This window comes from Vigna angularis, chromosome 9 (genome assembly GCF_016808095.1).
Source record: "Vigna angularis cultivar LongXiaoDou No.4 chromosome 9, ASM1680809v1, whole genome shotgun sequence".
Classification (NCBI taxonomy): domain Eukaryota; kingdom Viridiplantae; phylum Streptophyta; class Magnoliopsida; order Fabales; family Fabaceae; genus Vigna; species Vigna angularis.
In genome coordinates this window covers 5,419,266-5,491,354 of record NC_068978.1, presented here as the reverse complement: position 1 = coordinate 5,491,354, position 72,089 = coordinate 5,419,266, and the positions used below count along the sequence as shown (strand labels likewise).

The 72,089-nt window shown below is 38.0% G+C and overlaps 3 protein-coding genes across 4 annotated transcripts; all 3 read left to right on the top strand.

Annotated features, from left to right (window-relative positions):
- The first annotated feature begins 7,355 nt into the window (after window positions 1-7,355).
- LOC108319241 (uncharacterized) lies at window positions 7,356-9,226 on the top strand. 2 transcript variants are annotated; one of them, XM_052868585.1, is made up of 4 exons: window positions 7,356-7,682; window positions 7,766-8,029; window positions 8,350-8,509; window positions 8,725-8,840. In XM_052868585.1, exons 1-4 carry the CDS (start codon window positions 7,449-7,451, stop codon window positions 8,742-8,744), a joined length of 678 nt encoding a protein of 225 aa, XP_052724545.1. In that variant the 5' UTR covers window positions 7,356-7,448; the 3' UTR covers window positions 8,745-8,840. The 2 variants fall into 2 exon arrangements, with proteins under 2 accessions (XP_052724545.1, XP_017405791.2); XM_017550302.2 differs by having other exon boundaries at window positions 7,361-7,682; window positions 8,749-9,226.
- A 33,442-nt stretch (window positions 9,227-42,668) lies between these two features.
- On the top strand, window positions 42,669-43,567 carry LOC108318795 (uncharacterized). Its single transcript, XM_017556310.2, has one exon. The coding sequence runs from the start codon at window positions 42,699-42,701 to the stop codon at window positions 43,353-43,355; it is 657 nt and encodes a 218-aa protein (XP_017411799.1). The 5' UTR covers window positions 42,669-42,698; the 3' UTR covers window positions 43,356-43,567.
- Window positions 43,568-51,240: 7,673 nt separating this feature from the next.
- On the top strand, window positions 51,241-58,558 carry LOC108320957 (uncharacterized). The gene is made up of 2 exons (XM_052868663.1): window positions 51,241-54,770; window positions 54,959-58,558. Exons 1-2 carry the CDS (start codon window positions 51,241-51,243, stop codon window positions 58,401-58,403), a joined length of 6,975 nt encoding a protein of 2,324 aa, XP_052724623.1. The 3' UTR covers window positions 58,404-58,558.
- Window positions 58,559-72,089: the final 13,531 nt, after the last annotated feature.

Here is a 72,089-nt window from a genome sequence, read left to right as displayed (position 1 = left end):
ATAAACTAAACAGTTATACAACACGCTGTATAAACTGATCGATTTACAAGAAGTAAACTAACTCTATTGACCGAACGGTCCAATTCAAAACTATACACAACTAATGATCGAGCGATCATAACTTAAGCGGTAGGATCCTCGTCTTCCAACACTTGCTCTACCGAACACTCGTCACCTTCTGCTCACATCCACGAGATGATCATCGCAATGGAAAAGAAAACCGAACAGACAAGACAAGACAGAACAAAAAAGTAGGGTAAGCTATTGTAATTTAATTATAAACACATATATGCATTTCATGTAAGTTCAATCCATACAAAACCGAATGGTACAATATACAACAATGAATACAATTCATCACATACAAACGAAACATCATAATTCATATAAGTATATATAAATCGAACACTATGATTTGACCATCCGGATTGTATGAATATGTAGCTATAATCGTCCTTGCACTTGTGGTAGTGTAACAGCTGACACCAACCAAGCTACTACCCAAGGTTAATCCCATATTACCTACCTCGGCACCCTGAGGCGGTAGGACCTCCTGTCATTCTCACATATGAGTTACTCCTCTCTACTTGAGAATGAGTAATCACAGAATATCAGGATGAACGCCAGCTTAGCATATCCATATTCATACTTTACAATTCCACAACCATCCATGAGACATTCCTCCTTGGAATTCTCTTCCACAATATTTGAAAGTATAAATCTTCAATTCTTAACATACACCATCATTCATCAATTAAATTTTCACACATAATAAAGAGAAAACTTATGAAGGTTGTAGACCGAACACCTTCACACTACCTAACTGAGAGAAAAACCGAACGATTTATAAGAGACAAAACAGAAGAAATGATCAAACGCTATTACTGACCGACAATTATAGAAAAACTAACTACTAGGAACTTAGCCCAAACCCGAAGAACTTACATCGAACACTCATAGCTCAAACCGAACTCTTAAAAACTTAGACCGAATGTTTATACTAGACTGAGCACTTGGATTATACTGGATACTAGTTTAATATCAAAAACTGTGTCTAGACCGAACGGTCATGATTAGATAGTACTTCCACTAGACCAAACCCAGTTAATGACTGAGTATGGAACACAACCGAACGATCAACAATAACCGTTCGATTTCATACATGATTTTGTAAAACTTCTATTGAATGTTGAATGGTACACCCTAAACGAGAACAAGATATTTTTCTGAACTTCTAAAACTCTAAACTTGATTCATAATGTCTTTTAAATCTATCCCACTGAACCTATTTAACTCCACTCACATTTCACATCTCCTCTTATACAAACCAGAAAAGACCGAACGGTCTACATCAGGAACTCCAACCCAGTTCACAGGTCTCGGCCAACACAAAATTTGAATACAAATTTCAATCAAACATACCATTATTCATACATGCAAGCATTCAAACAGAAATTCCAAACACATAAAAGCATAATTAAATTACTAGCTTCCCTTACCTTGAATACACTCAACACTTCCTAAGCTTCCACCGTTTGGACTAACCAACAACCACTTCTAAAGCAACCTTCTAAAATTTCTGATCGGTGAACAGGGACCAACCAGAGAATCAAAGACAAACAGATTCAGAGAGAGATAAATGAAAAACACATGCAAGCTGAACAATGCTTGGATGTATCAGAAAACGCATAACTTCAAAGAATGAGTGATTTTAACTTACCAACTTCACACAACAGCTGGATTAATGGAAAGAAAACTCTTGCCACCAAGAAAGAACTCAGACACAGCCTAGATGATGATCAAAAGGAGAAAAAAAATGAGAATTTTGTAGAGAGAAAAAGGAGAATTGTAGAGAGAAGGAGGAGAAACTCAGAATTCTGGAGAGAAGATGTGCATGCAAAAGTGGCTCAACGTTTGAAAATTTTGCTTATATACTACCGTCAAAAACCGATCGGCCAACCAGATAAACACACCTGTCTTCCACTTTTTGAATTTCTAAACCCTCACAGTAACACCTGGATTCCACTAAGCATGGATTTAATGGTTCTGACAAAATTCTCTCAAAATGTTTAATAATTAGTAATTAATGTAATAATAAATGTATGTAATTTATTTTTTATTTTAAATTTTTATTTATAAATTTTTAAATGAATTTTTTTATTAACATTAATTTAATTATGATCTAATCATAATCATAAGTAATTATACTTAAGTTAATTAGTATTAGAGATAGTCTGATATTAAAAAAATGTTTACAATATGATTTTAGCTGAATGATATTTTAACTAAATATGTTTACGATTATCTCAAATTTAATGAAAAAAAATATTTACTATCGGGCACTCATTCTCGTTTTTAATATATCGATTTCTAGGATAAAAAACTTTCCCGTAAATAATTAAAAGAAATAAAACAAAATTTTCTACAAACGTACAAATTAAAATTAAATTTAGATAATTCATATAATAAATATTTTATATCCTTTATAAATTAGTTAAATGTATATGTTAATTTTAGTTAAAGAAAAAAATTTCATATTTTATAAAGTTTTTGTCCTAAAAAAGGTTTTGATTAAATTTGAAAGAGATCCTAAATGTTGGTTGTTGTGATAACTGGTTTTCACTGCTCTAAAAGTAAAGAATTAAAAATTACTTTTATACAGATGGATTTTCAAAATACTTTGGAGAACTTTTTTAAATAAAATAGTTTAAATATAAAAATTACCACATTGATATTTTTGACGGAGAAGGCGAAGAATAGTTTTTCAGTCAGCTCTAAGTTTTTCAGTCACTCTGGACCAATTCCGAATTTTTTTCGGTTCAGTAATCTTCTCTTTCTATTACGATTTTTTTTTTCCGGAAAGCTTCGGATGGTGGATGAGAAATTTAATGGGGTGTAGGAAGTAATATGCATTGTTGCATTACTATGGATCAGTTATGGGCTTAGTAGATGACAGGTTGGTACTGGACTTTGGATGTTTCATCCTGTACCTCCAAGAATTTCATCTTACACTTCCAAATTTTCAAATATTATGGATATACCCTCAATTAAAACTAATTAAAATGTTATTAAATTTTAATAAAATAAAAAGAATCTTTGACCATATTCTTTTAACAGTTTTCTCTTTCTTCAATCAAAATTTATATCTGCTGTTTCTCTTTCCGTTCTTATTTTCTCCTCTCTTCATTTGCTTTTTTTTTATTAGATTTTTTTATGAACTTATTTTTTATGATGTAAAAAAATAAAATTTAATGAATCATTAAAAAATTTATAATTTGAAAGACTTAATAAATCATTAAATTTTCATAAATATTAAATTAAAATTTCAAAAAGTCATGTTTAAGCCTTTATAATTGATTCAAAAGCCTTTAAAATTTAATAAATATTGAATTAAAAATTTGGAAAGCCGTGTCAATGATTTTTGTATAAAAGATTCAAAAACCAATACTATCAAACCAATTAAAAAAATTATAACTTCAAAAACTTAATAACTCATTAAAATTTAATAAATATTGAATTACAAAAGCCATGATTCATTTTTAAAAAATTCACTCATCCATTATTATTATAAACGTTTCATAATGTATATAAAACTAAAATTCAGAATCCATGATTTCATTATTATTACCTCACAATATATATAAAACTATATTTTTTTATAAGAATTGTATACAAAAGAAAAGTTTAAGAAAATTATGGTCGGATGTTGAGATCCGAATTTAACAAAATCATATATCGGATATTGATATCCGAAGTTGAGCTTTTCAGAGTTTAAACGTGGAAATCCAATTTCATCTTTATAGAATATTATCAAAATTTGATTATAAAATTACATTTGATAAAAGTTTCACTCTACTTTATTTAATCATCTACACTTTTATCAAATGCAATATAAAAAAAACCATGCATGTAAAAAACTGCAAACATTAATAAAGCAACGTAGCATAAAAAAAGCAATGCAGCAAACATATACACATCGGATTTATACATTCCATTTTGGTTTAATAGGTTCGGAGGTTCCTATATTTACGGGTTCGTTTCAGTTGGGTCCTCCAATTTTTAAAGTGATCAATTGAGTCCTTGATTTGATAAATGTGATTCAATAATAGGATCTCCGTTAAATGTAGTTAACGTAGGTTAACTTTGTTATGAAGTGGAAGCTGAGTCATCCAGGTGGCAATCTTTTCGTGTTTATTGTGGCTGCAAGACAACGTCACAGAGAGAGAAGGGAAGGAAGAGTGGGTGTTGGTGGTTGTCTTCCTCATGGCAACCCTTTCCTCCATCATCTCCCTTTCTTCTCTTCCTCCTCTCAGTCGCCACCCTTCTCTTTCACCCTTTCCTCACTCTCTTTCTCTATCATTCTCTCGCACAAAACCTCGTTCTCCCTTTCTCCTTATTGCTTCTTCTGCCCATTCTTCCGATGATTTCACCTCCAAATCCAAGGTACCCTTTTTCCATTCCTTTATTCCCTATAAATATTTCTCTTCTTGCTATTCTTCGCATAGCTTCTCTTGATGTGGCTATTAATTTTCCTCCCCTCTATTGGAGTGTGTATTTGATTACAGAGTTCAATTTTTAAATAATTTCTTTTTAACTTCCTGGCGTGAACTCTTTCACACAAGCCCTTTAGGTGCTGTGAAAATTAATTATAGTGGAAAAAGAGCCTTTCTTTTCGATAATCGAGTATAACCTTTTTACCTCCTGCCATGAAAAGGATTATATCTAGAATGCTGGGCCTGCTTCCATCTGATCAATTTCACGTTGTCATTGAGGCTTTGTGGGAACCCCTCTCCAAGTTGCTGATTTCTTCAATGACGACTGGGTATGTTCAATTATATATGTTTTGAATAATATAAAAATGTTATAAATCCACCTATACAGCTTAAAAGATTGCCACCTGAATGCCTCAGCTTCCACTTCATAACAAAGTTAACGTACGTTAACTACATTTAACGGAGATCCTATTATTGAATCACATTTACCAAATTAGGGACCCAATTGATCACTTTAAAAATGGGAGGACCCAACTGAAACGAACCCGCAAATATAGGGACCTCCGAACCTATTAAACCTTCCATTTTTCATTAATTGGATAGCTACGTCCAATCACTCTATTCTAGGATTTTCATATCGGAGTACATATTTTCACAGTTTTATTTTTTCTAAAATATTTATATTAAATTTAAAAAAGTCATAAAAATATTTTTTAACAATTAAAATTTATCTAATTAAATTATAAATTTATAAAAATTATATCTAAATTTAAATATAATTATAAACTAATAAAATAATTAAATAAGTAATACAATTAAACTTTTACAAAACAAAACCGAATCTCTATATCTGATTGTTTGTTGATCGGATATCAACATCCGATAACTTCTCACTCAATATATCTTTAGAATTTTATTTTTTCTAAAATATTTTTATTAAGCAACACAAGAGATTATCAGGGTGCCATAGGGTGTCAGAACTTTTAATTACTAGTGTAGAAAAGGCTTTAGACGTTTGTTATTTTGGGCTTTTTACGTCTGATTTTGACCTGACGTCCATTCGAGTGACGTTGATGGAAAGTTGGACCCCAGTCAGACGTCTATATATATGTCTAACCTGTACAGATCAAACATCGGACCTAAACAGATCAGACATCTAAAATGTCGTCGTATTTGATTGGATCTTTCTCTGCTTGAGACCTCTTAGGTTGCTCTTGACTCATGATGATCCGATTTTACAACTTTATATTTTAGTTGAAGAGAATGAATTGTACGTTTTTTTTTGTATTGGATGGTTTTAAAAACGTAGTGGAGAGAATTGGAGGAGTGCAAAACGCAAGAAATCGCCGCCCAAGAACGCTGCCCAAGGATACGAGAAAAACTATACCAAAACCCAACGAAAACGCATTTTAATAGGTTCAAATAAAAGATAATTCATCAAAGAGTAATGTAATCGGAGTAAAATTAATTTAAAATGGTGCAAAAGTGAGAGAACCTGAAAAAATGTAGCCCGTGGAGAGAAAATGTGTGGAAGATAATGACCAGCGAGTGCGCATAACGGCTGCCTCACGTTCACGGTGTTTTAATGCAGACATTTAGAAGTCGGTTCCCCCCATAACAGACGTCTAAATGGCTTTAGAAGTCGGAGTGGCGGGATGAGACGTATAAATGAAGTCAAAAAGTGACTTTTTAAATTTTTGGGCTGAGTATTTTGAAGTCGATTCCCCCATAACAAACGTCTAAATGACTTTAGAAGTCGGAGTGGCGGGATCAGACGTCTAAATGGAGTCAAAAAGTGACTTTTTAAATTTCTCGGCTGAGTATTTAGAAGTCGGTTCCCCCCATAACAGACGTCTAAATGACTTTAGAAGTCGGAGTAGCGGGATCAGACGTCTAAATGGAGTCAAAAAATGAGTTTTTTAATTTCTGGGCTGAGTATTTAGAAGTCGGTTCCCCCCAAAACAGACGTCTAAATGGTTTTAGAAGTCGGAGTAATGGAATCAGACGTATAAATGGAGTCAAAAAGTGATTTTTTAAATTTCTGGGCTGAGTATTTATAAGTCAGATTCCCATGAGAGACGTCTAAATGACTTTAGAAGTCGAAACCCGAGCCCCCATAACAGACGTATTATTATTATTATTATATTATATTGTTATTAAATAATTTTTCGTGTTAGAATAGATTATTAATTTTTAAGTACCACTAAATTTGTTGATTTTTTCGTATTTTTTATATTGTTCCCATCTTAAATACGAATACTCATGATGGTGATAAATATATGAAAATTATTTAAGAACATTAAAAGCGTCCATGAGATTAAAATCCAGTAATTTTTTAGTTTGTGTTTAAATTATTAATTATTAAAATTATTATTATTAGTATGATTAGTAATTAATAATATATAATATATAAATTATAAATAAATAAATATATATATAAAAGAATGTCTCTTTTAAACACATATTGTCACATGTTAACACCATAATAACCATATATTTTAATTAAAAGTAAAATAAACTTTTTATTGTAACTTATTATTATATTATTAATTAAAATTTAGTTATTATTAAGTTTTGCTTAAGTTATTATTAGTATAATTAATAATTAATAATATATAATATATAAATTAATTAAATTAATAATTTATAAAAGAATTTTTTTATAATTTTTTATAAATTAATAGTGTCAAATGTAGAATGTGTTTAAATTTATTTTTGAATTAATTTTGATAACTTTAGTTATCGTTTGATATTTAAATTATGGTATGTGTAGGTGACATGTGAACATTTGCCATGTAAACTTAATCATTAAAGTGTAATCCTAAATCTCCCTATCAGATATCAGAATCTATGTACCTTATCTTCTTCTACTGTTCCACTCTTGAACATTTTACTTTATTTTTTCACCCCCAACAGATCTTGCTTTTGTCTCGTTCCACACTCTTCATTCCTGGGATGGTGATGGCTTCCACACTCACTTTCCAAACACTTTCAATTCTTCCTAACAAGCCACACCATCATCATTCAACAAAACTTCATCCACTTCCTCCAATCTCTTCAAGATTCAATCTTTCAAAAGATCCTCCCATTCTCAACACACAAAAAATATTGGATCAATCCAGCAATGTTCTCAAAACTGCCTCTCTTTCCCTCACATCACTCACACTCCCCTTCTTGTTAGACCAAAAGGCAAGGAATATGCCCCCAGTTGTTTTTCTTGTCAAAAGGGTTATTCTGTGTCTCACTTTGTGGCATGATTGTTGTTGAGACAGGATGTAGCACTTGCTGTTGATGGGGAGTTTGGTGTATTTGAGGGAAGAACGTTTGCTCTCATACACCCCATTGTCATGGCTTCTTTGTTCTTGTATACCTTGTGGGCAGGATATTTGGGGTGGCAATGGAGGAGAGTCAGGACTATTCAGAATGAGATTAATGACCTCAAGAAACAACTCAAACCTACACCAGTCACTGCAGAAGGTACACCACTAGAAGTGCCACCATCTCAAATTCAACTCAAAATTCAGCAACTCACTGAGGTATATATATATATATATATATATATCCTTGCCTTTCTTCTCATTGTTATCTTTCTACTTTCATTGGTTTTCCCAATTTCATTAGCTGGGAAATTTGCTCGTTGTATTTCTTGTTTTCAATCTTTTACAAACTCTTAGGTCTGTGGGATATACTGAATGTTAGATTGAGTAGCTTATATATCTAGACACTTACGAACAATTGAAGGAAAGTAACCATTTGTTGTTTTAGTTTTGGTATGGAAGAACTGAATCTGATTCAAAAACTTGAAAAAATTGGTGATTTATGAGGAGAACCTAATTCATTGGCTTATGAAATTCAGGAGAGGAAAGAGCTAATCAAAGGCTCTTACAGGGATAGGCACTATAATGCAGGATCCATACTTCTTGGATTTGGGGTGCTTGAAGCTGTTGGTGGAGGATTGAACACGTGGATCAGGACAGGGAAGTTATTCCCAAGTCCACATCTGTTTGGAGGAGTAGGTAAAGATTTAAATTTGCAATTGATGATGAAATTGATCAAAGAGGGTAAGAATTTAAGAGGGAAAAACTGGAATTGGAAGATTTTGACAGAAATGTTAGCTTTCTTAATGCATTTGGTAAAAATAGTAAGTTATCTGAGATGGTTAAACATGCATCTTTCCACCTAAGAAATGAATGTGAATGGTATGTATGGAAAATGATTGTTAATTTGTTAGTGTTATGGGCAAATTTGTGAGCAGGAATTACAGTGTTATGGGCACTTGCAGCAGCTTTGGTACCACCAATGCAGAGAGGGAATGAAACAGCTAGAAGTCTTCACATTGCGTTGAATACGTTAAACGTGCTTCTGTTTGTGTCTCAACTTCCCACAGGATTTGACATTTTACTGAAAGTGTTTGAGTTCACAAAATGGCCTTGAATTGAATGTTCTCCATCTTGCAATCACCCCAAATCCATATTTTATAATTACACTTTTTTTTTTTATCAAAGTGCAAATGTGTGTTTAATCAAAGTGAAGGAGTGTCATTGTTAATAATTGAGAAATCTTAGAGTAGTGAAATTCAGATTCAAACAATATATTATGTAAATGTAAATCGTTTTATGTCTGTCGATGATGTGGTTATGGAGCTATGTTGTATACTGTAATAACCTTATCTTCATTTACATCTTTAAACCTTTTCTGTTGTAATATAGTAATGGAGCTATGTTGTATGGTAATTTTGTCTCCTCATCTTCGTCTGCAATTTTTTTTCTTATAATTCGAAAAAATACAAATAATTTGGAGTTATTGATGTTATAAATTCCAAATGAATTAAAAGTTTTATATTGAGTAAAAACGAGGAACATGAATAATATATAAGTAAAAGATTCTTAAGTTTTTTATTTTTTATATAATTTGTGTACAAATTATTGGTGCCAAATTCTCCTTATTGTCTCCTCTTGAAATACTTCCGTGAAACTTAGAAAGAAAGTGATCAACTTTGATAGATTGTTAAGCATTAAGAGTTAATTTTATATTATTGTTGTAAAACCTGCAAAACTAACCGTAAGTGCATTGGTTACAATGTAATAATTGATAAACATTGTTATATCTCAATGAACTTGAACTTATGTAACAATCAAGAATTTTTATAGTTAATAATTCAATTAGATCACAAAGTTTACAAAAATATAAAAAACATTTTTTGTTGTTTTTATCAAACAATTGGTGTGCAAGAAAATGTAATATAGATTATTTATAATTTATTAAAACTAGAGTTCACCTGCTTCATTTTCATACATTAACAAACATCTAAAATCTATATTCATATCGAAATCAACTCATAATTATACTTAGATACCTTTGAATCTATAATCACTCATTAAGTTTCAATCCCTTAAATCCTCAACTAACAACTATAAATTAATTTTAAGAGTCTAAGATTACTAATGAGTCAAGTTCTATTCCTAGATACAAACATTCATTAGATGTTCAATTTCAGTTTTAGGTTCAAGTCATGTTTCCCAATACATCAACAATCATAAATTGAATACTAACATAAATTGAAAAAACATATATTATTAACAGCAGAATATATAACACAAGAGTTTCATGTTTTACAACTAATGTCAACAAATAAGAATAACCCTCCATGGTAGATAACTTAGAGTTCTACAAATTGAAAAGATAGCAAATAAATGAAACCAAAGAAAAGATGCAAGCCCTCTCCCACGCTTCTTGACAGCTATTCCATGCTTCAATTGTGTCTTCCATTCACATAAACACATGTAATTCGTAGCTCACTTCCTCTTTAACCCAAAGCGAAAAAACCATCATGGATGAAGGAGTTAGCCCAATAAGGAAGGAAGAGCTTATGAGCACCCCAAGTAACCTTCAAGAGTCTCTCCCAAACATACTATGTAATTCTATTCATGTAAAAATAAAGAATCCAGAAAACCTTCGCAAAAACATGATTAAATACTTACTTTCACGTATCAAGATTGACAGACTCACTCAACGACTTCATTCTCACTTAACGATGCCTAAAAATTGATGTTCTTTGACTTGTAACTCGTTGGACCAACCATATTTTCACGCAATGACTCAAATATTGTAGGTTAGGATTGTTATTTTCATCTAACGTGAAACTAACTCGCCTAACCACTCAACGTGACATTTAATGATGGATTTTCAATCGTTCGGGGCAGTCCATAGCAGTATAACCCTACAAGTGAATCTTATCTTCATGTTTGCAGTCCCGGGTGCGATTCTAGGGCTCTTAAAGTGAATATTTGTCTAAAAATAATTCTTTTTGTCCAATCATACTTCCTTGAGTTCTAGCTTGTTTTCCTCTATCATAATTGTTTCATATTTTCTTATTTTACACTCAAAGAGAAATTAGAGATAAAATAAATATATATGAATTAAAATACAAGAAAAAAACACATTAAACTTGAACACAAAATAAGATAAAAATTATGAAAGGGTTTATTTATTCATGAAAATATACATACCATAAAATCAAACATTATCACACCTACTTTTAGAAAGAATGATGATAAATATACACCACTAAAATCTCATACACCAACTTGACCGTACCTATTGAATTTTACCAAAACTTTAGCAATGATTTAAAATCTCATACACCAACTTCGACACTATCTATTTAATTTAACCAAAACTTTAGCAATGGTTTAATCAAGGTGTAGTGGTCTTGAAAAAAAATAAAATATCATGTGTTTCCATCATAATGAAGTGATAATTGATTTTGGAAAATTTTACATGTACTTCTTTTAATTTTTCTACACCAAACCAACACTAACTATAAAAATAATATTTTCTACTTTTCTAGTTAATTCATCATAAATCATTTTATATTTTAACATAATAGTGTTATTTTATCAGTGTTGGATGAATTTAGAGGGAAAGATGGGGTGTTTGTGTTTTTTTTGTCATGACAAGGTTGGTGATAGTTATCAATAGTGCCGTCAAAATGGGTTGAAACCCGTGAGTCAATCCGGCTCACCACGAGTTTGAGCCGGGTTGGGTTAGAAAAAAATGCAAAAATTTTGATGCGAGCCAATTTTGACACGGCTCACTAAGAACCCGGCTCACACGGGTTGAACCTGTGGTGGGTCGGGTTGGCTCACCAATCCACCTATTTTTTTTAATTAAATTAATTATTCAAATTCTATTTTTTTTATTAAAATCAAATTAATTAAATTAATTATTCAAATTGCACAACCTTTACTTAGTAATAGAGCCTTTCACGTTGCTATCTTTCCAAAAGTTCTCCTTTGCAAATAAAATCCTAAGATTATAGATTTGATAATATTATAAATGGAGATAAAGAAAAAGATGCTTCAAGAGAGCATAATACTGTGGATTTATCCATTCAAGATTCTAATTTAATAGATGGATAATATTATAGATTGGATAATTCAAGAATATATCATTTGTTTTATCTTATTTTCAGACCTATCTACAAGCATGACAGTTTTATCTTGTGCTATATATTTTTGTTAACGGCTATATGTAGTTTCTTGATCAAACGGTTGTGTATGTGTCATTAAACTAAATTGACAAAATTTTATGCTTGATAGCTTAGAATATATATAATAATATATTTCTTTTGTTTCATTTTTTTTATATCAATTGGTCCAATTATTACTCTTTCAATTTGATCGATCAAAGTAACATGTTATAAGAATCTAAGAAGAAGAGGGTGAAAAAAAAGTTAATTAAGTGAGCCAATGAGTCAACCCGTTTAACCCACCAACCCGTGATGGGTCGGGTCGGGTTCGAATTTTTTCGACTCGCTAATAAATGAGCCGGATTGGATTGACTTATTAAGTGACCAACCCGTAGTGGGTCGGGTTGGGTCGGGTTACCCGTTTTGACAGTTCTAGTTATCAAGGTTTAACAAGGTCTTCAATGGTTATGTAATGTTTAATTGCATTGTAATTGCTATATTAGTTCAAATATAAAGTTAACCAATAATTATATTAATTTAATTAATACATTGCACTAGTTTTATCAACACGTGAACATGTAGAATAGGTATATCTCATGTAAAAGTGTATATTCATCATTTTTTTAAAGAAATTACCGTAATTGCTATGTTCTAAATTTAAGGACTACTGTCACAAACATTTTAAGGATCAAAATGGTCTATTTATTTTTATATAACTAGTTTTTTTCTTCATGAATCTTTCAGAAAAACAGTTAGTTACAAGGTGTGAGGAACTCTTCGAGAAGGAAATTATCGACTTTTAAATGTGTGAAAGTATAAATGCAATGCAAGCATACTTTTTAGGTGTGAATTCTCAGATAGGGTAAAGATTCTCATGAAAAGTTTCAAGCTTCAACACTCAACGGTTATTTCTGTGTTTTCATCAACATTATTTCTAATATTATATAGAAACAGTATATATGCAAGTTTCTATCGAATAAATGACTACCATAGTCAACCGTATATAAAATGAAAAAAGTCAAACCTTTATCATAAAATATGTTTTATACATTGAAAATAATTCTCACTTAGAAAAATGAGTGAAGTGTTACATTAAAAATAATAAAAATAACTATTTGTTACCTTTTCTCGGACACGCACAACGGTTGACATTTTTGTGTTGCAGAAATGGATATACTGGGAAGTTGGGCATGGATGGATCTTGAAAAGGAACGAATAGAACTGAGCTTAGCTAACATTAACTTTAATATTTTCACTTTTGTCGATGTCATCATGTTAATAAAAAATATTATTTTGATTTCTTGCGCTTTTGGCAATTGCAACTTTAATTTTTTATGCTTTAAAATTTGTCCGTTGGTTTTTTAGTTTTTTTAAAGTATTTAAAATAGTTTTTGTCTTTTCCATTTTACGCTAACGCAATCACCATTTTTCATTTTAAAATAATTGATTCTTCATTAACAGTGATTCAAAATTGTCAAAATATTTAAATTAATTACCATAATAAACTAAATTAATTAGATTTTTAATGTAAACATAATTTCAATTATAATGCTTGTTTTTATTAGCAATAAAATAAATATTAATGGGATTTGAATCTCTTCTAACCTTCTTTACAAAAATATTAAAACAAAAGGGTTCAATCACATAAAAAAAACCATGAACAAAGGTTTATAAAAGAAGAGTCTGAGAATAAAAAGATACAAAGTACTCAAATAAATAAATTCACTCATTTAGTCGAAACATACTTAACCAACTCATTCATCATTTTTTGAGACATCTTAATATTCTGCATAAGTCCTATGATCTTCAGTTAAAATGGTTTGACTTTCATTTTCCATCATGTAGCATTTCTTGTTGAACAGACCTTCTAAATTTTGTTTTCTCTATTGTTGAGCCCTTGCATCTTTTTTATTTTTCTTGCTTTTATTCATGCTACATTTCACAAATTTACATATTCATATCCTTTAAGTGTGTTTCAGTAGTTGAAATGTTAATGTCGTACTCACAATTGTAATAAATAACGAACAATTATAATGTTTGTAAATCCATTGTTTTGAAGTTTTTCTTTCATATTTTCTCCCACTCCATTTTTCACCTAAACTTCCAAGTGCTACATGGATGTGACAAGTATGGAAGGATTTGGAGCTTTAGGTATTGGGAGTCTCAGAAATTTGGAGTTTTATAATTTTTAAATTGAACGGTTGTAAATTGTGTAGTGTTGGTGGCAAATCGAATCGGGAATAAGCATAGAATCAAAATATGTTTAAGAGAATCAAGATACAAATATAGTTTGGATCATGTCATGTTATTGTCAGATGTAAAAAACAAAAACAAAATAATACTGTATTATTTATTTTTTTAAAAAATTAAATATATTTTTAGTTTTTAAATTTGGATATAAAATTAAAACTCATCTAGGTTTTAAATTTTAAAACATTTTAGTTCCTAAACTTAAAAATTAAAAATATATAACTTTTTTAATATAATAATGTCAACTTTTTTTTTTTTTATATTGAAGGGTATTTAAACTGTTTACACTATTTTGATACACTCCAATATCAACACATTTAACATATAAAAACAATTAATATATTTAAGTTAAAATATTATATATTATATTAAAGTTTATACATAAACGAATTCTAGTTTTATTTCTAAATAAAAAGGATTAAAAATATATTTAATGTTCTTTTTTAGACTTTGAAATGGTTTATATCAATTAGTCTTTATAAATGTTTTTTCTATCTTAAATTCTTCGTACCTAATGCAACATAATAATGCAAATAAGTTCTTAAACTCAGTTAAGGAATCTCATCTAGACATCAGAAACCGTGTCCTTTGTATCAGCCTACTTTTACTGCATTTTTCATACATATAAACCAAGCAAAATAAATGCAATGTAAGTAATAGGAACCATCACTAACCTTCATAAAACCCTTATATCAAGGTATAGTGATGTTATAGACTTTTGAGACTAAAAAATGGTGAAAGAGTAGATTCCAAAAGGCAAAACCAGTGTTTGTCAGCTGGAAGAAGCAAAAGTCAATAGAATCTAATGCTTTCACATTTTCTGTCATTCCAGGTTGGTTAGCTGTTAATAGGTACAGTAACAAAAATCCATCGTCTATAAATAGAGCATTTTATGGCTCATACATTTTCATACTCAAACCATACAAGCTTCCACCACAGGCTTCAGTTCATCATTTCCATGGCTAACCCAATTCTGATTCGTCCATGGTCTCGCTTGGCCTCTTTGCGCTCTCCTTCTGCTGCAGAGTCACAGCCAAAACCTCAGCTTCCACAACCTTCTCTCCAAACAACAAACACCAATGCCACTGTCACCAAATCCCTACCAACAACACCAGTTCGCTCACAAAACCTCAAATCTACTACCCCTATGATCTTTCCACCTGCCAAATTCAAGGTTCACCCTCAACCGGTGGTAGAACTCACCATTGAAAAGCCTGATGGCAAGGGCAATGCTTCGGTTAAGCATGAATCAGAAGAAACTAAAAACCAGAACCATGTCATCGACCCAACTGAAACCAAAGGGAAAGGTATTCACACAAAGCTCTCAGAGGGTCGTGGCGTAAGGGTCGTAACCATTTCAGGGGAAAACAGAGGTGCTTACATGCAAATAGCACGACCCCACAAGAAACAGCCCATTCACAAGACGGGGAATTCTGACGGTGAGAAAGTGAGAACAGTATCTTCTCCTCCAAACGGAGCTCTGTATGGGAACAGCAACGTGCAGTGTGTCAACAACTCAATGCTGTTCAACGCTAGTTTGAGCCACCACGAACCAGGAGTGCACCTTGTTACCAAAAAAGCCATTTGGTAAAGGATTGCTTCTCAAGGAACGTGGTGAAGTTCCATGCAGTTGATTTGAAGGCACTGTTTTAAGCTTGTTATTCTTTGTTTTAATGCTAGTTATGGTGTGGTTGATATGTTATACAGTAAAAAATATAGTGAAAATATTAAGCGTAAGTTAGCAATGTCAGTTTGAGATTCATGATGTTGTAACTCTAGTTTTCCCCGAAATAAAGGTCCTCCATTGATGTATAAAAAGAGTCTTCAAAGTTGGTATATTATGAGGTGATTATAATATGTTGTGTTGAGTGAAGAATAAAAGAGACACCTTACTGTAACAGAGCTTTGCTTATATATATAGGATCAGTTTTCCATATTACAAAAATGTCTGTATTCCTAATTAAACAAGGACTATGATAATGTAAAAACTTTTTTTAACAACTTGATAATATATTAAGTGTATAAGAAAAACCTATGATATGTTAACAAATATTTTTAATAATTTTTTCACCATAGATAATGTGTTGTTATTTTGTTAGTCTTTTGAAACGGAATAATCACAAATTGCGATGGTAAAAAAATTGTCAAAAAAAAATATTTTTCATAAATAAAATTGTCAAAAGAATATTGTTTTAAATTTTTTTTCATGAATTAAAGATAGCTTTTTGAGCTAATCATAGGAAGAATTAGTACTTCTGGGAACCACAAAGCTCTGAAAATCAAATGAAGCAAAGGCCGAAAATTACATTGTTTAAAAGGGAAATGGTCTTTTAAAATTAAAATTAGGTTGTAGATGTAAGGATGAAAACTTTAACCATAAAACAAGTGATAAACTTATAATGGTAATGTAAATCATATTTAATTATTGTTTAGGATTATATATTTGAAATTATTAATATTATTATTATTATAAAAAAATTATCTATATGATATTAAATATTAATGTACAATCCACCAAATATTTAATATATATGAAGAAAAGAATTTTAATTATCAAATCCAGAACTCATCATATATTAAGTTATTTAAAAATATATTTAAGGTATTATTATTGCAAAATTTTAAAACATTTAGTATTTAATATTATCAAGTGAATCTTGAAAATGTTTTAGTGAGATAGACTTGAACGGTTTCCACCACCCATATCAACACACTTTCACTAACTTAAAGTTCAATTTTCTTTTTTCTGGGATAAAAGATTAATCAGATATATCATATATGAGTTATTATAAGAGATATAACACTACTTTTAACATAGAACTCTAGAATTTAATATTTATAAATAATTATTTTTTTTATATTAATCAATTTTTTCACTTTTATTCAATATGAAAATTTTCATTTTAATTAAATTTCTAATAATAAAAAAATATAGTAATTAATTGACTCATATTGGCTCCTTTCTTTTCTTCATTTTGGCACAAATTAAAAGTTAATTGCTTTTACTTTTATTCCAACAAATATCTTAGATATATGCATTTTCAGACTAAACAGAAAGGATTTCCATAAAAAACTTCTGTTTCCATTTCCACCTAGCTAGTATTTTAATGGAAAATCTAGCTGCTAATGTAACGTATGCGTAATGTAATATAATATTAATGGCAAGCAAAATTACAAGATAAGATTACTGATAAACGGTGTATGAAGTAGAACAACTAGAAAAAAAAATGTTCACACATTTAAGTCAAAAGCATCTTTATCCTCAAGTTCTGATCAATGGTCCTTTGTTTTTTATCAACAAAATAGTTATATATATTTAACATAATCTTTGAGATATCCAAATCCTTAATATAAGAAAATATACATGTCTCTAAAACCTCACACTAGTGCATTTAAGGGATATGGCCTCGGTTATTTTCGGTTATAGACACTGGTTCTGTAACCGAGGCATATACAAACGAGGTAAAAAGAGCACGCATTTTGCCTCGGTTCTAGACAGAGTCAAAAGGTTTTGAATTCTACTTCGGTTTCACAGAGAACCGAGTTAGTAAAGTTTTTTAATTTTTTTAATCTGTACCGAGATCAATTGTTTGTTTCTCATTTTTATGGTTTCTCGTTGTTGCAACACAGGTCAAGATCTCTGCCAACACAGGTCAAGATCTCTGCCAGAGTCCAAGAAATTTCTAACAATCCTTTCATAAATATTTGCATCTCCAATGTCACCATCCAATTCAATGAAAAACCAAAGAAGCATCAATGGAATGGCACTGGAAATGGCACTGATGTTTCTGGAGTCACAAACAAGGTCACTCCTCCTCCTTGCGAATCGTTGACAGAGAAAGAGCAACTCCAATGTCCTCTTCCAACCAAAAACAAAAAAATCAGAGAAACGGAGAAAGCAGATGGAGGAGACGAGAAACACTATCTAAACGAAAAACAAAAAATCAGAGACCAATAACGCAGATCCATTTCGCCACACCTGCAGAGAAACTGAACTAAAAACCAAAAATGCAGATCCAACTCCTAAATGCCACCACGCCGCTGCCGCCGCATCCTCGCCGTCGCCGCATCCTCGCCGCTCTGTCATCGCAGCCGCCATCGCAGTACCGTCGCTGCTCTCTCGCCGCATCGTCGCGGGCTCTCTCGCCGCACCGTCGCGGGCTCTCTCGCCTCATCGTCGCGGGCTCTCTCGTCGCACCGTCGCAGGCTCTCGCCGCACCGTCGCGAGCTCTCTCTTCTTCATGGCCGTGGGCACCGTCTTGGGGTACGTCGCAGGGTCTACAGCGGCCTCCACCTCTGAGCGCCAAAACCCTAAGAGCCAATGTCGTTTTGGGGGATGCGGAGGGAGAAGAGGGTGGTGAGGGAATGGTGGAGTTGAGGGAGATGAGAGTGGAGAAAGGAAGGGTTGTAGGAGAGGAAGGGAGGGAGACGGGAGTGGAGAAACGAAGGGTTGTAGGAGAGGAAGAGAAGAGGGAAAGTTTACTTCTGAAATTGGGGAAATGAATTGGGGAAGTGAAGAAAAATACGAAAGGCTATATGCCTCGGTCCCCGCCTCAACCGAGGCATAAATGTGGTTTCACCCCAGCTCTGACTGAACCGAGGTCATTGGCTCTGATTGGACTTCAAATTTTTGCCTTGTCAGACGAAAAAGTAGACTTTTAGGCATCGGTTTTATAATCAACCGAGTTAAAATTCTTTATACGTTTCGGGTCCCCTTGAACCGAGGCATATAAATTCGCCTAAACTACAAAAATGCCACCGTGTTTTAATAGGCTTCGGTTTCTTCTAAACCGAGACCTATAAGACGAGTTAAAAAGCAGTTTTTTTACTAGTGTCAGCTGCTGTCTTAACATTCTCTAACTGTTAGATAGCATAATGCTTTCAGTTCTCTTGTCCAAATAAGAAAATTTTTACAAACCCTTTTTTCTTTTTGGGTAAGATGAATTTGGTTAGCCGAAACTTTAATATTGTCTATCTTCACTTCTTGTTCTTTTACTTTCACTGACTTGATTTTTATAATTGACACTAGTAAAAAATTGCATTTTTAACTCGCACATTAGGCCTCGGTTTTTCTTGAATCGAAGCGTATCAAAACGCGGTGGCAGTCCTGTAATTTTCAAAATAGTATATACCTCGGTTGTTAAACAACCGGTGTCTAAAAATAATACTGACTCGGTTGGCAGAATAAAACCGAGGCATAAACCTCACGTGATAATGATACGACCTCGGTCATAGATGGACCGAGGCATATGGGCTTGGGCTGAACCTTAAAAAGCCAAACCTAGCCTCTGCGACTATGAACGATTTTCCCCCAAACCTAGCAGCACTCTCCTCTTCTCCATTTTCCAAACGATGTGCGATGGCGGTGAGAGCGGCCGCGAGACAGCGACGACGGTGCGACGAGACAGCAGCGACGGTGCGGTGCGACAGTGGCGACAGTGCGGCGTGACAGTGGCGACGGTGTAGCGATGGCGGAAGCTCTTTTTTCATGAAGTGGCGGGGACGCGGCGGCGACGGCGGAAGCTCTACGATGTGCGATGGCGGAAGCTCTCGAGAGTGCATCTCCCAACCTCCATCACAGATCCACCTCTCCTCCGCACTCTAAGTCTATTTTCCTCTGTTCATTCCTCTTTTCCACCGATTAAAACCTTGGTTCCACTGATTAATCGGTCAAGATAGTGTCTCTACAGGTGGATGGCGAAATGGATTTGGGGGTTCTGCTTCTTAGGTTGCTCTGCGGCTTCTATTGCTCTGCGGCTTCTATTGCTCTGCCGGACTTCAACCTCAGCCGCTCGGAGAGCTCCGATTGCACCTCCGTCAGGGGCTTTTGATTGGGTTGTTAATGCAGGGTTGAGTTTGGGTGGCACTGGTTCGTGATAATCAGAGGATTGGGTTGTTAATGCAGGTTGATGGAGTTTGGGTGCCATTGTGTTTTTTTTTGTCTCAAAATTGTGTTTCTGTGTGTTTTCTTCCTTGTGTTGTTCTTTCTTCCTTGTGTTGTTCTTTCTTCCTTGTGTTTCTGTGTGTTTCTCAAAATTGGGTGGCACTGGTTCATGATACCTAAATTTGGGTTGTTCATGGCTTCATTGAATAATAAACAGAACTATCATCAACATAATCAATAACTCTTAACTCTGTGCAACTGTGCAACAAAGTAACTCTGTGCAACTGTGCAACAAAGTAACTCTATGCAACAAAGAGGAAGAAGTGAACTGTTGATACCGGAAAAAAAAGACGCTATTGCCTCGGTTATGGAAGAACCGAGGCATAATCGAATATCGTTTTGACCCGGTTCAGAACCGAGGCACAAAACCACCTTTTTTTTACCTCGTTCATATATGCCTCGGTTAGAAAACCGATGCCTATAAGCAAAACTAACCGATGTCTTATCCCTTTACTGCACTAGTGTGACAGTTACCATGCACGATTGAAAATCTTGAGAGCATGAATGAGTTTATTTGAATGCATGATGGAGCTGCTCTATGCACAGTAAATTTAGCGTAATTACCGTACAATATACTAATGCTATGGGGAAAAGGAAAAATAGCCAATAACAACTTAACAAAGAGTAATAACACAACATAAATGCAATCTTTCTTCTTGTGAGAATTTGTGAAAAACACCAAAAACAAATAGAGTAAAAATAGAATCTAAAGAAAAATTCACGACTCGTCCAGACTAAAGAAAAATGCACTATGATGAATAATACAATATAAAAAAGTCTCTAATAAAAACACAAAATGATATTTTTGAATCAACTAAACTAACTTAAAATGAATACTTACAAATGAGAACAAAGAAAATGAAAATTTTCTAAAATAGAGTCACTCATGCGAGACTTTTTTTCTCCAGTGTCCAAAAATCAATCCAATTCAACAGGGAACGACTTCTCAATGACAAAAATACTAGTGCAGACTTTATATTATGTGGGAAAAACTTTCTTTCTCTCTTACTTAGTTTCTCTTTTTTCAAATGACTCTAACGTGTCTTACTAATCTAATACTTTTTGACTAAAGCAAGGTGAGACATAATGGTCTACATTATTTAAATCTATTCTGTATATAGAAAGAGAATCCAATAACTAAAAAAAACGACAACATTCCGCAATTTATAAGATTTTCGGCGGCTGAAATGTCAAAAAGATTCACACTTAATCATGAAAAGCAATATTCCATTTCATACCAGGAATCTAAATCTAGACACCTTATATATATGCCACATGATCTTTAATTCATATCTCGAGTTGACGTGTAGTTTCCATTACATTCCATCACGTCTAACCATATATATACTTATTAAATATGACTAAATATTAATAATGATCTAAATAATAATGATAAAATGATAAACCTAATAAATAATAAATTATTAGAATAAATTTTTGAATAATTCTGATATTAATAATGTAATATCCCAAAATACAGTAATTACCATAATTCAGAATTAATTACAATTAACAGTAACATAAACAGTCTTTTACATTAACCCAGGTTTAAAAAGAAGCCGAACGGCGTCAGTACAGAAGAACGTACGTTCAAAATAGAATTCAGTGATAAACAGGACGAACGATTTTACAAAACATTTAACCGCACATCCAACTATTCTACCATTTACATCACTAATCTAACGAGCGCTCTAAGGCTCGGCCTTGACTTCTACCTCAACCAGATTTGCATCTTCCAAATTTTCTTCTTCCAGCATTTCTTCAAGAGATGCACCACCATCTGCTCACATCCACACGGATGATCATTGCAAGACAAGACGAACGTACATGGACAGTGGACAACACAATGGAAATGCAAGGGTAAGCTTATGATATTTACTTTATACAATTAACACATACATTTACATTTCGATTCACACATACAACATGTAACTTATCAAATAATAATCATAGAAATACGTATATAAGACAGACCGTCCGGACTGTATGAACCATGTAGTTACAAGCGTCCTTGCACCCGAGTGGTGTACTAGCCGGGATATACCTAATCAGCTACCCCTCGAGGTTAATCCCTCGCCCATATCTAAGCGATGAACGAAGAACCTCCTGCCATTCCCACGCATGACTACCCCCTTCTACGTGAAGATGAGTATCACGGAATATCAGGATGGACCGCGAGGCTTAACTTATCCAGGTTCATACTTTACCAAATTTAGTATTTAATACATCTGAGACGTTCCTCCTTGGAACGCTCGTTCAAATTCCATAATCATAAAATCACTTGATATAACGTTCGCACTGTAATTTATCATAATTCATAATCAATCTCATCTTTAACTTTAAGAGTACAAAAGAACGAACGTTCAGTCCTTTGAAGAAATAGGACGAACGTTCAAATATAGTACTGGATGGACAGACGTGACTCTCTGTTTGACCAGTTAAATGCACTGACTCAATTTGAAGTGTATTGGTACTTAGAAGATTTCAAAATAAATACCTTGGACCAGATTTAATATAAGAAGAATACTCAATAAGACTTAGAAATTTTCTTTGTAAAATTTGGTATATACTGAACTGATGCCAGTATTTGAACGAACGTAAGAGAATGAATATTGAAATATTTGGACGAACGCTATTTACGTTCGTTAAGGAATTGAGAATAAGGACGAACGTTCGACATGAGGCCGAACGCTATGAAGGACGAACGTTCGACATGAGGCCGAACGCTATTAAGGACGAACGTTCGACATGAGGCCGAACGCTATTAAGGACGAACGTTCGACATGAGGCCGAACGCTATTAAGGACGAACGTTCGACATGAGGCCGAACGCTATTAAGGACGAACGTTCGACGTGAGGCCGAACGCTATTAAGGACGAACGTTCGACATGAGGCCGAACGCTATTAAAGACGAACGCTTAGGTTAAAGACCGAGCGTTACGTATTTATAAAGTTTCAAATATTTATATAACTGAGCTGAACCGAACGCTCAGACACCAAATTGGGGACGCTCGTTCTGAGCGGAGTTCTTTCCAAATGAAAGGATTCCCTTCTAAGTTATTTTAAGGAAAGCCGAACGGTCTAAGACCGTACGGTGACGAGCGTCATTTATCATAGGGAATGATATGAATTTCAGATTTTTCAACCTTAACAGAATTTTCCAGATTTCAAATTTATAAACTTTATAACTTTCATTTCCAGATTTAATTCACCTTAAACATCAGCATCATACAGATCTCATCATTTTAATCATTCCAACTATACAATAGCCATACACCTTTCATACGAATCAAATTCAACATGCATTTCAACCAACAGAAGACATATTCAAACAGCACAACAGGGTTCGCACATGCAGATCCAGAATAGCACATATATACGTATATAACATACAAACAACCCATATCATGCCTTCATATAATTCATACAAGTATAAATTAAACATATAAGCTTCCCTTACCCGGATTGGCAACCAACTTGTCCTAGATGTAAAAGTGGCTTCGTTCAACAAGCTTTTCTTATGATCTTGACTCTTCCAAAACAAAATCTAACCACGGAATACAGAACACTTAGAATACATGCTTGCATGCAACTAAAAACCCTATTTTTTTTCCAAAAACCCAAAAACGAACTACGGGAAGGGGACTCACCAGCTTAGATCAAATTCTGTTCGGTCCAAACTAACGTCCGCGTCTCTGGAAACGTTCCTATGGTTCTGAAATGGGATTTGGAGAAGAAAATGAGAGGTTACAGTAGAGAGAAGTTTACTGGTTTTAGAGAGAAGTTGGAGAAGATGAATGGGTGTGTTTCGTGAGGAAGAAGATGAGTGATGCAGGTGAGAGAGTTTTTCAGAAAAATCTGATTTTGTAAATCTCACGCTCGTTTGAACGAACGTGTCTCAAGCCGACACCTGCACCCAAACTCTGATTTGGAAACTTCTTCCGCAACACGTGGCGTGCTTGCATGTAAAGATTGGTGCGTTTTTAATGTTTCCAGAGAAATGATTTTGGCCCAGTTTTCCGTGCACAGCAGAGAGGTGAAAATCAGAGTTGGGGGTGGGTTTTAATGGCTTGAGAAGTGATGTGGCGTGCATTAATGGTGAGGATGTCAGAATTAATTTATGCTAATTATTAAGGGTCTCACATTCTCCCTAACTACAAAAATTTTCGTCCTCGAAAATTTAGAACTTACCCAGAAATAGGTGTGGATACAAGTCCTTCATGGCGCTCTCCACTTCCCAAGTTGAATCTCCAGTTTTAGCATCCCACACTACTTTCACTAAACGAATGTCTTTCCTTTTGTGTAGCTTGGTGCGAATGTCATCGATACGGACTGGTTGCAACTCCAGCGTTCGATCTGGTTGTAGTTGTATATTTTCCAGCTCCAAGACATGAGAAGGATTAGCTATATACTTCCTAAGTTGAGACACATGGAAGACCGGATGTAGATTTGATAGTTGAGGAGGCAACGCAAGCTCATAAGCTACTGGCCCAATCTTCTTCAAAATCTGGTACGGTCCTATGAACTTGGGAGACAGCTTCTTTGGACGAACGATTCTCCCCACTCCAGTGATTGGATTGAGTCTCAAGAATACGTGATCACCTACAGCGAATTCCAATGGCCTCCTTCTTCTATCCGCATAAAATTTCTGTCTGCTCAGGGACGTCTTCAATCTCTCCTGGATCAACTTAACTTTGTCAGTCGTTTGCTGGATGAGCTCAGGTCCAGTTAGCACGTTCTCTCCTTCCTGGAACCAGCAAAGTGGCGTTCGACACTTCCTTCCATAGAGAGCTTCAAACGGCGCCATTCCAATGCTAGTTTGAAAGCTGTTGTTGTACGTGAACTCCACTAGTGGCAGTACTTCATCCCATGCTCCTAAGTGATCTAGGACGCACGTCCTCAGTAAATCTTCCAGCGTCTGGATGGTACGTTCAGACTGGCCGTCCGTTTGTGGATGATATGCTGAACTCATCTACAGTCTGCTTCCTAATTCACCTTGTAACGATTGCCAAAACCGAGATGTGAATCTCGTGTCTCGGTCAGAAATGATACTTGAAGGCACACCATGAAGACGAACGATCTCATTGATGTACAACTTAGCCAAATTTGTCACTGACATCTTCAAATTTACCGCTAGGAAGTGGGCGCTCTTCGTTAGCCTATCCACGATCACCCAGATAGAGTCATGATTCCTAACCGTTCGGGGTAGATGAGTCACAAAGTCCATAGAGATGCTGTCCCACTTCCATTCAGGAATCTCCAATTGTTGAAGTAATCCACCTGGTCTCTGGTGTTCGGCCTTCGCCCGTTGGCACGTCAAGCAGGATGCCACAAAACGAGCGACATCACTCTTCATTCCAGGCCACCAGAACGAACGTCTAAGATCTTGATACATCTTAGTCATACCAGGATGTATGCTAAGACGACTATGATGTGCGTCCTCCAATATGATCCGCTTCAGCTCGCCATCATTAGGAACGCACGTCCTATCCATGTATCGTAATAGGCCGTCCGTCCCCGTATTGAATTCTTTGGCTTGATCCGAACCGAGCGTACTTAAAATCTTCACCAGGTCCTCGTCCTCACGTTGCTTCATCCTGATACGATCATATACATTGCTGGATATTCTAAGGTTACAGAACTTGATGCTGTTCGGTTCTAATTCGAACTGTAACCTTAGATCTCTGAAACTCTCCACTAAACTTAACTCTTTCACCATCATAACCGAGACATGCACTGCCTTCCTGCTTAGAGCGTCCGCCACTACATTGGCTTTTCCAGGGTGATAGAGCAACTCAAACTCATAGTCTTTCAAGAACTCCAACCAACGCCTCTGCCTCATGTTCAACTCCTTCTGATCAAATAAATACTTGAGGCTCTTGTGGTCACTGAAGACTTGGAATGTAGAACCGTACAAGTAATGCCTCCAAATCTTCAGTGCAAAGACGACCGCTGCCAATTCCAGGTCGTGCGTTGGATAGTTGCGTTCGTGAATCTTCAACTGACGAGACGCGTACGCTACCGCTCGTCTCTCTTGCATGAGCACACAGCCCAACCCTTGATGAGACGCGTCGCAGTACACTTCAAAGGGCTTGGACGTGTCCGGAATGATTAGTACAGGAGCGCTCGTCAACTTCACTTTCAGCTCCTGGAAACGTTCCTCACACAGATCAGTCCATGCGAACGGCTGATCCTTTCTAGTCAACTGGGTAAGCAGAGCCACTATCTTGGCGAATCCCTCTATGAAGCGTCTATAGTAGCCCGCAAGTCCAACAAAACTCCTCACTTCCGTAACCGAACGCGGGCTTTTCCAATCCAACACTGCTCTCACCTTAGATGGATCCACGGAAATACCTTCAGCCGAGACCACATGGCCCAAAAATTGTACCTCCTTCATCCAAAATTCACACTTGGACAGCTTTGCATACAACTCTTTTTCTCTCAACACGCTCAGCACTGCCCTCAAGTTTTCTTCATGTTCGGCTTGTGTCTTAGAGTAGATGAGAATGTCATCTATGAAGACGACCACAAACTTGTCCAAATAAGGTCTGAATATCCGGTTCATGTAATCCATGAACACTGCAGGAGCGTTCGTCACTCCAAATGGCATCACTACATACTCGTAGTGTCCATAACGAGACCTGAACGCTGTCTTTTGGATGTCATCCTCCTTCACCCTGATTTGGTGATATCCCGAACGCAAATCAATCTTAGAGAACACCGTTGCCCCATGCAGTTGATCCAACAAGTCATCAATCCTTGGCAACGGGTATTTGTTCTTGATGGTCAGCTTGTTCAATTGTCTGTAATCTATGCACAAACGAGAGCTGCCATCCTTCTTTTTCACCAAGAGCACAGGCGCTCCCCATGGTGACACGCTCGGCCTTATGAATTTCTTCTCCATCAACTCTTCAATCTGCTTTTTGAGTTCAACCAACTCTGCAGGCGCCATTCTGTAAGGTTGAACTGAGATAGGTGCTGCCATTGTCACCAAGTCTATGGTGAATTCAACCTCACGAACAGGAGGCAGTCCAGGGATCTCTTCAGGAAAAACATCCGGAAATTCATCTATTACCGCTCGCTCAATACTGCCCTCTCTGGACGTTCGTTCTTTTCCCAATCCTACGAACTCCTGATCCTCATGCGTCATGATCAGGAAACAGCTTGCTCCTTCCATAATGTCTTCTTTCAATTGACCGAGCGTCACACTCATCTCCTCTTCGTCTTCTTCAGGAAAAATTAACTTCTTAGCTCCACAATCTATGAGAATGCGATTGGTATTTAGCCAATCCATTCCCAGAATTACTTCTAAGTCTTTAAGAGGCAAACAGACGAGATTCACCTTGTACCTACGTCCTTCTACCTCAATAGGACATCTAACACACATGGTAGACGTCCTAACTTCACCAGCAGCTGGTGTTGACACCACCAAATCAAAATGCATCTCGCTCTCAGCTATCCCCAACTTATCAACGCACGCCTTCGATATGAAGGAGTGTGTTGCCCCCGAATCAAACAATACACAACATTGCATTCCATATAACAAGCACGTGCTGGTGATAAGTGTACCTGAACTCGCTGCTTCCGCCCCAGTAATTGCATATACACGCCCAACAGCTTGAGCTCGACCACCTCTACCTTGCTGGTTCCTTCCAGCGTTCGGCGGCCTCATCACAGCGCGTCCGCCCATGTTGCACTCGTTCTCCAGATGTCCATTTCTTCTACACAGATTGCAGTGCTTTCTTCCAGCTAGTTGAGGGCAGGCATTCCTATAATGTGGCCCTCCACACTGGTAACAAGTAACGTTCCCTTGTCCAGACTGCCCGACAGGAACGATCGCTTGTGATCCGCTTGCATGAGATGGTTGACTAGGACGAGCGTAAGGAGTCCTCCTCTGAACCATACCTCCCCTGGACACTACCGGTCCCCTACTCACTTGTTGCTGTTTCTTGTGTCGTTCAGCTTCCGCCATGTTCTTCTCCAACACCTTGGCCCTCTCAACCATGGCAGGAAACGTTCTTATGCATAAACTGGAGATCAAAACCTTCAAGTCACTCCGCAGTCCGTTCTCAAACTTACGGCACTGCCATTCTTCATTTGTGGCCGTTGTATTGAATTTGACAAGGTGTTTGAACTTGTTGGTGTATTCTGAAACCGACATACCCCCCTGAACCAATTGTAAAAATTCAACCTCCTTTGCAAAACGGACGCTGTCAGGGAAGTACTCTTCATAAAATTTATTTCTGAACACTTCCCAAGTGATTGGACGTCGAGCGTCGGCCAGAATAGCCCTTGCGCTCGCCCACCAGTGGCTCGCTTCTCCAGACAACAAGTATTCAGTGTACGCCAAGCGGTTCTCATCCGGACACCTCTTGGCATTGAAGATCTTCTCCATGTCCCTTAGCCACTGGTCCGCCTCATCAGGGAGGCCCTTACCATTGAATTTAGCCGGGTGATGCTGAAGGAAACTCTCCAGACTCCACTCAGCAGTAGGTTGGGCAGTGTTTGAAGAGGACGCTCCAGGCGTACCTCTAGTGGCAGCAAGGATCTCCATCAACTGCCTCTGTGTGGTTTCAGAGTTGGCACGAGAGGCCTCCAAACTCTGCATAGCGGTCTGATTTTGCTGCATCAGAGTGGCATTCTGTTCCATCAAGGTCGTATTCTGTTGCTGCAGTCGGTCGATCACCGTTTCCAACAACCTAGCGTTGTTGGACGTGTCAGGCTCATTCGGTTGGGGAGGAGGAGGTAGTCTAGGTGCCATTTGTTCTCTGGACACAGAGAAAAACGAGCGTTAGTTATGTTCAAGAGTTAAAATAAAAATAACTCATTAAACATACAACAAGCACACAGCAAAAACGCAATGCACTCACAACCGACGGCGTCCTTAAGAGAACAAAACTGCTCTGATACCACTAATGTAACATCCCAAAATACAGTAATTACCATAATTCAGAATTAATTACAATTAACAGTAACATAAACAGTCTTTTACATTAACCCAGGTTTAAAAAGAAGCCGAACGGCGTCAGTACAGAAGAACGTACGTTCAAAATAGAATTCAGTGATAAACAGGACGAACGATTTTACAAAACATTTAACCGCACATCCAACTATTCTACCATTTACATCACTAATCTAACGAGCGCTCTAAGGCTCGGCCTTGACTTCTACCTCAACCAGATTTGCATCTTCCAAATTTTCTTCTTCCAGCATTTCTTCAAGAGATGCACCACCATCTGCTCACATCCACACGGATGATCATTGCAAGACAAGACGAACGTACATGGACAGTGGACAACACAATGGAAATGCAAGGGTAAGCTTATGATATTTACTTTATACAATTAACACATACATTTACATTTCGATTCACACATACAACATGTAACTTATCAAATAATAATCATAGAAATACGTATATAAGACAGACCGTCCGGACTGTATGAACCATGTAGTTACAAGCGTCCTTGCACCCGAGTGGTGTACTAGCCGGGATATACCTAATCAGCTACCCCTCGAGGTTAATCCCTCGCCCATATCTAAGCGATGAACGAAGAACCTCCTGCCATTCCCACGCATGACTACCCCCTTCTACGTGAAGATGAGTATCACGGAATATCAGGATGGACCGCGAGGCTTAACTTATCCAGGTTCATACTTTACCAAATTTAGTATTTAATACATCTGAGACGTTCCTCCTTGGAACGCTCGTTCAAATTCCATAATCATAAAATCACTTGATATAACGTTCGCACTGTAATTTATCATAATTCATAATCAATCTCATCTTTAACTTTAAGAGTACAAAAGAACGAACGTTCAGTCCTTTGAAGAAATAGGACGAACGTTCAAATATAGTACTGGATGGACAGACGTGACTCTCTGTTTGACCAGTTAAATGCACTGACTCAATTTGAAGTGTATTGGTACTTAGAAGATTTCAAAATAAATACCTTGGACCAGATTTAATATAAGAAGAATACTCAATAAGACTTAGAAATTTTCTTTGTAAAATTTGGTATATACTGAACTGATGCCAGTATTTGAACGAACGTAAGAGAATGAATATTGAAATATTTGGACGAACGCTATTTACGTTCGTTAAGGAATTGAGAATAAGGACGAACGTTCGACATGAGGCCGAACGCTATGAAGGACGAACGTTCGACATGAGGCCGAACGCTATTAAGGACGAACGTTCGACATGAGGCCGAACGCTATTAAGGACGAACGTTCGACATGAGGCCGAACGCTATTAAGGACGAACGTTCGACATGAGGCCGAACGCTATTAAGGACGAACGTTCGACGTGAGGCCGAACGCTATTAAGGACGAACGTTCGACATGAGGCCGAACGCTATTAAAGACGAACGCTTAGGTTAAAGACCGAGCGTTACGTATTTATAAAGTTTCAAATATTTATATAACTGAGTTGAACCGAACGCTCAGACACCAAATTGGGGACGCTCGTTCTGAGCGGAGTTCTTTCCAAATGAAAGGATTCCCTTCTAAGTTATTTTAAGGAAAGCCGAACGGTCTAAGACCGTACGGTGACGAGCGTCATTTATCATAGGGAATGATATGAATTTCAGATTTTTCAACCTTAACAGAATTTTCCAGATTTCAAATTTATAAACTTTATAACTTTCATTTCCAGATTTAATTCACCTTAAACATCAGCATCATACAGATCTCATCATTTTAATCATTCCAACTATACAATAGCCATACACCTTTCATACGAATCAAATTCAACATGCATTTCAACCAACAGAAGACATATTCAAACAGCACAACAGGGTTCGCACATGCAGATCCAGAATAGCACATATATACGTATATAACATACAGACAACCCATATCATGCCTTCATATAATTCATACAAGTATAAATTAAACATATAAGCTTCCCTTACCCGGATTGGCAACCAACTTGTCCTAGATGTAAAAGTGGCTTCGTTCAATAAGCTTTTCTTATGATCTTGACTCTTCCAAAACAAAATCTAACCACGGAATACAGAACACTTAGAATACATGCTTGCATGCAACTAAAAACCCTATTTTTTTTCCAGAAACCCAAAAACGAACTACGGGAAGGGGACTCACCAGCTTAGATCAAATTCTGTTCGGTCCAAACTAACGTCCGCGTCTCTGGAAACGTTCCTATGGTTCTGAAATGGGATTTGGAGAAGAAAATGAGAGGTTATAGTAGAGAGAAGTTTACTGGTTTTAGAGAGAAGTTGGAGAAGATGAATGGGTGTGTTTCGTGAGGAAGAAGATGAGTGATGCAGGTGAGAGAGTTTTTCAGAAAAATCTGATTTTGTAAATCTCACGCTCGTTTGAACGAACGTGTCTCAAGCCGACACCTGCACCCAAACTCTGATTTGGAAACTTCTTCCGCAACACGTGGCGTGCTTGCATGTAAAGATTGGTGCGTTTTTAATGTTTCCAGAGAAATGATTTTGGCCCAGTTTTCCGTGCACAGCAGAGAGGTGAAAATCAGAGTTGGGGGTGGGTTTTAATGGCTTGAGAAGTGATGTGGCGTGCATTAATGGTGAGGATGTCAGAATTAATTTATGCTAATTATTAAGGGTCTCACATTCTCCCTAACTACAAAAATTTTCGTCCTCGAAAATTTAGAACTTACCCAGAAATAGGTGTGGATACAAGTCCTTCATGGCGCTCTCCACTTCCCAAGTTGAATCTCCAGTTTTAGCATCCCACACTACTTTCACTAAACGAATGTCTTTCCTTTTGTGTAGCTTGGTGCGAATGTCATCGATACGGACTGGTTGCAACTCCAGCGTTCGATCTGGTTGTAGTTGTATATTTTCCAGCTCCAAGACATGAGAAGGATTAGCTATATACTTCCTAAGTTGAGACACATGGAAGACCGGATGTAGATTTGATAGTTGAGGAGGCAACGCAAGCTCATAAGCTACTGGCCCAATCTTCTTCAAAATCTGGTACGGTCCTATGAACTTGGGAGACAGCTTCTTTGGACGAACGATTCTCCCCACTCCAGTGATTGGATTGAGTCTCAAGAATACGTGATCACCTACAGCGAATTCCAATGGCCTCCTTCTTCTATCCGCATAAGATTTCTGTCTGCTCAGGGACGTCTTCAATCTCTCCTGGATCAACTTAACTTTGTCAGTCGTTTGCTGGATGAGCTCAGGTCCAGTTAGCACGTTCTCTCCTTCCTGGAACCAGCAAAGTGGCGTTCGACACTTCCTTCCATAGAGAGCTTCAAACGGCGCCATTCCAATGCTAGTTTGAAAGCTGTTGTTGTACGTGAACTCCACTAGTGGCAGTACTTCATCCCATGCTCCTAAGTGATCTAGGACGCACGTCCTCAGTAAATCTTCCAGCGTCTGGATGGTACGTTCAGACTGGCCGTCCGTTTGTGGATGATATGCTGAACTCATCTACAGTCTGCTTCCTAATTCACCTTGTAACGATTGCCAAAACCGAGATGTGAATCTCGTGTCTCGGTCAGAAATGATACTTGAAGGCACACCATGAAGACGAACGATCTCATTGATGTACAACTTAGCCAAATTTGTCACTGACATCTTCAAATTTACCGCTAGGAAGTGGGCGCTCTTCGTTAGCCTATCCACGATCACCCAGATAGAGTCATGATTCCTAACCGTTCGGGGTAGATGAGTCACAAAGTCCATAGAGATGCTGTCCCACTTCCATTCAGGAATCTCCAATTGTTGAAGTAATCCACCTGGTCTCTGGTGTTCGGCCTTCGCCCGTTGGCACGTCAAGCAGGATGCCACAAAACGAGCGACATCACTCTTCATTCCAGGCCACCAGAACGAACGTCTAAGATCTTGATACATCTTAGTCATACCAGGATGTATGCTAAGACGACTATGATGTGCGTCCTCCAATATGATCCGCTTCAGCTCGCCATCATTAGGAACGCACGTCCTATCCATGTATCGTAATAGGCCGTCCGTCCCCGTATTGAATTCTTTGGCTTGATCCGAACCGAGCGTACTTAAAATCTTCACCAGGTCCTCGTCCTCGCGTTGCTTCATCCTGATACGATCATATACATTGCTGGATATTCTAAGGTTACAGAACTTGATGCTGTTCGGTTCTAATTCGAACTGTAACCTTAGATCTCTGAAACTCTCCACTAAACTTAACTCTTTCACCATCATAACCGAGACATGCACTGCCTTCCTGCTTAGAGCGTCCGCCACTACATTGGCTTTTCCAGGGTGATAGAGCAACTCAAACTCATAGTCTTTCAAGAACTCCAACCAACGCCTCTGCCTCATGTTCAACTCCTTCTGATCAAATAAATACTTGAGGCTCTTGTGGTCACTGAAGACTTGGAATGTAGAACCGTACAAGTAATGCCTCCAAATCTTCAGTGCAAAGACGACCGCTGCCAATTCCAGGTCGTGCGTTGGATAGTTGCGTTCGTGAATCTTCAACTGACGAGACGCGTACGCTACCGCTCGTCTCTCTTGCATGAGCACACAGCCCAACCCTTGATGAGACGCGTCGCAGTACACTTCAAAGGGCTTGGACGTGTCCGGAATGATTAGTACAGGAGCGCTCGTCAACTTCACTTTCAGCTCCTGGAAACGTTCCTCACACAGATCAGTCCATGCGAACGGCTGATCCTTTCTAGTCAACTGGGTAAGCGGAGCCACTATCTTGGCGAATCCCTCTATGAAGCGTCTATAGTAGCCCGCAAGTCCAACAAAACTCCTCACTTCCGTAACCGAACGCGGGCTTTTCCAATCCAACACTGCTCTCACCTTAGATGGATCCACGGAAATACCTTCAGCCGAGACCACATGGCCCAAAAATTGTACCTCCTTCATCCAAAATTCACACTTGGACAGCTTTGCATACAACTCTTTTTCTCTCAACACGCTCAGCACTGCCCTCAAGTTTTCTTCATGTTCGGCTTGTGTCTTAGAGTAGATGAGAATGTCATCTATGAAGACGACCACAAACTTGTCCAAATAAGGTCTGAATATCCGGTTCATGTAATCCATGAACACTGCAGGAGCGTTCGTCACTCCAAATGGCATCACTACATACTCGTAGTGTCCATAACGAGACCTGAACGCTGTCTTTTGGATGTCATCCTCCTTCACCCTGATTTGGTGATATCCCGAACGCAAATCAATCTTAGAGAACACCGTTGCCCCATGCAGTTGATCCAACAAGTCATCAATCCTTGGCAACGGGTATTTGTTCTTGATGGTCAGCTTGTTCAATTGTCTGTAATCTATGCACAAACGAGAGCTGCCATCCTTCTTTTTCACCAAGAGCACAGGCGCTCCCCATGGTGACACGCTCGGCCTTATGAATTTCTTCTCCATCAACTCTTCAATCTGCTTTTTGAGTTCAACCAACTCTGCAGGCGCCATTCTGTAAGGTTGAACTGAGATAGGTGCTGCCGTTGTCACCAAGTCTATGGTGAATTCAACCTCACGAACAGGAGGCAGTCCAGGGATCTCTTCAGGAAAAACATCCGGAAATTCATCTATTACCGCTCGCTCAATACTGCCCTCTCTGGACGTTCGTTCTTTTCCCAATCCTACGAACTCCTGATCCTCATGCGTCATGATCAGGAAACAGCTTGCTCCTTCCATAATGTCTTCTTTCAATTGACCGAGCGTCACACTCATCTCCTCTTCGTCTTCTTCAGGAAAAATTAACTTCTTAGCTCCACAATCTATGAGAATGCGATTGGTATTTAGCCAATCCATTCCCAGAATTACTTCTAAGTCTTTAAGAGGCAAACAGACGAGATTCACCTTGTACCTACGTCCTTCTACCTCAATAGGACATCTAACACACATGGTAGACGTCCTAACTTCACCAGCAGCTGGTGTTGACACCACCAAATCAAAATGCATCTCGCTCTCAGCTATCCCCAACTTATCAACGCACGCCTTCGATATGAAGGAGTGTGTTGCCCCCGAATCAAACAATACACAACATTGCATTCCATATAACAAGCACGTGCTGGTGATAAGTGTACCTGAACTCGCTGCTTCCGCCCCAGTAATTGCATATACACGCCCAACAGCTTGAGCTCGACCACCTCTACCTTGCTGGTTCCTTCCAGCGTTCGGCGGCCTCATCACAGCGCGTCCGCCCATGTTGCACTCGTTCTCCAGATGTCCATTTCTTCTACACAGATTGCAGTGCTTTCTTCCAGCTAGTTGAGGGCAGGCATTCCTATAATGTGGCCCTCCACACTGGTAACAAGTAACGTTCCCTTGTCCAGACTGCCCGACAGGAACGATCGCTTGTGATCCGCTTGCATGAGATGGTTGACTAGGACGAGCGTAAGGAGTCCTCCTCTGAACCATACCTCCCCTGGACACTACCGGTCCCCTACTCACTTGTTGCTGTTTCTTGTGTCGTTCAGCTTCCGCCATGTTCTTCTCCAACACCTTGGCCCTCTCAACCATGGCAGGAAACGTTCTTATGCATAAACTGGAGATCAAAACCTTCAAGTCACTCCGCAGTCCGTTCTCAAACTTACGGCACTGCCATTCTTCATTTGTGGCCGTTGTATTGAATTTGACAAGGTGTTTGAACTTGTTGGTGTATTCTGAAACCGACATACCCCCCTGAACCAATTGTAAAAATTCAACCTCCTTTGCAAAACGGACGCTGTCAGGGAAGTACTCTTCATAAAATTTATTTCTGAACACTTCCCAAGTGATTGGACGTCGAGCGTCGGCCAGAATAGCCCTTGCGCTCGCCCACCAGTGGCTCGCTTCTCCAGACAACAAGTATTCAGTGTACGCCAAGCGGTTCTCATCCGGACACCTCTTGGCATTGAAGATCTTCTCCATGTCCCTTAGCCACTGGTCCGCCTCATCAGGGAGGCCCTTACCATTGAATTTAGCCGGGTGATGCTGAAGGAAACTCTCCAGACTCCACTCAGCAGTAGGTTGGGCAGTGTTTGAAGAGGACGCTCCAGGCGTACCTCTAGTGGCAGCAAGGATCTCCATCAACTGCCTCTGTGTGGTTTCAGAGTTGGCACGAGAGGCCTCCAAACTCTGCATAGCGGTCTGATTTTGCTGCATCAGAGTGGCATTCTGTTCCATCAAGGTCGTATTCTGTTGCTGCAGTCGGTCGATCACCGTTTCCAACAACCTAGCGTTGTTGGACGTGTCAGGCTCATTCGGTTGGGGAGGAGGAGGTAGTCTAGGTGCCATTTGTTCTCTGGACACAGAGAAAAACGAGCGTTAGTTATGTTCAAGAGTTAAAATAAAAATAACTCATTAAACATACAACAAGCACACAGCAAAAACGCAATGCACTCATAACCGACGGCGTCCTTAAGAGAACAAAACTGCTCTGATACCACTAATGTAACATCCCAAAATACAGTAATTACCATAATTCAGAATTAATTACAATTAACAGTAACATAAACAGTCTTTTACATTAACCCAGGTTTAAAAAGAAGCCGAACGGCGTCAGTACAGAAGAACGTACGTTCAAAATAGAATTCAGTGATAAACAGGACGAACGATTTTACAAAACATTTAACCGCACATCCAACTATTCTACCATTTACATCACTAATCTAACGAGCGCTCTAAGGCTCGGCCTTGACTTCTACCTCAACCAGATTTGCATCTTCCAAATTTTCTTCTTCCAGCATTTCTTCAAGAGATGCACCACCATCTGCTCACATCCACACGGATGATCATTGCAAGACAAGACGAACGTACATGGACAGTGGACAACACAATGGAAATGCAAGGGTAAGCTTATGATATTTACTTTATACAATTAACACATACATTTACATTTCGATTCACACATACAACATGTAACTTATCAAATAATAATCATAGAAATACGTATATAAGACAGACCGTCCGGACTGTATGAACCATGTAGTTACAAGCGTCCTTGCACCCGAGTGGTGTACTAGCCGGGATATACCTAATCAGCTACCCCTCGAGGTTAATCCCTCGCCCATATCTAAGCGATGAACGAAGAACCTCCTGCCATTCCCACGCATGACTACCCCCTTCTACGTGAAGATGAGTATCACGGAATATCAGGATGGACCGCGAGGCTTAACTTATCCAGGTTCATACTTTACCAAATTTAGTATTTAATACATCTGAGACGTTCCTCCTTGGAACGCTCGTTCAAATTCCATAATCATAAAATCACTTGATATAACGTTCGCACTGTAATTTATCATAATTCATAATCAATCTCATCTTTAACTTTAAGAGTACAAAAGAACGAACGTTCAGTCCTTTGAAGAAATAGGACGAACGTTCAAATATAGTACTGGATGGACAGACGTGACTCTCTGTTTGACCAGTTAAATGCACTGACTCAATTTGAAGTGTATTGGTACTTAGAAGATTTCAAAATAAATACCTTGGACCAGATTTAATATAAGAAGAATACTCAATAAGACTTAGAAATTTTCTTTGTAAAATTTGGTATATACTGAACTGATGCCAGTATTTGAACGAACGTAAGAGAATGAATATTGAAATATTTGGACGAACGCTATTTACGTTCGTTAAGGAATTGAGAATAAGGACGAACGTTCGACATGAGGCCGAACGCTATGAAGGACGAACGTTCGACATGAGGCCGAACGCTATTAAGGACGAACGTTCGACATGAGGCCGAACGCTATTAAGGACGAACGTTCGACATGAGGCCGAACGCTATTAAGGACGAACGTTCGACATGAGGCCGAACGCTATTAAGGACGAACGTTCGACGTGAGGCCGAACGCTATTAAGGACGAACGTTCGACATGAGGCCGAACGCTATTAAAGACGAACGCTTAGGTTAAAGACCGAGCGTTACGTATTTATAAAGTTTCAAATATTTATATAACTGAGCTGAACCGAACGCTCAGACACCAAATTGGGGACGCTCGTTCTGAGCGGAGTTCTTTCCAAATGAAAGGATTCCCTTCTAAGTTATTTTAAGGAAAGCCGAACGGTCTAAGACCGTACGGTGACGAGCGTCATTTATCATAGGGAATGATATGAATTTCAGATTTTTCAACCTTAACAGAATTTTCCAGATTTCAAATTTATAAACTTTATAACTTTCATTTCCAGATTTAATTCACCTTAAACATCAGCATCATACAGATCTCATCATTTTAATCATTCCAACTATACAATAGCCATACACCTTTCATACGAATCAAATTCAACATGCATTTCAACCAACAGAAGACATATTCAAACAGCACAACAGGGTTCGCACATGCAGATCCAGAATAGCACATATATACGTATATAACATACAGACAACCCATATCATGCCTTCATATAATTCATACAAGTATAAATTAAACATATAAGCTTCCCTTACCCGGATTGGCAACCAACTTGTCCTAGATGTAAAAGTGGCTTCGTTCAACAAGCTTTTCTTATGATCTTGACTCTTCCAAAACAAAATCTAACCACGGAATACAGAACACTTAGAATACATGCTTGCATGCAACTAAAAACCCTATTTTTTTTCCAGAAACCCAAAAACGAACTACGGGAAGGGGACTCACCAGCTTAGATCAAATTCTGTTCGGTCCAAACTAACGTCCGCGTCTCTGGAAACGTTCCTATGGTTCTGAAATGGGATTTGGAGAAGAAAATGAGAGGTTACAGTAGAGAGAAGTTTACTGGTTTTAAAGAGAAGTTGGAGAAGATGAATGGGTGTGTTTCGTGAGGAAGAAGATGAGTGATGCAGGTGAGAGAGTTTTTCAGAAAAATCTGATTTTGTAAATCTCACGCTCGTTTGAACGAACGTGTCTCAAGCCGACACCTGCACCCAAACTCTGATTTGGAAACTTCTTCCGCAACACGTGGCGTGCTTGCATGTAAAGATTGGTGCGTTTTTAATGTTTCCAGAGAAATGATTTTGGCCCAGTTTTCCGTGCACAGCAGAGAGGTGAAAATCAGAGTTGGGGGTGGGTTTTAATGGCTTGAGAAGTGATGTGGCGTGCATTAATGGTGAGGATGTCAGAATTAATTTATGCTAATTATTAAGGGTCTCACAAATAATAAAAAAAAGTAGATTTTAAATTTAATCCAATCTTATACGCTAGTTTGGAAATTAAAATTAACCTAAACTTAGGACTTTGATGAACATTGTGTCAGCTGGAAGTGCCAAATTAATATGCCATTCGAATCTAATGCTTTTTAACTTCTTTCTATCATTCCCTATTTCTTTCTTAGTAGGTATTTTTCGCATGGTCTAGTAAATATAAAACCTCCTCATTAGTAACATTTCTCTGCAATCAAGTGGAGCTATCCCAAAAGCAATGGAAAATCCAATTCCAATTCGTCCATGGTCTCGCTTGGCCTCTGTAACAAGACCCCCTCCTGCACCAAAAACACTTCCCGAAACTCAACATGCAGAACTTTCTCTCAAAGCAGTTAACACTTCCTCACATGATGGCAATGAAAGTACCACCAAATCTCGACGACCAACACCAGATGTTCATTGTCCAACAATTCAGTCAGAAAAGCTCAAACTCACTACTCCCATTTCCTTTCCTCCGTCCAAACTGAAGGGTCAGGCTCAGCTTGAGAAGAAGCCTACTGGAAACGGATATGGCAGTGTTTCGTGGAAGAAGGAATATGGAGAAACTCAAAAGCAAGGCATTGACGAAAGCAAAGGTGCACACATTCAAAATAAACCCTTTAACAAGATGGGAAATTCCAGTGGTGAGGAAGTGAATGGAAAAATGAAGAACAAGAGTGGGAAATTAACGATACCATGTTCATCTCCATTGCGAGTTCTGTATGCCAACAGCAATGTGCAGTGTGTCAACAACTCAATAGTGCTGAACACGAGTTTGACTCACCATGATCCAGGAGTCCATCTTTTTATCCCAAAGAAGCCATTTTCTTAAGGATTCCAAGGTGGCGCTTAACTTAGTTCATCTATGTTTCAGGCTTGTGTAGTATGAAGAATAGAAAGAAACTCATCCTTGCAGAAAATATGAAAATGTCACATTGAAAAGCATTACAACCTTAATTAGAAGGTTCTTGTTTGTATTCTTAGGGTTGAACCAAGAATAATATTATTAGTTTGGAGCATAGTAATTAAAAAAAAATGCTAATAAGTATATTTTCAAATAAAAAAGACTAATAGCAGTGTTTAATTTTGTATATATATTAGACAAAAATATTTAATACTTTTAAAACGAACTAGAGATATTTAATGGGAAATAATATTATACGAAAACATTGTATCTAATAGCAGTAGTATTATTTTATAGGAGTGTTAACATTTTATTAATAAGAAAAGTTATTATAATCTCTTATATCTTTTTTTCAAACTCATCAAATTAACACTATAATTCTATATCTTTTTAGTGAATATATTCATTTAGGGTGTTAATTGGATGACTTCGAAAAAGCTTTTAGTTGGATAAATTATAATCAATGATTAAAAATTTGTCTTCCTGCTGTCAGATTGATAGAAAAATAATAAATGATTTTCCACGTAATAATAAGAAGAAAATCATATGGTTCAATTCATTATTCAATAATGACGAGATAGCTTTTCTTTAATCTAATATGTATATTTTAATTTTTAACTAAGACTATATGTTTAGTATAAGAAAAATCCTAGAGAAATAATAATGTGATCATTTAGATAAAAAAATGTATTTTAATTAAATTTTCTTCATACGGCCACCAAGAAGCAAATTAATGGTAAGTTGTTACATATTCATTGAAAACTTATAAAAAGCAACTTCTTGTTACATATTCCCAAACATGCATATCTGATGCTATTATGTGTTGCAGAAATGATGGAATGCAACGAACGAATAGGAGGGAATGCTATGGCATCAAAATGACAGTATAAGCAAGTGGAATATAATATAATTATATGTTCATTGTTTAAGACTCTAATTTGTTCTCACCATTAAATATTTCTAACCTTATATATACGAGATGTAAGAATCAAATCCAACTTTTCCCTTTCACCAAATAAAAGAATTCTGCCTTTCCTTAATCTAATTTTGTTAATGGAGAATTCGTTCCTTATGTTGATTCTTGAAAGTGTTTGAAATTTTTTTTTCTTAATATTAAAGTAGTTTTTACTTCATTTATTTCCAGTAAATTCTATTAAAATACAATTTATCAGAACTTCTCTTTAGACAAAACAGTATCAGCAAACATCAACGAACAACATTTCCTATGGAGAGATAAAATGATGCGAAAATACACTTCAGATGATAATAAAACTATTATCCAATATCATGCATGCATACTATTACTAATAGCAGAAAGAAGTATCAGATCCATGTCAAACTCCACTATTAATATATACGATTAGTTCATTTCATTTCATAACAGGAATCTAGCTAGTTAGACAGTTACAGATGACACCTGATCAAATTGTCAACTAGTTGATGAAGGCATATATAATCTTCTATAATTGCTTATATGCTTGTATTATAGGAACAAGTTTGAAAGTAGCCTAGGTCTATGTAGAGTTTGCTAGGTGTACATAACATTGTTATACATTGTTTAAAATCATTATACTGCAAATTAAGTACCATGTTCACATTCTGCAAGAGTTTTATGTATAAACTGATAAATGGTCTACTACAATATACCAGGGATGACAAATGTGGAAAAAGTGACTAAATAGTCATCTTTTCATTGAAATTTCACGCCGGAACATACACAGTGTCAAAGTCTCAAATAGGCACATACATTCGACTCAGTAAAAGTTATCCTGACCGAGCATATCTCGTTGTACTAAGCCAACATATATTCGATTTTTACATGTTCGGTTAGGATGATACCGTATTAATAATATTGTTCTCAATCAACTATGATAATTCAAGATTAAATGGTAATTGGGCTACGTGATCCAAGACCATCCAAGCAAGGACAATAAATAATAGTATTAATAATATATTTTATGAGGTATGATAATTAAATTTCATTAAGGATTGCATTTATTGTTTACTAACGTACTTGATCGACTTGAACATCATAGTATTTTGTGTAAGCACAACTTCTACCCAACAGAGAAAGACGAATATTTTGAAGAAGGACGATTACCCTCGAGAGTAAAAAATTTGAAGTGTTTAAAATGCTTTTGAAATCTCCAAGAAAGTATATTTGGCAAGAACAATAAGAACAATGAGGGTTTCTACGGGTTAGTACAATGTATGAAACTGCAAATTAGTCGCACTGCGGGCCCTAAAAGCAAATTCTTTGTCACTTTGGGGACCAATGTATGTAGCTTGTGTCAGCTGGAAAGTGCCAAATTGTAATGGAATCTAATGCTTTTCACATTTTCTGTCATTCGGTGTTTCTGTACTAGGTAATAGCTATTTTTCACATGGTCAAATAAATATTCCTTGGTATTTTCATGACCATAGGACAACTTGTGATTTATACGATTTCCTATTGCTCCAGCATTGATTCATGCATCTATAAATAAGACTGCATGAGTTCATACATTTTCGTGCTCACATCAAACAAGATCTCATTTGTGATATTTCTCTGGTATGAGTCGAGCAATTCCAATGGCTACCAATCCAATTCCAATTCGTCCATGGTCCCGCTTGGGCTCCCTAAGATCTCCTCCTGCTCCAGACTCACTTCCAAAACCTCAGTCTGCAGAACTTTCTGCCAAAACAACTAACACATCCTCTCATGACAAAAACCAAAATGCCACCAAATCTATACCAAAAACACCAGATGTTCACAGTCCAATGCAGTCACAAAAGCTCAAACTCTCAACCCCAGTGACCTTTCCACCTTCCAGAATGAAGTCTCAAGCTCAGCTTGAGATTAAGATAGCGCTAGAAGAAGTAACCACTGAAAAGCCTAATGGAAATGGAAATGGCAGAAGCTCATTGAAGAATGATTCGGATGAAAATGAAGTCATTGCAAAAGAGGTGACAACTAAAGGGAAGGGTTCTGATGGCCATGGCATAAGGGTCATAACAATTTTAGGGGAAAACAAAGGTGCATACATGCAAATAACCAAACCCCACAAGAAACCCACTCACAAACTGAGAGCTGTGTACGCTAACAGTAATGTGCAGTGTGTAAACAACTCAATTGTGATGAACACTCGTTTAACCCGCCATGACCCAGGAATGCACCTCATTATCCCAAAAAAACCATTTGGGGAAGGATTTCATCTCAAGGAACGTTGAGAAGTTCAACGCAGTTGATCTTTGGTTCTTTTTCGCTAAGCTTAATTATTTATATGGTGTGGTTGATATTTCCTACAAAGTAGAAAAAAAAGTAAAGAATTAATTATACTGGCTCTAGGTTTTGAGCATATTGTATTATAGGAGTAAGAGCCCTAATTGCTATATTGTTAGGGTGATTTTGTATTCCAATAAATTTTAACGAGAAAATGCGTTTAAAATAGTGTATGTGCTTTTAACATTATGCCACTGTCTTACAAATTTATAAACATTAATCAACTTTTCAATAGCATGAATAATCAATGACCATAAAAAGGAGAAAAGTTTCGTTGAGTTTTCCTCCTAATGTAAAGGACTAGCATAAAATTTCATCTACTTTCAAAATCTCGCTATAGAAAAATGTTCTTTTCAAACTCAGTTTGTTATTCTTCCTAAAAATTGTCAAACCTTTCTTTTGGGTGAACTTATTCCTTAAGGGTATTAATTGGACGGCTTCCTTAAATTTTGAGTTGATTATAATTAATGTTAAAAATATATTCTTGTGAAAGTGATAGGAAATTAAAAGACAGCACAACGGGTGAAAATTGATTTTCAAAATATAAGAAGAGCATAATATAAAAAAGTTAATGTTTTAAATTATTTTTATATTAATTTTTAATTTAAAAAAAATGACCAATGCTAGACTAATCCGCATTTTGGTCAATCAAATTGACAGATTGGTTAAGTCAGACCAAAATGGGCTAACAAGTTAAAATTGTCAACCAAGATCCTTCCACTTTGAACAGAGCTAATGGGCTATCTAGCATGTTTTGTCACCCTAATCGAAGTTGGCTCATCTTCACTTTTGGTTTGGACCAACTTGTTTCGACTATTGACATTGACTAATTCATCTCAACATTTGGTTAGGGTCAACTTTGTTCGACTTTCGACCTAGACTGATTTGGTTTGATTATGGGCCAGGGACAACTAATCTCAATCTTTGACTTGAGTTAAGTTTACTTGACTTTCAACCTAGGCCAAATGACTTTAACTTTCGGCCTGACCAACTTATCTTGACCTTTGGTTCAATTGACTTTTCTCGACTTTTAACCTGACAAGCTGATCTCGACCTTCGGCTCGGACTGACCCGCTCGACCTTCATCTAGGGCGTATCATCTAGATCTTTGGCCACAGTTGACTCAATTTGTCCTTCTTTCTCTGGTCGAATTGGTTTGACCTTCGACTTGGGTTGAAACTACTCAACCTTCAACCTATGTGTCAATACCAAATTTCGTCCAGATTGATTTTTTGGCTTTTACTGTAGCTTATGTTCCTATTTTTATTTTTATTTTTATTTTTTATTTCTCACTCTACTTATTCTTTTTCTTTTCTTCTCTTTTTATTATTATTATTATTATTTTATTTTATTTTTATTTGTATTTTTATTTTTGTTTTTTTTAGTTTTATTCCATTTTATATTCTATTTTGTTCTAATATTATATAACTAAAAAAAAAGAGAAAAAGACATTTTTGTCTTTTAGTAAAAATGATGAAAAAGGGAAAAGAAGGTTTCTGACTGGGGGACAAGGTCGTGATGTTGGAATGAAGGGGAGCAGAAACCGTTTTACAGAGTACGCGGATAATGGCAGAGACGTTTTGGGATGGCAGAGACGTTTTGGGATGTACGAGATCGGTACAAGGGGATTTTGATACGGGGCACAGAGAAGGATCAAAAACACATGGAGAGAGAGAGCAGAGGGAGGGGATTATTATTCTGGTTTTGGAGAGAAAGGAGAGGAGGATTGGACACTGCTTCTTCGGACCTTCATCTTCGATCATCATCCAGAGCATCCAGCATTTTTTCACCCGCAAAGAAAGAAAGAGGTCGGCTAGGAAGAAGGGGAGAGATCACCGGAGACGAAGCTGACGAAGGCAAGCAGAGCTCCAAGAGGTAAGTACACCTTGCTCACTCGTGTAGACATAGTCATGTAAGCTTGCTTGCTGCATTATTTCATTTTATGCTTGAGGTCGCTTTGTTTGGGTATGTATTGTGGTAGGAGTCTTTCCCTTTCTCCATTCTACATTCTTACCGAAAACCTTCATCACCTTTTTCCTAAGCACCCCTGCACATTGGAGCTCTGAAAAATCCCTTTGGTGTCAATCCGTTTCGTAACCACCGAGCATCACGAGCTCTCCCATTTTCCATAGCCTTCAGCGCCTCTGTTCACTCCAATCGACAATAAAATTGAATCATTAAGTGAGAAACTCACAGAGAACACTGCAAAATGAAACCAACAGGTTCCCGTGCTCTATTCAACCTTCACTTGCTTCAAATGAAACTAACAGCCAAACCAGATATTGGGACTAAGCCATCAAGCCTTCTCTCATCTCTAATCACCACCGAGGGAGTTGAATCTTTGAATGGGAAACACACGCACACAACAGAAACCATAAAGCACACCACAACAGCAGATCAAAACTTCTAAAATCCCAAGCATTTTTCGGCATAACCACCGGTAGTGGTAGGTCCGACCGTGGTGGCGGTGGCTCTGTCGAGGGCAGCGACGGCATGGCACAGGGACGCTAGAGTTCCTCCGTCGTGCGCGACGAGGAGAAGAGAGGGAGAGAAACCGGAAGCAACTCGCGGCGGCTGGTTTTGGCTGGAGGCAGTCACGGTGGCCAGTTCAGAGTGTAGCGGCGGCGAACCTTCGGGGGAAAAGAGACCTTGAGTCTCTGGAGGAGCTGAGTATGAGTGAATGAGAATGGGAAGGTGCTGAACCCCTAGGGAATTCTAGGTTAGAAAAGCCACCCCGGGCCAGTGCTAGGCCCAGCCCAGAGATAAACGCTCGTTATTCAGCCTTTTCCGAACGCTCGTTATTCCCCTTGTTAGAACGCTCGTTATTTAGCCCTTAACGAACGCGCGTTATTCCGCTTGTTCGAACGCTCGTTATTCAGCCTTTAACGAACGCCCGTTATTCCGCTTGTTCGAACGCTCGTTATTCAGCCTTTAACGAACGCTCGTTATTCAGCCTTTTCCGAACGCTCGTTATTCCCCTTGTTAGAACGCTCGTTATTTAGCCTTTAACGAACGCGCGTTATTCCGCTTGTTCGAACGCTCGTTATTCAGCCTTTAACGAACGCCCGTTATTCCGCTTGTTCGAACGCTCGTTATTCAGCCTTTAACGAACGCTTGTTATTCAGCCTTTTCCGAGCGCTCGTTATTTCCCTTGTTCGAACGCTCGTTATTCAGCCTTTAACGAACGCTCGTTATTCAGCCTTTTCCGAGCGCTCGTTATTTCCCTTGTTAGAACGCTCGTTATTCAGCCTTTAACGAACGCTCGTTGGTCCGCCTTTTTCGAACGCTCGTCATTTAGCCCGTTTCCCAGCGTCCGTTCGCCAATTCCCCAACGAACGCTCGTCCCCAACGAGCGCTCGTCATTCAGGCCCTTTCCCAGCGTCCGTTCGTCAACTCCTCATCGAACGCTCGTCCCCAACGAGCGCTAGTCATTAAGCCTCCTTTCCCAGCGTCCGTTCGCCAATTCCACCCAACGCTCGTTCCACCTCATTCTCAACGAATGTTCGTTAATCCACCAAACGAACGCTCGATCTTTCTCCTCATTCTCAACGAGCGTCCGTTGATCCCCCAACGCTCGTTATGCCTCCTCATTTTCAACGAACGTTCGTTAATCCCCGCAACGAACGCTCGTTAATCCCCGCAACGAACGCTCGTTATTTCTCTCATTCTCAACGTCCGTTTATGATCCCCCCAACGCTCGTTATTTTTATTTGTTTGTTTTTCTTATTTTATTTTATTCTATTTCATTTATTTTTGTCTATCTTATTTCATTTGTTTTATTTATTTCTTTTATTTTTATTTTTAATTTTATTTATTATTTTATTTTGTTCTATCTACTTATTCTAGATATTTACTTATCCTAAAATATATATTTAATAATGCAATATTTACAATTTAAATAAAGGAATTTATGAAAATACGTTTTAAAGGTTTAGGCACATGTGTGATCGCACGCATCGTCCTTGTGCTGAAAATCTTTTCTCTTTCTTAATTAAAATTACAAAAAATATGTTTTAAAGGTTTAGGCACATGTGTGATCGCACGCATCGTCCTTGTGCTAAAAACCTTTTCCCTTTCTTAATTAAAATTACAAAAAATATGTTTTAAAGGTTTAGGCACATGTGTGATCGCACGCATCGTCCTTGTGCTGAAAATCTTTTGTCTTTCTTAATTAAAATTACAAAAAATACGTTTTAAAGGTTTAGGCACATGTGTGATCGCACGCATCGTCCTTGTGCTAAAAACCTTTTCCCTTTCTTAATTAAAATTACAAAAAATATGTTTTAAAGGTTTTGGCACATGTGTGATCGCACACATCGTCTTTGTGCTGAAAACCTTTTCTCTTTCTTAATTAAAATTACAAAAATATGTTTTAAAGGTTTAGGCACATGTGTGATCGCGTGCATCGTCCTTGTGCTAAAAACCTTTTCTTTTCCTTAAGTAAAATACAAAAAAAAAGTATAAAATCTTCAAAAAACCCAAAAACATCAGCAATTTTAAACAACAAACAATCTTCCTAGCTAGAACTACGTGATCCTTGATTCTCCATCAAAAGTGGAGATACGTAGGAGCAAGGCTAGTACTTGTCAGGTTCACTTCCCAAAAATCCAAAATCATTTCCAAACAAAATTCTCAAACAATTTCCTAAACAAAATTTCCAACACAGTTTCAAAAAGAACTACGTAACCCTGATTTCTCATTTTGAATGAGAATACGTAGGAGCAAGGTCAATCCTTGTCGGGCCCAAAAAACTAAAAAATATGCCTTGTTTATTTAGAATTTTATTTTAGGGGATAGTTAAACATTTTGAAAACCACATCATATTCGTGCATTTAGTTAAAGGTACTGCCTTAGGGCAGGCGTCGTAGGGTGCTAACACCTTCCCTACACGTAACCGACTCCCGAACCCAAAATCTGGTTTTCGTGGACCGTGTCTTATTATTTTATGGTTTTTCCGTAGTTTTCCATAATAAACTATGGTGGCGACTCCAAAATCTCTTTTTCTACAAACCCGTTTCTTTTTTTGGATCGTCGTCCCGTCGCGATTTCCGGTTGCGACACTATGTTGAATTAGCGTGACCTTCACTGTGTCGAATCAATTTGACCTTTGGCCTGTGACGAATCAACTCGACTTTCAGGCACAAACTTGTTTCAATCTTTGACTTGATTAACTATTCTTGACCTTCGACTCAAGCTAACCTGTTATGGTCTTCAACTTGGGCAAATTTGTCTTTAACTTTGGCTTAGACTAAATTGATTCGACTTTTAGTTTTACTGACTTGGTTGTGTCTTTATTCTGAGCCACAACTCGATTGAGCTTTCAGTCTGAACCAACTCTACTAGGGCACAAAGGGAGAAACGTGTATTCTTGTAATCCTCACGTTGTTCGTTCTCTTTCGAAAATTATGTTATTGCATTTTCATGCCATGCATGCATTTGATTCATCGTGTTGTTTTATTATCATGCATCATATTCATGCATCATTTAGTAACATGTTGGTTTTAGGGGAAATCACAGGTATACACTTGACTTCACACGAGATGGATGTTGACGCCAGATCTGATGCTACACTGCATACCAACTCCGCCATTTTAAGAAAGAAGTCTAGCCTAAGGACACATGTTGGAAATTTGACCGGGTTGATAAATTTAGGCCGAAGACTCAAGACCATACAAAGAGAAGCCTTCGGGAGGAAATATGGGAATTTGTTGAGTTTAATGGAGGTGAAAGTACAGTTGCCCGCTATTACAGCTCTAGCTCAGTATTATGATCCTCCCCTGAGATGTTTTACCTTCCAGGACTTCCAGCTGGCGCCAACTGTAGAAGAATTTGAGCATATTCTGGGCTTGCCATTAGAGGGTACCAAGCCATATCAGCACTTGGAGCATCATGCCTCTGTTTCTACCCTTGCTGCTATAATGAAATTACAGCCCAATGAATTGGAGAACCGGTTGATAACGAGACATCAAATGCGGGGGCTGACACAAGGATACCTTGAACAATATTTGCACGACCTGGGCGATAGGGAAGAATGGGAGACCTTCATAGATGTACTAGCCCTCACTGTGTTTGGCATTGTCCTGTTTCCCAAACTGGAAGACTTTGTAGATTACACTGCTATTGATGTCTTCGTGGCAAAAAAGACGAGATCAGAAAACCCCGTAACAGCAGTCCTCGCAGATGTATATGGGACTATGAGTTTTTGCCATGAGAGAAAAGGGAAGAGGATTCTTTGTTGTTTGCCGGCGTTATATGCATGGATGACGACACGAGTATTTAAGGGGGTAATCGATGTTAGAAGTTCACCTGAGAATCTGTCGCATCAAGGAGGTAATGGGTGGGCTCTTTTCTTTGCCGGTTTGAGGGAAGGAAACGTAAAATGGCGCCTTCCTTGGCTTGAGACTAAACCATCTATCCAACATTGTGGCAACTTCCCTAACATACCTCTCATAGGCGCTAGGTATTGTATTAACTACAACCCTGTTTTGGTCCAAAGACAGTTCGGATATCCTATGAAGGGGGCGCCTTCACCAGATTATCTCACAGCCTTCTTCATCTACTATGAGGACGGACATTGTACTGAAATGTTGAGGAAAGTCAGAAGTGCTTGGGAAAATGTGGTGCGAGCAGAGAAGGACCTGAGGAGTGGAGTGATGGATAGCAGGGTTAGTTATCATGCCTGGATTCTGGAGAGGGTAAGAGAAGTCAAGTTGCCTTTCAAGCCCATCAATGATCAATCGGCGAGTGAAGGAACATCCCAAGCCCCGGAAAGTGAAGAGGTGAAACAGCTGAAGGCTGAGGTGGAGAAATTGAGGGTGAGGAATGCTAGGTTGGAAAATGAATTACAGAAGGCTCGCAATGATTTTGTGGATATGAGGAATGATAACGAAGAAAAGTCACGGGCTTATGAAAACATTGTCAAAAGCCAGAAGGCAGAGAAAGATTATACATTCCGAGTAAAAAAGGATCTTGCGGCCGCAAGTAAGGAGTTATCCATGAGGGTGAATGAGAAGAATGTGGCTTTAGAAGAGGGCAGACAGTGGAAACAACTCTATGAAGAAGCCAAGAGGGATAAAAGGGAAGCCCTAAAAAGACTAAGGGAAGCGCAAGTCCAAGTACAGGAATCGGGGCATCAAATGAAGGAAATGGCTACATCATTTGAAGCGGATTTGAATCAGGAGCGCTGGAAGCTGGCAGAGGCTGAAGGGGAATATCGAGCCATGTTAAGGCAGATGGAGGATTACATTGAGGAGCAGGAGGAGCGATGGAGGTCGATGGAATTTGAAGAAAGGCATCAGGCCTTGATAAAGCGAATGAAAGAGCACATCGCAGAGCAAGAAACGGCCGTAAAGCATTGGAAGGAAAGCTTCTCTCAGTTGGCTGCTTTGGCAAATGGGGCAATTGAAGACATCCCCAGAATGGTGTCGGAAGCTGAAGCGAGTACCCACTTTTATAGCCCACCAGTAGAAATAGAGCTTTTTATTAATCACTGTAAACGGTTGATAGACGAGATGAAATCCCTCATCACTCGGGCTAGGAATTGATGTATTTAGAGATCTTTATGATTTGTTTCCTTTAAGAAATGTAATGAACTTGTTTCCCTTTAAATGAAAGGTGTGGGATGTTGTTTAGCATCTGCTTGTGTTAATTTCCATCAGTGATGTCATTACAATCTTGTGATTTCCCCCTATTACTAGCATGCATCATCCTTTCTTTTGTTCAGCATGTTTCATTTCCATCTAATTAATTAAAATAATAAAACAGTACGCGTGAGAAAAAACGACGACCAAATTTCCACGACATCCCTACCGGACCCGGGCAAATTCAAAAGCCATGGCGAGCTGGGAGGAGTCACAGGAGTCCCTCAAAACGGATGTTGGCCAGTTGAAGGACCAGATCGGCCAGATCTTGGCGACGCTTGAATCCATGAAGACTACTGGAGAGTCTTCATCTGCGCATGTTGGGGGGAATGCTCACCCTTATCCCCCAATGTTCAACACTGCGAGCCAATATGTTCCTTTCCCACTGTATGGTTTACCTCCGGGTTACGCTCCTCCTGTAGGAGAGTACTCAGAAGTTGAGCACGCTTCATTCTCGTTCCCCGCGACTGTCAATATACCACCAATCGGCACTCAGGGACCTGTCTTAGTGTCGGCTCCCATGGTGGGCACGGGAATGAATGAGACCAACACAACTGATGGAATTCGGGTGACCCCAGTACCGCATGTGGTTACTAGGGAGGATTCTTCAGCCAAAGCTGCACGGCACGCCACGATGGTTGGGGGATTCGGTAGCCTCGTTGGAGCTACGGGTAGGTTGGAAAGTCTGGAGGCGAGGTTGAGAGCTGTTGAGGGAGTTGAGAGCTACGGGTTTGGAGATGCGGCCAGATTGAGTTTGGTTCCGGGCTTGAAAATCCCGCCTAAGTTCAAGGCGCCGGAGTTTGAAAAATATAGGGGTAACACTTGCCCTAAAAGCCATGTGACCATGTACTGCAGAAAGATGGCTGCGTATGCTCATGATGAGAAACTACTCATCCACGTTTTCCAGGAAAGTTTGGCTGGGGTGGCATTGAACTGGTACACCCACCTGGAGCCATACCGAATTCGTTGTTGGGCGGATCTAGCTGACGCCTTCGTAAAACAATATGTATACAATACTCATGTTGCTCCGGACCGTCTGCAGCTGCAGAATATGACAAAAAAGGACAATGAAACTTTCAAAGAGTACGCCCAACGATGGAGAGAGTTGGCTGCGCAAGTTGAGCCGCCGTTGTTTGATAAGGAGATGGTGTCGATGTTCGTAAACACACTCCAGCCGCCATTTTATGAGCATATGGTTGGGAATGTATCTGTCAATTTTGCTGACACCATCATCATTGGTGAGAGGATAGAAATTGGATTGAAAAACGGGAAGATAGCATATGTCCCACCTGCAGCTACAAACTACAAAAAGCCCAGCTTCAATCAGGGGAAGAAAAAAGAGGGGGAGGTACATGCTACGTCGGTAATGCCTGTGTGGAGAGGACGAGCTCCCGATCCTAATTATCGACCATACTTAAACCCACCTCCTTATGCTGCTAACACCACGTTTGCTCACCAAGCTAGGCCTCAACAACAACAAGCGTATTATCCACCGCAGCGTATCCCATCCGAAGCTTCAAGACCGGCCGCAAACATGGGCCCAAATCTGAATGTGGGTCACAACAACAACCCAAGGGGAAATCAATTTGTTAGGTTCACCCCAATCCCTATGACCTACACTGAATTGTTACCTAACCTAGTCAAAAAGGGTCTGGTCGCCATTTGCCCGATGAAGCCTGTACAACAGCCGTACCCTAGGGGTTATGACGCAAATGCCAGGTGTAGTTATCATGCAGGAGGCGTTGGCCACTCGACCGAAGGATGTATGGCTCTCAAATACAAAGTTCAGGCTCTGATAGATTCGGGTTGGTTAAAGTTTCAAGAGGACCAGCCCAGCGTCGATACTAATCCATTGTCCGGGCACGGGAGTTCCTCGACGAACGCCGTCGAGGTTGGAAACCATGATCTGATAAGAGATGTGGGCGAAATCCGAAGTTCTAGGAGGTTTATCTTTGAAGCTTTGTTGAAGAAGGGCCTAGTGAAGGGCGATTATGATCTGGGTATAGCGTGCGCACTCCATCCGGAGGCCGGGCACTCTATTGAGGAATGTATGGAATTCAAAATTTTTCTACAAGACTTACTTGATAGAAATCTGATGCAAGTGTGCCGCAAGGTCAGAGAAGAAGAAGTATTTGCACAAATTGGTGGAGAATCTGATGTGACTCTACCCGAACCTTTGGTGATCCATTTTACTAGGACCACCCCTGCACTGGTAACTGAAGGAAATCCGTCTGTTGTCATCCGAGTGCCAACTCCTTTCCCTTATAAGAACGACAAAGCCGTCCCATGGAGATATGGGGCAACTGCATTAGATGAGGGAGAATATGCAAATCTGACTGTGGAAAACATATCAGGCATTGGTGGAATGACCAGAAGTGGTCGAATCTTTACACCACCAGAATTGGCGAGAGAAAGAACCAATGATAGGGAAGCAACAATGGCTGCAAAAGCAAAGGAGTTCTTGAGGGGGAAGAACGTGGAGGCCGAGGAGACCCCCGACAAAGAGGAGAAGAGGGAAATATCTGAAGAAGAAGTTGGGGAATTCCTAAAGTTCATACAGCAGAGTGAGTACAAGGTGGTGGAACAGTTGAACCGCATGCCTGCCCGGATCTCCTTGCTAGAATTACTCATGCACTCTGCCTCCCACCGAAAGTTGTTGATGAAGATACTCAGTGAGGCTCATGTGGAGCAGGATATTTCTCTGAACAAGTTCGAGGGCATTGTTGGCAACATCGTTGCTAATAATTACCTCACCTTCACTGATGAAGAGATACCTGTTGAGGGGAGAGGTCATAACAAAGCCCTTCATGTCTCTGTGAAATGCCTGGATCATGTGATGGCACGTGTCTTAGTGGATAATGGATCCTCCCTGAACGTCATGCCAAAAGCAACCTTGGAGAAGCTACCCAGTGACGGAACGCATATGAAACCAAGTTCTATGATTGTGAGAGCCTTTGATGGTAGTAAGAGGGAAGTGATGGGAGAGGTAGAACTACCAGTCCAAGTCGGTCCGTGTGTCTTTCAAGTGACATTCCAAGTCATGGACATCCTCCCGGCCTATAGTTGTCTGTTGGGTCGCCCATGGATCCATTCTGCAGGGGTTGTGCCTTCTACACTACATCAAAAGTTGAAGTATGTTATGGGAGACAAGCTGGTGATAGTGGCAGGAGAGGAGGATTTCCTGGTGAGCGGACCATCATCCTCCCGTTATATTGAAGTAGCCGAGGAAGCTCTCGAGACAACTTTCCAATCTCTGGAGATCGTGGGAAACACCTATGTGGAGCCATTCGTGGTCAACCCGCATCTGTCGCGTGCTTCTATCATGATGGCCAAAGTCATGCTAAAAGAAGGTTATGTGCATGGGAAAGGTTTGGGTAGGTATGGACAGGGGCGAGCATTCCCTCTGGAGGTCGTCGAGAACAAGAATAGGTATGGCCTGGGATACAAGCCCACCAAGGAGGATAGGAGAAGGCTGATAGAAGAAAGGAGAGCGCGCAGTCTGGCTCGGATGGAAAGACGGGAGCCCAAAGTGGGAAGAATTTGTATCTGTGACCTCAAGGAGAGCTTTCGCAGCGCTGGTTGGGTTAACGTCGGCCACATAGCAGCTGTGGGAGATGAAGATGGATCGGAAGGCTCCAGTTTCGTGTGGGCCTGCTCCCCGGATGCACGACTCGACAACTGGAAGATGTTGGATTTGCCCGTGATGCTTAATTTGAATGAGATGTAATAACTTTAATTAATCCTATAGCTTTACCCGGGGCTTTAGGATTCATGACTTACGGGTTGACGCTTTTAGTTTGTTATGCTCAGCGCGATAATCAAAGTGTGTTCGTTTGTGTTTTATCATCATTTTGCATTCCTCGTCGTTTTTCCGTTTATTTATTTCCTTTTCATAAACTCAAATAATGCAGATATGACAATGAATGTTTTGAAAGTAATTATGTCGATATTCCTGATTTTGGGCGCCCTGTCAATAATACGGAAGATGATTGTGATGATGACCCGGAACCCCCTCCTGAACTGTTGAGACTAGTGGAACAAGAGTGTAAGGAGATGAAACCTCACCAGGAAGATGTTGAAGTACTCAATTTAGGGAATGAGGATGAGGTAAAGGAGGTGAAGATCGGTACAGCCATGAAAGCAGAAGTGAAAGAAAAATTGCGTGTCTTATTGAGGGAGTTCAGGGATGTGTTTGCTTGGTCTTACAATGACATGCCAGGCCTCGATACAGATATTGTACAACACAAACTCCCACTCAAGCCGGAATGCCCACCGGTAAAGCAAAAGCTAAGAAGAATGAAACCAGAAATGTCCTTGAAGATCAAGGAGGAGGTACAGAAGCAATTCGATGCAGGGTTTCTAGCTGTGGCGAGATACCCAGAATGGGTAGCAAACATTGTACCGGTGCCTAAGAAGGATGGTAAAGTTCGGATGTGTGTCGATTATCGAGATTTGAATCGCGCAAGCCCAAAGGACAATTTCCCATTACCACACATCGACACCCTAGTTGATAATACAGCCAAGTATTCACTGTTTTCGTTCATGGATGGTTTTTCGGGGTATAACCAGATCAAGATGGCACCAGAAGATATGGAAAAGACGACGTTTATTACATTGTGGGGCACATTCTGTTATAAAGTGATGTCTTTCGGACTCAAGAATGCTGGGGCAACATATCAAAGGGCGATGGTGGCACTTTTCCATGATATGATGCACAAGGAGATTGAAGTTTATGTGGACGACATGATCGCGAAGTCCGAATCAGAAGAAGAACACGTCCTCAACTTGAGAAAGTTATTCGAGAGATTGAGGAAGTATAAGCTTAGGCTGAATCCCGCCAAATGTACGTTTGGAGTGAAATCCGGGAAATTGTTGGGCTTTATTGTCAGCCAGAGGGGGATAGAGGTGGATCCAGACAAAGTGCGAGCGATAATGGAAATGTCTGCGCCTAAAACGGAAAAAGAAGTTCGAGGGTTTTTGGGTAGATTGAATTACATTGCTAGATTCATCTCCCAATTAACTGCTACTTGTGAACCACTGTTCAAGTTGTTACGGAAGAACCAGGCTGTGGTGTGGAATGAGGATTGTCAGGCCGCTTTTGAGAGAGTCAAACAATACTTACAGGACCCTCCTGTATTACGTCCACCAGAACCAGGAAGGCCACTCATTTTGTATTTGACTGTATTGGACAAGTCAATGGGTTGTGTATTGGGTCAGCATGATGAGGATGGCAAAAGAGAGCACGCTATATATTACTTGAGCAAGAAGTTCACAGACTGCGAACAACGATATTCATCGTTAGAGCGGACTTGCTGCGCATTGGCATGGGCCGCTCATCGTTTAAGGCAATACATGTTGAGTCATTCCACATGGTTGATATCCAAGATGGATCCTATCAAGTATATTTTTGAAAAGCCTGCTCTTACTGGAAGGATAGCTCGATGGCAGATGCTATTGTCAGAGTACGACATCGTATATGTCACTCAAAAATCTGTCAAGGGTAGCGCACTAGCAGAATACCTGGCTCATCAACCCCTTTGTGATTATCAACCAATGCAACCTGAATTTCCCGATGAGGATATCATGGCTTTATTCGAAGAGAACAAAGAAGACCGAAACGAAAAAGCATGGACAGTGTTATCCGACGGAGCCTCGAATGTGATGGGACATGGAATAGGGGCAGTGCTTATCTCCCCGGAGCGTCAGTATATACCAATGACGGCAAGGTTGTGTTTTAGCTGCACAAATAACATCGTTGAATATGAAGCTTGTGCCATGGGTATTCGAGCATCAATTGAGTCTAAGGCGAAAATTCTGGATGTGTATGGAGATTCAGCTTTGGTCATCCATCAATTGAAAGGAGAATGGGAGACTAGGGATACAAAATTAATTCCCTACCAAGCTTACATCAGGGGATTAATGGAGTATTTCGATTCCATCACATTTAACCATACACCGCGAGAAGATAATCAATTAGCAGACTCACTGGCTACCTTGTCGTCAATGTTTGACGTTGATCAAGATGCAGAATTACCAAGAATCAAAATGAAAAGCCATGCAGAGCCAGCATATTGCCACTTCATCGAGGAGGAGTTAGACGGTAAACCTTGGTACTTTGATATCAAGCGTTATCTTAAAACCCGAGAATACCCTGAGGATGCGTCTGAAAACGATAAAAGAGCACTAAGAAGGTTGGTCGGCAGTTTCATCTTAAGTGGGGATGTTTTATACAAGAGAAACCATGACATGGTTCTCCTTAGATGTGTGGATGCAAAGGAAGCCGAGTTGATATTGAAAGAAGTGCACGAAGGTACATTTGGTACGCACATGAATGGACATTCGATGGCTAGGAAGATCTTAAGAGCTGGTTACTTCTGGTTGACCATGGAAAACGATTGTTGCATACACGTGAGAAAGTGTGAGAAATGTCAGATATATGCAAATAATATCAATGTGCCACCCACTGCTCTGAACGTGTTGTTTGCACCATGGCCATTTTCGATGTGGGGAATAGATGTCATCGGAGCTATAGAACCAAAAGCGTCAAATGGACATCGCTTCATACTAGTCGCAATCGACTATTTCACCAAGTGGGTTGAGGCTGCTTCGTATGCCAACGTAACTAGAAAGGTTGTGGTTAGATTCATAAGGAAGGAGTTGATCTGTAGGTATGGGCTACCTAACAAGATCATCATTGATAACGCTACCAACCTGAACAATCAGATGATGGCGGAGTTATGTGAAGAATTCAAAATTCACCACCATAATTCCTCTCCTTATCGTCCAAAGATGAATGGGGCAGTAGAGGCTGCTAACAAGAACATCAAGAAGATTGTGCAGAAGATGGTGGTCACCTACAAGGACTGGCACGAAATGCTTCCTTTCGCTTTGCATGGATACCGCACATCAGTACGAACATCAACTAGGGCCACGCCGTTCTCGCTAGTGTATGGGATGGAAGCGGTACTTCCATTTGAGGTCGAAATTCCCTCCTTACGCGTGTTAATGGAAACTAAGTTAGAGGAAGCTGAGTGGGTTCAAACCCGATTCGACCAACTCAACCTTATCGAAGAGAAAAGGTTAACAGCAGTGTGTCATGGACAGTTGTATCAAAGGAGAATGAAAAAGGCGTTTGACAAAAGGGTGCACCCAAGAGAGTTTCATGAAGGCGAACTGGTGTTGAAGAGGATTTTGCCCATCCAAAAAGATCATCGAGGCAAGTGGACCCCAAACTATGAAGGGCCGTTTGTGGTGAAGAAAGCATTCTCTGGTGGGGCACTAATTCTCACAAGGATGGATGGGGAGGAATTACCGTTACCGGTTAATTCTGATGCGGTCAAAAAGTTCTATGTATGATGATTCCGTGATAGGGGTTGCCGTTAGCGAATATTAACATTGCCTTTTAAATTGTTGTAATCTGTGTTATTTCATTCAATAAATACCGCATATTAAATTTTTGTTCATACTTTCTGAAATTATTGCATGTCGCGCTGAGCTGTTTAGGTAAATAAAGAGGAATGAAAACGAAAATAATTGAACGAATGTCAATAAAAGCATCACGGGTATTCAGTCGGCTTAGCTCGGTCCTGGTGGGTGTCGTAAAAAAAAAATAATAATAAAAAAAAATAATAAAAATAAAAATAAAAAAAAAGAGAGCAAAAGGAAGGACACATGTTGAATTCGTTGTCAATGAGGTTGTCAAGGGCGTAGTGTTTTCGAAAAGCAAAAGCAAAATAAATTTTGAAAATACCAAAGTTGGGTCTTCTCCTGATGCAAGGTTTCGGGGGTAACCATCGTTCTTTTCCGGCTAGAGCATTTGCATTCATACTACTTGAACCCTCAACCTTTTCGTTTCCCATTAAAACAAAGGATTGTCATGAATACAATACTGGGGCAGTGTTCATCATGGTACACAGCCCCAACGATATGTTGATTGGGAGATAAAAAAAATATATAAAAAAAAAAGAAGAAAGAAGAGAAAGAAAAAAACAATGAAGCCGATGTGTCAACCACTACCGAGTTTTATTCCAGGGCTAAAGTCGCGAGAAAGTAAGGTAAGCAAAGATTCAGAGTGACGTGTGGCCATTTTTTTTCTTTATCCAAACGTTAAAAGAAGTTTATCCAATTGCACCCCTTTGAGCCATAAATTATAATTGTTTTCATCACCCTTGACAAGAATCATTAGCACATCGATGTCAACCTAAAGAGTACATCAAGGGCATCTGAAATCAAGGAGGGGATTTCTGAAAAAAAAAAGGAAAAAGAAATAAAAAAATATATAAAGTCTCAAAGAAGTACACAACAGAGACAACGAAGCAAGCGACCCAAAAGGGGAAGAAAAGAAAGAAAAAGACAGCAATGAAAATAAAAGGATGCCCGAAGTTTCAAATCTCTAGGGATAGTTGACTCGACACCTTGCAAATGATTCTTGTCGAAACAATTTAACCGCCAAACACTTATTTGAGCCTTCATTATCCATTTCTTTCAAAACCCTTTGACCTTTAGCCACGGTACAAGCCAATAAAAGTCCACGCTGACTGAAGACTGTTTGTCCTAATCTTTCTCACGAATTTAACCCTGAAACGAAATGATGTGGTGAATGACACAATCACTCAAGAAAAAAAAATAAATAAAAAAAAAGAAAATAAAAACATCGAAAAAAAAAAGAGAAAAGACAAAAAATGTGAAGTCTCCCCGTCAATCAAGAATCGCCAAATTGGGGCAATCCTTCCTACCCGAACCTTTCCCCCTCTCCAAATCGAGTTTACTATACGCAACAAAGTTGGGGCAGCCCTTGCGGGTCATGCATGTGTAGATACTAACAACACCTCCCAAAGTAAGAAAAATTCAAATGCTAACCTTACCCACAGGTAATCATTCAACCATTTACCTCTCATACTCATCTCCCGCACCTTTTCAGGTTCAAGCTAGTGCTAGAGGGAATTTGAACCCCTAGTTACGTTCTCTTCCTTGCATCAAAGAACCCACTGCCTCTTGACATTATTTTGATTGAATGCATTTCGAACGTACATCGCGTTTGACGTCAACATTGACAACGGATTCCAAGCATAGAATTTTCAAAGAAAAAAAAAGGGGTGTAAGAAAGAGAAAGCGAGAGCAAAAGAAGGGAACGAAATCAATGGCTCATATGCATTCATGCACCATCATAACATAACATCATTTCATAGAAAGCAAAGAAAATTGTTCAAAAATCCGTAAGGGGAAAATGAAGTGGTGAAAAAGGTTAGCAGACCTTTATATCTAAATCTCTCTAATGTTTTGCTCAGTATTTACCAATGTTTCTTCAAAAAAAAAATATCTGAATCCAAGAGTTTCTTCTACGATAGCACACCTCAAGGCACTCGTCGAGCCTATTTATCCTCATTTCATTCATCCATAGGGTTTGTACACCCTCCACGAGGTTAGTACACCTCATATCATTCATCCATAGGGTTTGTACACCCTCCACGAGGTTAGTACACCTCATATCATTCATCTACAGGGTTTGTACACCCTCCACGAGGTTAGTACACCTCATATCATTCATCCACAGGGTTTGTACACCCTCCACGAGGTTAGTACACCTCACATCATTCATCCACAGGGTTTGTACACCCTCCGCGAGGTTAGTACACCTCATATCATTCATTCATAGGGTTTGTACACCCTCCACGAGGTTAGTACACCTCACATCATTCATCCACAGGGTTTGTACACCCTCCACGAGGTTAGTACACCTCATATCATTCATTCATAGGGTTTGTACACCCTCCACGAGGTTAGTACACCTCATATCATTCATCCATAGGGTTTGTACACCCTCCACGAGGTTAGTACACCTCATATCATTCATCCACAAGGTTTGTACACCCTCCACGAGGTTAGTACACCTCATATCATTCATCCACAGGGTTTGTACACCCTCCACGAGGTTAGTACACCTCATATCATTCATTCATAGGGTTTGTACACCCTCCACGAGGTTAGTACACCTCATATCATTCATCCATAGGGTTTGTACACCCTCCACGAGGTTAGTACACCCTCCACGAGGTTAGTACACCTCATATCATTCATCCACAGGGTTTGTACACCCTCCATGAGGTTAGTACACCTCACATCATTCATCCACAGGGTTTGTACACCCTCCACGAGGTTAGTACACCTCATATCATTCATTCATAGGGTTTGTACACCCTCCACGAGGTCAGTACACCTCACATCATTCATCTATTGGGTTTGTACACCCTCCACGAGGTTAGTACACCTCACATCATTCATCCACAGGGTTTGTACACCCTCCACGAGGTTTGTACACCTCGTTCCCCTCAAGCACGGTTTTGGTTCAGCGTTTCAAGCCCAGTCTTGTCTGGCGCCTCTAGTTTTTCTGTGATTTTTGGGCCCTCTGCTCGGCAATGGTCAAATCCAGTTTTTGTTGTATTACCGACCCTCTGCTAGGCAATGGTCGAATCCAAGTTTTCGTTTTTATCTTATTGACCCTCTGCTCGGCAATGGTCAAATTCAGCCTGTTGTTCTGTGTTATCGGCCCTCTGCTAAGCAATGGTGGAGTCTAGATTTTTGTTTTTTTGTGCTACCGACCCATTGCTTGGCAGTGGTCGTCTTCTTTCATCGCAATCTTCTTTTGTGGACTTGGTTAATCTTATGTCTTGTATTCATCCTCCTTCATTTCGTTTCCTTAGAAGATCCAGACGAAATTAGTATTTCTATCTTTACCTATCTTTTACTATATAATATGAAAACATCACTTTGTCATATTATCTAGTAAAATATAAGTAAAGAGGGGCAGCTGTCAATACCAAATTTCGTCCAGATTGATTTTTTGGCTTTTACTGTAGCTTATGTTCCTATTTTTATTTTTATTTTTATTTTTATTTTTATTTTTTATTTCTCACTCTACTTATTCTTTTTCTTTTCTTCTCTTTTTATTATTATTATTATTATTTTATTTTATTTTTATTTGTATTTTTATTTTTGTTTTTTTTAGTTTTATTCCATTTTATATTCTATTTTGTTCTAATATTATATAACTAAAAAAAAAGAGAAAAAGACATTTTTGTCTTTTAGTAAAAATGATGAAAAAGGGAAAAGAAGGTTTCTGACTGGGGGACAAGGTCGTGATGTTGGAATGAAGGGGAGCAGAAACCGTTTTACAGAGTACGCGGATGATGGCAGAGACGTTTTGGGATGGCAGAGACGTTTTGGGATGTACGAGATCGGTACAAGGGGATTTTGATACGGGGCACAGAGAAGGATCAAAAACACATGGAGAGAGAGCAGAGGGAGGGGATTATTATTCTGGTTTTGGAGAGAAAGGAGAGGAGGATTGGACACTGCTTCTTCGGACCTTCATCTTCGATCATCATCCAGAGCATCCAGCATTTTTTCACCCGCAAAGAAAGAAAGAGGTCGGCTAGGAAGAAGGGGAGAGATCACCGGAGACGAAGCTGACGAAGGCAAGCAAAGCTCCAAGAGGTAAGTACACCTTGCTCACTCGTGTAGACATAGTCATGTAAGCTTGCTTGCTGCATTATTTCATTTTATGCTTGAGGTCGCTTTGTTTGGGTATGTATTGTGGTAGGAGTCTTTCCCTTTCTCCATTCTACATTCTTACCGAAAACCTTCATCACCTTTTTCCTAAGCACCCCTGCACATTGGAGCTCTGAAAAATCCCTTTGGTGTCAATCCGTTTCGTAACCACCGAGCATCACGAGCTCTCCCATTTTCCATAGCCTTCAGCGCCTCTGTTCACTCCAATCGACAATAAAATTGAATCATTAAGTGAGAAACTCACAGAGAACACTGCAAAATGAAACCAACAGGTTCCCGTGCTCTATTCAACCTTCACTTGCTTCAAATGAAACTAAAAGCCAAACCAGATATTGGGACTAAGCCATCAAGCCTTCTCTCATCTCTAATCACCACCGAGGGAGTTGAATCTTTGAATGGGAAACACACGCACACAACAGAAACCATAAAGCACACCACAACAGAAACCATAAAGCACACCACAACAGCAGATCAAAACTTCTAAAATCCCAAGCATTTTTCGGCATAACCACCGGTAGTGGTAGGTCCGACCGTGGTGGCGGTGGCTCTGTCGAGGGCAGCGACGGCATGGCACAGGGACGCTAGAGTTCCTCCGTCGTGCGCGACGAGGAGAAGAGAGGGAGAGAAACCGGAAGCAACTCGCGGCGGCTGGTTTTGGCTGGAGGCAGTCACGGTGGCCAGTTCAGAGTGTAGCGGCGGCGAACCTTCGGGGGAAAAGAGACCTTGAGTCTCTGGAGGAGCTGAGTATGAGTGAATGAGAATGGGAAGGTGCTGAACCCCTAGGGAATTCTAGGTTAGAAAAGCCACCCCGGGCCAGTGCTAGGCCCAGCCCAGAGATAAACGCTCGTTATTCAGCCTTTTCCGAACGCTCGTTATTCCCCTTGTTAGAACGCTCGTTATTTAGCCCTTAACGAACGCGCGTTATTCCGCTTGTTCGAACGCTCGTTATTCAGCCTTTAACGAACGCCCGTTATTCCGCTTGTTCGAACGCTCGTTATTCAGCCTTTAACGAACGCTCGTTATTCAGCCTTTTCCGAACGCTCGTTATTCCCCTTGTTAGAACGCTCGTTATTTAGCCTTTAACGAACGCGCGTTATTCCGCTTGTTCGAACGCTCGTTATTCAGCCTTTAACGAACGCCCGTTATTCCGCTTGTTCGAACGCTCGTTATTCAGCCTTTAACGAACGCTTGTTATTCAGCCTTTTCCGAGCGCTCGTTATTTCCCTTGTTCGAACGCTCGTTATTCAGCCTTTAACGAACGCTCGTTATTCAGCCTTTTCCGAGCGCTCGTTATTTCCCTTGTTAGAACGCTCGTTATTCAGCCTTTAACGAACGCTCGTTGGTCCGCCTTTTTCGAACGCTCGTCATTTAGCCCGTTTCCCAGCGTCCGTTCGCCAATTCCCCAACGAACGCTCGTCCCCAACGAGCGCTCGTCATTCAGGCCCTTTCCCAGCGTCCGTTCGTCAACTCCTCATCGAACGCTCGTCCCCAACGAGCGCTAGTCATTAAGCCTCCTTTCCCAGCGTCCGTTCGCCAATTCCACCCAACGCTCGTTCCACCTCATTCTCAACGAATGTTCGTTAATCCACCAAACGAACGCCCGATCTTTCTCCTCATTCTCAACGAGCGTCCGTTGATCCCCCAACGCTCGTTATGCCTCCTCATTTTCAACGAACGTTCGTTAATCCCCGCAACGAACGCTCGTTATTTCTCTCATTCTCAACGTCCGTTTATGATCCCCCCAACGCTCGTTATTTTTATTTGTTTGTTTTTCTTATTTTATTTTATTCTATTTCATTTATTTTTGTCTATCTTATTTCATTTGTTTTATTTATTTCTTTTATTTTTATTTTTAATTTTATTTATTATTTTATTTTGTTCTATCTACTTATTCTAGATATTTACTTATCCTAAAATATATATTTAATAATGCAATATTTACAATTTAAATAAAGGAATTTATGAAAATACGTTTTAAAGGTTTAGGCACATGTGTGATCGCACGCATCGTCCTTGTGCTGAAAATCTTTTCTCTTTCTTAATTAAAATTACAAAAAATACGTTTTAAAGGTTTAGGCACATGTGTGATCGCACGCATCGTCCTTGTGCTAAAAACCTTTTCCCTTTCTTAATTAAAATTACAAAAAATATGTTTTAAAGGTTTAGGCACATGTGTGATCGCACGCATCGTCCTTGTGCTGAAAATCTTTTGTCTTTCTTAATTAAAATTACAAAAAATACGTTTTAAAGGTTTAGGCACATGTGTGATCGCACGCATCGTCCTTGTGCTAAAAACCTTTTCCCTTTCTTAATTAAAATTACAAAAAATATGTTTTAAAGGTTTTGGCACATGTGTGATCGCACACATCGTCTTTGTGCTGAAAACCTTTTCTCTTTCTTAATTAAAATTACAAAAATATGTTTTAAAGGTTTAGGCACATGTGTGATCGCGTGCATCGTCCTTGTGCTAAAAACCTTTTCTTTTCCTTAAGTAAAATACAAAAAAAAAGTATAAAATCTTCAAAAAACCCAAAAACATCAGCAATTTTAAACAACAAACAATCTTCCTAGCTAGAACTACGTGATCCTTGATTCTCCATCAAAAGTGGAGATACGTAGGAGCAAGGCTAGTACTTGTCAGGTTCACTTCCCAAAAATCCAAAATCATTTCCAAACAAAATTCTCAAACAATTTCCTAAACAAAATTTCCAACACAGTTTCAAAAAGAACTACGTAACCCTGATTTCTCATTTTGAATGAGAATACGTAGGAGCAAGGTCAATCCTTGTCGGGCCCAAAAAACTAAAAAATATGCCTTGTTTATTTAGAATTTTATTTTAGGGGATAGTTAAACATTTTGAAAACCACATCATATTCGTGCATTTAGTTAAAGGTACTGCCTTAGGGCAGGCGTCGTAGGGTGCTAACACCTTCCCTACACGTAACCGACTCCCGAACCCAAAATCTGGTTTTCGTGGACCGTGTCTTATTATTTTATGGTTTTTCCGTAGTTTTCCATAATAAACTATGGTGGCGACTCCAAAATCTCTTTTTCTACAAACCCGTTTCTTTTTTTGGATCGTCGTCCCGTCGCGATTTCCGGTTGCGACACTATGTTGAATTAGCGTGACCTTCACTGTGTCGAATCAATTTGACCTTTGGCCTGTGACGAATCAACTCGACTTTCAGGCACAAACTTGTTTCAATCTTTGACTTGATTAACTATTCTTGACCTTCGACTTAAGCTAACCTGTTATGGTCTTCAACTTGGGCAAATTTGTCTTTAACTTTGGCTTAGACTAAATTGATTCGACTTTTAGTTTTACTGACTTGGTTGTGTCTTTATTCTGAGCCAACTCGATTGAGCTTTCAGTCTGAACCAACTCTACTAAACCTTCAGGTCGACTCGATTAAGTCTTTAGTCCGAACTAACTTCACTGAGTCATTATCTTAACTTGACCTTCATAAATGAAGATAGAGTAAAATGAAAATGAGTAAAACTTTAAATTTTTTATATTTTTTTAAGATATATGAAATTCTTAAATTTTAATTTCTTTCTAAACTTTATTCAAACAAGTCATTTTAATATTAACATTTTTTAATTTTTAAATAAATGAATTAAATTCGAAATGATGATGTTATTCAATTACAACATAAAGGAATATTTGATGTTGCATGCATAATCAAATCCAATCTCTTCCTTTCACCCTAAAAGAAAACTGTCTTTTCGGTGAGTGAATTTTGATAATTGGTAATAAGCATGCACCATTGAAAATCTCAAGGGTAACTATGATGAGAGAGGTACCTGGAAGAATCATGGAGCTGCTCAATATATGAAATGAAAGAGGACATAAAAAAGCATAATCTACATCATACTCAGTTTAGAATAAACAGAAACCACATTTCAAATTAATTTTGCATACAATATCTACCCGATCCTATCTGAGTATCTGATTCGAGATACTCGAATATAATATATTTAGAACTGATATTGAGATATTAATACCACCTAAAGATATTCTACATTTCTTTTATCAAACAATTAAGATATATTGATATGATAACTGGTTATCTCCTAGAAGATTTTAGATAACTAAATCTGTTTTTTCATCTTTACCCTAAAAAACCTATGATAGAATTACTCATCAATACTTAATTCTTCTTCGATTTACTTACTTTTACATCATTATATTTTAATATTTCTTTCAAAGTCTTGCTTGATCTCTTCTTGATTAACTCGAAAACTAATCATTGGAGCAATCAACTGATTTCTAAGAACCTCACTCTTTTCATCTGAGAAGGACCGTACCCATCTCTACTAAGAGCACATACGATTCTCTAATGGCTGAAATATTTACAAACGTCCACACTTATTTAGAATTGTTTGTTAGGATATATATATATATATATATATATATATATATATATATATATATATATATATATATATATATATATATATATATATATATATATATATATATATATATAATCATTAGATAGTTGTTTAAACAACATTACTGCTACATGAATAATGAGTTCACATTCTGAGAGGTTTCTTTATAGCGTTTTTAATCACAATTGATGAACCTAACCGACAAAGATGTACAAATATAGCAAGGATTATCAGTCATCTTAGTTGCAATAACAGACGCTGAATTCTTCACGGAAGGTATCTCTCTGGTTCAACAAGATTAATGTTAATTTGAGATACTTGAAAAAAAAAAGTTGCCTAAATTTATTTTATTACAATTGTTCATATTCCACTTTGTATTTAAGACTTTGAAAAGCTGCTAGAGAAAATGGTGTAAGACTTTGATATAAAAGTTTATGCCTCGTACACCTTGTCTGTGAGGAATCATTATTACATTCCACAAGACATATGATTCCTGCCAGCTAAAATTTTAGAAACGGTCACATTTGATCACTAAAGACGGAATGAGGCATAACTTAATTTCACATAAAAGAAAATAATTCATTTGCATATTTTATTAAAAGTTTAATTTCGACCGGATATAAAACTAATTTAGAATATATATATATATATATATTTAGAAAATAGAGTTTAATTCTAATTCAATTTCATAAAACTGACTTATAAAATGATGTTTGTACTCATATATATATATATATATATATATATATATATATATATATATATATATATATATATATATATATATATATATATATATATAAGATATTCTCTCGATAATTCAAATCAAACTAATTAGATGTCCGACTTGGGTCTATATAACATGACCAATAAATAAAAAGACTCTAAAACTCTACCTTTGTCATATATTTCATACATCACACTAAATAGATATCATATTCATGGAATACCATTCACTTTCAAGATGTCTTAAAATCCCGTGAAATGGTAGCACTAGTACAAAAACAGCGTATAACATCACGCGTTCAACGTCCAACCACTGAATAGTCAACGTTAAAAATGAGCGGTGACATTTTTGTAAATAAATGCAATTATTAAACGTCGTTTAGAATTGTAATTCGACGTAAAAGGATATAAAACGTCGAATGCTCTTTAAATTCGACGTCAAAAGGTTAGTGAATTCAATAAAAATTTAAGTGAGAGATTGAAAATTCATTCACTTTATCTTAGCGCGCGATACCCTATTCTCTTCTCAAATTTTTCTCAAACGAAGTTTCACGAGCATCACATGTAATCTTTCTTTCATTTGATACAAATGCATGTTAATGAACTACTTTATGTATGATTTTTGTTTGTTTTAACCGATTATTTTCGTGTTCTTGTTCTTCATAGGCGCATTATGTTTTCTCTCTCACTCGTGACGAAATTTTATTCCGATGAACCCACCTTTTGAAGGTTAGTTTTCGTTTTCGTTTTGAAGAACTTATGTGTTGAACTTGTTTGTTGTTTTTTTTTTGTTGAACTTGTTTGTTGTTTTTTTTTTGTTGAACTTGTTTGTTGTTGTTGTTGGTTGAATTTGTTTGTTGTTGTTTTATTGAACTTGTTGTTATTCGTTATTATTGTTTGTTGTTGATACTACACTACACATTCATAGTTCATGCTTTATAAAATACCAAAAACTGAAATTTGTTTTTTTTCTGCTTTTCAGGTTTTGTAGAGTTGTAAAAAATGATCACAATTAATTAAAATGATTAACGTCGAATATTGACAAAATTCGACATTAACGTTAATGTCGTATACTGAGAAAATTCGACGTTAATTTAACGTCTCCTGATATGACGTTGTTCGCGATTTGGCCATTAAAAGCCCAAAATATTTGACGTTGTACGCGATTTTTGTACTAGTGTAGACACACAAGACTTAAAATCTCGTGTTTCTTGTTCTTTTTGGCATTTATTATTTTAGCACAAATCTTTTTAGTTCTTAAGAAGAAACAATTTGAGAAGATTTAATTGCTTGAAATGAATTTTTAGTTTAGCATATTTATCAACATATTAAACTCGTAAAAATAATATGGTATTAGAGTTAGGTTAGAATCTAATCTAGCGAGATTTGTGTTGTTAGAGTACATATCATTCTATCAGCTATCGTGTTGTTATTAGACTACCCATTAATATCTAGTCTCACGCATGATATGTATATACCTTGGTGGAAGAGGGTGTGTTGGAAGTCTCGTATCAACTAGAAATAAGACTAATTTAAAGTATATATTGAAGTGCAAACCTTATCTTACAAATTGATTATGTGAGATTGAGTTAAGTTTTAAAGTTCACCAAAAGAAACCATAAATCAATTTAAAACTTTCCATATCGATTAATTGGTCGTATTAATCTCTATTTTTTTCTATTATTTTTTTGTTTCAATTAAATACTTTTACCTATTTTTCTATCACTAATGGAAACGAGACTTTTACTTTAATTATTTTATCTATTAATGTGGAGTTATCAAAAGCAAATTCTAGGAGCATCACTTACGCGATACTTACTAACATAGTTTCTGGGCTGGAAGTGCCACATGCCAACCTAATCTAATGCAAAGCACTTCTGGTTTTAGCGTTTATTGTGGCTTCTATAAATAAGGTTGTCACACATTATTATGGGTACGTGCTCACATGAAAGAAGCTCCTCATTCACATAATCATTTTCTCTCTTTGTCTTGAATAGAGAATTTCCATTCCAAACTCCATGCCCAACGAAATTCCAATTCGTCCATGGCCCCGATTGGCGTCCTTGTACTCTCCACCACAGTCACATCTGCCATCTCAGACCGCAGAACAAATCAGAAGCATAGAAAACGAAAGCAAAGGTATTCGCATAGAGCTGTCGGATTCTGATATGGCCAATGGCATAAGGGTGGTGACAGTCGCGCGGGAAAATACAGGTGCTGAAATGCAAACAAATCAATCCCAGAAGAAACGACTTAATATGACTGTTGTCTACGCTAACAGCAACGTGCTGTGTGTGAACAACTCAATGGTCTTCAACAGCAGTTGCACTCACCGTAATCCAGGTTTGAATCTTATTAAGGATAAGTTCTAAGGTGGCGTCTCAAGTTATTACTTCTATCTTCTTTCTTCTGAACTTTTCTACGCGTTGAAATGTATTAGGCAGAAAAAATAGTTCAGAGTCATTGTTAGGAATCAAACTGTCAATTTAAGTTTCATAGGTACAAAGTAATGACATTTTCTTTACATTAATTTGGTTCATGTTTCATTCTTGATGAATTTCATGAAAAAGAGCCACACAACTTAGAGTAACCTTACAATGGGTTAATAGTTGGAGTCTTATTTCGGTGTCCTTTTAACGAAAAGGTTTTGAAACCTATTTGTAAGTCTATTGTGGCCTTTCTAACCTATCTTATGTAACTCCATTGTGTGTTATGTACTATTTATTTACTTATTTATAATACATTACTTTATTAAAAATTTATAAACTTTTATAAATTCGTGTAAGTATAAATTTAAAAACTATATTTAATTTAATATTTATAAATTATTTGGAAATAAAAATTTGAAGAATGATTAAGAAATAAGATAATTTAAATATATTGTAATTATGGTAATAGAAAAATTATTATAATACAATATTGTAATTATGGTTGTTGTATGTAAAAGTAAATTTGATAAATGTATAGTTATTTGATTAAAATAATTTATGTAATATTTATTTTTGCGTGTAATAAGTCAGAAAAATAAAATTAAATAATAATATAATTATAGGTAAATATATTTGAAAAGAAATTTAATATAAAGTTAAAATTAGTAATATATAAAACATTTAGGTTTGTTTATAAAAATTTATTTAAAGAAAATAATAAAAAAGTATAGAATTTTTTAAAAAAAGTTTTATTTAGAAAACGTATATAAATTTAAATTAAAATAACTAATAACTTCAACAAATGATTATCTAAATGATTGTGGTCTCTATGATACAAAGAATCCTTAATACAATAAAGATTTTTATTTATAATGCAATAATGTATTAAAGAATAAAAAATATCACACTCGCTCACTCATAAATCATCACTAACTTAAAATTTTCTAGGTTTTCTTGTTATTCTATTTTTTTTTTCTTTTTAGTTGGGTTGAAGATTTAAAATTAATGTGTCACATTCACTTTTTTTTACTCACTATAAAATACAAGATTTAATCTTGTACTCCCCGGTAAAAATCATTGATTAACAAAATTAACATACAAGTTTAGACAGTTTTGACTGCTCTAATATTTGTTCACTCAATTTCTTTCCACTTAAAATAATTTATTCGCGTTAATATTCACGTTATTCTAAAGATGAATATATATATATATATATATATATATATATAAAAGGTAATTCAACTTAATTTGTTTAAGATCAGGTTAATTTAGATTATTATTGGATTAGAAGAAAAAAAAGCAAACTTAACCCAAACTGATACAATTAATATTGGATTGCTTAGTGAGTTTAAACGATCATTTATTTCTTCTTATGAAATTTAAAAATAAATTTAAATATTCAGAAGCAATTAACTTAATCCAACTCAATTTATTTATAATTTACTTTATCGGGAATGAATTTGAATAAAAAATTTATATAAAAATCAACCTAATCTAAAATTTAATTGAATTGGATTATGGGTTTATCAAACTCAAGTCGAAAAAGACCCATAAAATCCATTATTGTTGAATAAATTCCTTTTTATGCCACTGTCTACCAAAGCAGACATTTAAAACTTTAAATAAAATAGAAAACTACAACTAAAATTTACTTTAAAGAAAAATTAAATAATAATCTTTTAAAGGGTGGTGTTGCATCCGGATCGCGACGGGATGACGAACCGAAAAACAAACTGAATTAAGAAAAGATTTTGGAGTCACCACCATAATTTATTATGGAAAAACTATGGAAAACCAAAAAATAAGACAGGATCTGCAAAAACTAGATTTTAAGTTCGGGAATCGGTTACGCGTAAGGAAGATGTTAGCACCCTATCGCGTCTGCCCAAAGGCAGTACCTTTAATTAAATGTATAAAGTTATA

Bases quoted from the DNA above. Each gene is read 5' to 3' on its own strand.
- LOC108319241 (XM_017550302.2), top strand. From the start codon at position 7,449: ATGGTGATGGCTTCCACACTCACTTTCCAAACACTTTCAATTCTTCCT. The intron at 7,683-7,765 runs GCAAGGAATATG...TTGTTGAGACAG, and splicing joins CCTTCTTGTTAGACCAAAAG to GATGTAGCACTTGCTGTTGA. The intron at 8,510-8,748 runs GTAAAGATTTAA...ATTTGTGAGCAG, and splicing joins ACATCTGTTTGGAGGAGTAG to GAATTACAGTGTTATGGGCA.
- LOC108318795 (XM_017556310.2), top strand. From the start codon at position 42,699: ATGAGTCGAGCAATTCCAATGGCTACCAATCCAATTCCAATTCGTCCA.
- LOC108320957 (XM_052868663.1), top strand. From the start codon at position 51,241: ATGGCGAGCTGGGAGGAGTCACAGGAGTCCCTCAAAACGGATGTTGGC. The intron at 54,771-54,958 runs GTAATAACTTTA...CAAATAATGCAG, and splicing joins ATGCTTAATTTGAATGAGAT to ATATGACAATGAATGTTTTG.